This window comes from Triturus cristatus, chromosome 10 (assembly GCF_964204655.1).
Source record: "Triturus cristatus chromosome 10, aTriCri1.1, whole genome shotgun sequence".
Lineage (NCBI taxonomy): Eukaryota > Metazoa > Chordata > Amphibia > Caudata > Salamandridae > Triturus > Triturus cristatus.
Genome location: NC_140593.1, coordinates 86905279 through 86977367, shown reverse-complemented (window position 1 = coordinate 86977367; position 72089 = coordinate 86905279). Strand labels below are relative to the sequence as shown.

The following is a 72089-nucleotide window of genomic DNA, read 5'->3' as shown; positions in this document are numbered from 1 at the left end:
ATTCCATAATGGTGATGAAATACATTCTAAGAGTAACAGGTTCTACAGCTTTAGTGGATACAAACAGTTGGATGTAGTAAGTGTTTCACTCTGAGGAATAGTTAACGAGTCACGTACGATTACATGCAGCCACAGTGCGTTACAAGATAGTGGGCACACTCAGTGATATCTTTATAACCAGTCGCATCCGGCATGACTCGTGGGTGGGAGGGGGCGGGTGGGGAGATCATGCGGGGGTTTGCGCGGACGGTGATTTAAAACAAATAACTTGCCTTACCGGGTCCTGCGCCGTCTCCGCTCCTGGCCGGGGCACGTGTTTTCCTGCTGCTTTCCTGCTCACCTGCCTCTGGCAGGAACAGGAAGAAGGCAGCCTCCCTTTCCCTCCCCTAAGCCAATCACAACGCTGCAATGGCAGCGTTGTGATTGGTGAGGACGGCACCCAGCCGGGAGCCTATGGGGCGGTCATTTTCTCTATGTAGGCTGCATGTAGGCTGCATGCAGCCAGAGTGGGCATGACTGGTTTGGTCGGCCACAGAGGGCCGAACAAACAGTCAGGGCCCACAGCACTGGACAAGCCACTCCTCCCTGAACTCGCCCACCCGCCTGCCCCCAACCCGGCATACACTTCTGCTTTCTCGAAGTGCGAGAAGCAGAAACATAAAATGGTATTTAAAATACATTTTTATGTTTCTGCTTCTTGCACTGTGAGAAAGCAGAGGGGCAATGCTCCTCCACCCTAATAAAGGAGCCGCCCCTGTTTATAAGAAGAGGACTATGTTGCAATGGAGCAACAAGGACATTTCCAGTGTGTGGGGCAGTGGAGGCATCACTGGTTGGATTTGCACTTTCCATTTAAAGAGAGAAGTGAGACTAACCTGACTCCAACCAGAAAAGGTACTCAGGTGACAAATAGCGTTTACTCGGTGCCAAAAACGTTCCTGGAGAGAAACTTCATATCACAATAGCTAGTTGCATAAAGCATGTTGACCAACAGACACACACTGGGTTCCTGATTCATAAAGAGCTTGTAAATTCCAGCATGAGGAGCTGAGATCTACTCAGGCGGAGATTACAACACCTACTTTGATTCACAGAGGCCTCAGACATCCTCCTGCCGAAGTTATGATTTTCAGAACTTTCCCAGAATGCAACAGAGGATTGTCCACACAGAAGAAATTCCACAATTGTAGGATTAGGAGTCTTTGACTATCACAATGTCACAAAGAGATATATTTTGTCCTTTCACTTCTAAAACGTATTAGCACGGGAAGACTTCTCGACCGCACCCACAGAAAAAGAAGGGTGCCACTTTGTACTTTCACAAACTACCTCCGCTTCTAAACTTCTATCTGTACAACACTGCACATGTGGTGTAGGAAGTGGGTGTGCAGTTTCCATAAAAAGGGGACATCGGAGCAGGGCCCTACTGATGACTAATGTCACCCTTCTGGGTAGATGGTGACCCACCTTTGCCTCCCTGCCTTGAGTCAGGTGGATCCACGTTAGGGCGGGGGGAAATTTCCATTACGCCAGCGTTTGATAATGTCACGTTATGTTTGTTACAAAAAAATCCCCAATCATGCTATTATTCCACAGCATGTACTTACGCGCTATTTGCAGCAATTTTTTTTTAAGAAAGATAGGGAAAACCCAATGACCAGAACACGAGCAGCTGATGTTTACAAAGCATGTCTTTTTTTGCGGCTGATGTTTACAACGCATGCATTTGTGCCAATGTGCTTATTGCTTAACCCTCCGGTAGCTAGGCACAAATGCAGTTAGGCTTAACTTAGAGACGATGTGTAAAGTATATATCTAGCACACAAACAGTGATAAAGTAAAACACAACACAAGATAAATCCCACACCAATTTAGAAACATGGAGTAAATTTTATTAAATTGACAAAAAATAACAACAATCCAATCAGTAGAACAGGAGATATGCAATTTTAAAATTTCAGGTAAGTAAAGTGCCTAAAAGCACCAGACGCCACTAATGGTTTTCTGGTCAAGCGAGAAAGGGTAAAAGACACAAGTACAGGCCGGCCGTGATGGAGGGTGGGCCAGATTCAAGGACCAGGTTAGTCCTGATGAAAGGTTACCTTCAAAGTCCTGCGCAAAGGGCAAGCCGGGCGTCGCAGATGCTCGTCGCTTTAGCATGAAGATCCTGGAGGGCATCGGGGATGGTCATTGCTGGAACCTTCACATTGGCGGTCACTGCAAGCAGTCCATGCTGTAGCGTTAAGTTCAGAGCTCACACTGCCTGGCATCATTGGTGGTTGCTGTGGCGCAAAGAGTAGGGGTCGCTAGAACTCAGCGTTAGCGAGAGGCAAGACCATGGCGCAAATGGACATGTTTGGGTTCACGAACAGGGCCGCACTGGCCGTAGCGGGCACAGGGAGTTTCCCCGCTTTGGGCCCCTGGGGGGCTGTTTTTCTGTTACTGGGGGCCGGCAATATTGGCCCCCTGTAACAAAATTGTCCAAAACCGGCCCTAGCAAACAGGTCGGCCGCAAGCCCCCTGCCCCCCAGGGGGGGGCAGCCGAGTAATTTGCTAGGGCCAGAGGTGTGGCGCCACGGCCAGGGCAACTGACACCGAAATCTGGGGATCACGGTTCGATCCCCAGCGCCGGCGGCAGATTAGCCCAGCACCATGTGACTCTGGGCATTAGCTTGCTTAATCTTCCCGACGCCCCCCAGCACCTAGAGACCCTTACGGGTGATTGTTCGCGCTTTACAAATGTGGATAATAATAATAATAATTTTGGTTCCCAGTCCGGCCCTGTTCACAAAGCACCCAAAACTTCAGGATTTCTCCTTTTCTTTGGAGAGAAGCTCAACTGAGGCCACATCAACTGCCAAGGACCTGTGGGGCACCTCTTGGGGGTCAAGAAAGCACTCTAGGTGAGGCCATCCTAGCTCAGGCAGTTCCAGTTTCAGGTTCAGTTGCATGTCCAGGCAGCAGTTCAACTGTGCAGTTGCAGGGAGCCTCTGAAGCTTGTTTTATCTCTGTTGCTCAAAGCTGGAGGTCAGTCTGCTACCCTTGGAATCACTTCAACCTGGGATGAAGGGTGCAGGTCCAGTCTTCCTTCTTAGCAAACAGGACAGCAAACCATAGAGCAGAAGAGTGGCAGGGCAGCAGAGTGGCACTGTGGCAGTCGATCTGCAGCAAAGCAGCACAGCATTCCTTCTTCAGTCGCATCCACAGGTCGAGGAGTGTACTGAAGGGTGGGACTGAGGGTCCTCTTGCTATACATGGTGCCTTCTTAGAAGTAGTAGACATTTCAAGAGAATTCCCTTTGAAGTGCGTGAAGTTTTGTGACTCTCCTACCCTGGGTCCAAGGTGGCTGCATGGACAATGCAGGGGTGACAATCCTTTGTGTGAAGGCAGAGCACATCCTATTCAGTAGCAAGTGGGGATCTGCCCAGGTCCACCCCCTTTCTGCAAGTGGTGGCCTATCCAGGCCCACCTAATCCCTCGTTAGTGTGGCTGTCCGGGAGGAATAAACAAAGTCCAACTGTCAACTACATCCAGTCATTTGACCCAGGAACAGGTTTCAGGCATCAAATAGTTTATGGCAGGAAAATGCTAACTTTCTAAATGTGCCGTTTTCAAAATTGTAGCATAAAATCCAACTTTACCATCAAAGAGGATGTTTAATTCCAATTTCTTAGGCGCCAAAAATGCAAAGCTTAACTTTTTCTGAATCAAAGGTTAGTGCGCATTGAGTGTAATAAGGCAACTCAATGTTATCCTCTGAGAGAGATAGACTTCAGAACAGTGAACAATGAATTTAGGGGTTGTTCACTACCAGGACAAGTAAAACTTAAAAGTGCATGTCTAACCTTTTACTCACAATGCACTCTGCCCTAGGCTACCTAGGTCCTACCTGTGGGTCAGTTATATGCAATAAAAGGTAAGTTTAAGGCTTGGCAAGTGTCAGGCCTGCTGGATTCCTGAGCTGGATTCCATGTGCGACAGGGGCGGAGCCCGAAGAGAATAAAGGAAGCTGATGCTGGGGTAGTCTGGCGCCACTCATCTTGGTGTTTGCAGCTCTGCTCAGCTCTCTGATCCCGGATATCCCCAACTTGTTTTTTTTTGTGTCCTCATCTCACCTATAAACAACTCGCAGAACTTATCCGGTCTTAGTTACTAATGGGGCGCCCTCTGACCGCCTGCACTTGTTTAGGTTATCCAACCAATCCCCTTTATCGTCCGTGATTTAGGTGTTAATCATAGGACCATGTTCCTTATCAACCCTGAGTATCAGCATAATCTCAGTTCTCTACCCATTTTTATGAATGGTGCCCAGAGATTAGGGGAGCTGGAACTAGTTCCTATTATTTCTAGTCGAGCCATTGCAAGTGCAGACTTTAACCAGTCTTCAGTTTTCGGGGGTAGGGGATCTTTCCATTTAAGACATATTTCCCTGCGGGCCAGCAAAATCAAACATAGCAGTAAACCTCTTTGAGACTGTTCCAGACATGCAGTGGACGCCTGATCATTGGCAAAAAAGATCAAGGATGTGTTCAAAACAATATGGTTTCCAAAGGTCTTACATAAATACCTACACACCCCTGTCCAATATACTTCTAATTTGGAACATTCATAAAAGATGTGTATATCATTGGCCTTGGGAAGCAGACACCTGGGGCATTTCGGTTAAGGCATTGGGGCAAATTTCGAGATTTTTTCCGGGGTATAATATATTCGATTGGTAACAAAAAAATGTTTTTTCTTCAGGCTAGCTGAATTAGTATATTTCTAGAGCAAGTTCAAAGAAGGTTCCAGTAGATACCCTATATCAGCTTCGAAGACAGAGTCATTCCATACTGACGCCCGTTGTAGAATATCCGCATCATCTGCGTTTATCAAAAACCAATACCAGATTAAAATTTCCTTCTTCAAATGTTGGGTAGTTTTAAGCACGGCTTCCACCTCCCCGTTGCCCCTGAAATTTTCCATTTCCGTTTCAAACCAAGATTTTAATTGAATAAACTTAAATCTTGATAACCCCGAGCCTATTCTTACTTTTAATACCTCCCAGGGGTGTATGCCATTTTCATCCCCCAGATCTGACCATATGGAGACTCCCGCTCTTTTTATGGGGATAGCCATACTATCCTGAAGACAGGGGAGTCCCAAATCGGAGCCTGATTGGAATAATAACCTATCCCACATCTAGTACGAATGTTATACCAAACTTCCAAGGCATTTTTGACGACCTTTAACCTTACTCTTTTAAAAAGAATTGGTGAACCAAACTTGTAGAGAAACCCAGCCTTACACCCCCCTCCTTCAGTAGTGACCGACTCCCCTAACAGTTTGCCCCAGGCACTTGCTGTTGGTTCGGCCAGGAGCATCCTGATAGATTAAATTGAAAAGCAGCCAAATACCAACGAATATCGGGAAGGGCCAATCCCTCTTTGGCTAAACGGCGCCTCAGTTTTTTCCACGATAGCCTCACGCCCTTCTCCGCCCAAATAAAACTCCAGATTTTACTTTGCGCCTTGGAAATAGAATGCTTGGGAAACCCCAAAGGAACTGCATTAAACAGATATGTTAACTTCGGGAGGATGATCAGTTTTACTAGCTTCACCATCCCGAAGATGGTCAAAGGAAGGTTCCTCCACCTTGCAAAAAGCTGGTCTATTTCCTTTAAAAAAAAATCAAAATTGATCAGTGGGATTTTTTCAAGATCTTTCACTATTATGATCCCAAGATATTTAAATTTATTACTGGTGGCCCCACTCCACTGATCAATGTTCCAACACATAACCTCAGTCTTGGTGGAATTAGCCAAATACCCGGAAATTAAGCCAAACTCTTCCAGCAAAAGCCCAACCTTTAACATTGTTATCTCGGGATTATTTGTATATATAATTATGTCGTCCGCGTATAGTGCAATTTTGGACTGATATTGCTGAATCTTAAACGGAGGAATAGACTCGTCTAACCTTATAGCCTGAGCCAAAGGCTCAATGTACAAATCGAATAGCAGGGGGTGAAATAGGACAGCCCTGCCTAGTCCCTCTTTGAATGTCAAAGCTAGAAGTAAGTGAGCCATTGATAAGGATTTTAGCTGAAGCACCCTGGTAACATCCTCTCAGGGTGTGGATAAAAATTGGACCAAAACCCATCTCTCCAATACCTCCCAGAGGTAGGTCCAACACACCCTGTCGAAAGCCTTGGCAGCGTCTAACACGACCACTGCCAAGGGTTCTGTTTGAGTAGTCGCCAGGTCGATATTTCCGATAAGGAGCTGGGTCTGTTCCTGAATGTATCTCCCATTAATAAACCCTTTCTGGTCTGTATTGACCAGTCCCGAAACTAATTTACCCAATCTCCCTGCCAAAATGCCCATAAAGATCTTATAATCTGCATTCAGCAGGGAGATTGGGCGGTAAGAGTCCCCTTTAGCAGGATCCTTCCCAGGCTTAAGAATTAAGACAATAGTTGCCTCCCTCCAGGAACTTGGGATGTGACCTGTTAGACTATAAATTGAACGAAACAGGGATCCCAAAACTGGGGTTACTTCTTCGGAGCGGGACTTGTAAAACTTCATTTGGCAGGGCATCTGTACCAGAGGCTTTGTTATTTTTAGAGATCTTTATTTGAGTTCTTATCTCCTCCAACGCAATTGGAGAGTCGAGGAAGTCTTTACTAGCCTGAGTTAATGAAGAGAGTGATTTTGAGCTCAGCCAATCACGAATTAGTTGTTTAGAAGAGAATACATTTTCCCTATATAGATCCGAAAATAGAGTAAGCATGGAATTTTGTATATCGCCTATATTGGTCGATCTATCCCCTTGACTATTTATCTCCAGCTCGTCTATGTCATTTTTCGAGTGATCAGATCTAGCCTTCCATGCCAGGAGAGCGCCAGCCTTCTCCCCATATTCATAATTCTCCATTTTCTTCCTTTCCCATTGGGCCTTACACTTCTTTTCTAATATTCCTCTATAGTTTTGTCTGGCCTGTTCGAGTTCCATCTGCACCTTACTTTGTCTTTCAGGAGATTTTGATGACTTAAGGAGCTCAAATTCTAATAAACCGATCTTTTCCTCACCTAATTTTAATTTGCGTCCTTCAGCACGATTTTTGGAGCTAATGAGGCTGTGTAATCAGCCTCTCAAACTGGCCTTAAAAGCATCCCAAACAACCTCTATGGCTACTGAGCCTATGTTGAAGTCGAAAAACTCCAAAGATGACATTTTAATTGCCTGAATTATTTCTAGATCATCTAGCCTTCCCCTGCTAAGTGTCCATCTCAATTGGATTTATTTAGTTACATTTTTAATGACACATGAAACCGGAGAATGAACCGATAGATGACTAGGGAGGATAGATATATCTAATCCTTTATCAAGTAAACTCTTACTAGCTAACAGGTAATCGATCCTAGAAAAATGATGGTATCTCTTACTATGGAATGTAAACCCTGCCCTGTCCCCTTTCATATGCCTTCAGACGTCAGCCAGACCTAAATCATGGATCAGATTCGTCATTGCACGTCTGATCAAGGGTGTCCCAGTGTAACGCCCCTGATTCGATCTATCTTTATGAGGGTCTAACAGGGCATTAAAATCTCCTCCAACAATTATAGGAGGAGTTTCTAACATGAGCCTAGACTGTAACTTTACAATATAGGAGGGATCGTCAACATTCGGACAGTAAAATAAAGCGCACGTTAAAACGGAGCCCCCGAAATCCAGCTGTGCGATCACCCACCTCCCTGATTGATCGGTCTGAATGGATTTGATCGAACAAGTTAACCCCCGCTTAACCAGAACTGCCACTCCACGGCTGTTGATGTTTTGATCCGAGACACAATAGGCTTTAATCCAGGGTATTCCTGAGAATAGCTTATTCGACTCCCCGGCAGTCAAGTGAGTTTCCTGCAAGAGGCAAACCCGTGCTTCTGCAAGCTCCAGATATTTCATTATTAATCTTTGCCTCCGTATGCATCTTAAGCCATTTACATTCCAGGAGATAAAACTCAAACCAGCTTGAGCTATTACTGCACCTGCCATCCGTTCACAGAACCCTTTCCCCTGATTATCCAATCATTTATTAAATACTTAAAGTGAGATGAGGTGTTTTTTTCTTTTTATTTTCTTCCCACCCCTGATGCTCCCCACCCAGTGCTCCCCAACCACCCCCCCTTCCCTCCTGCATTCCCATGTGTATCCCCCTAACCCCTTGAGGAACCCTCCCTTACAAATGGGTGAACCCATTTGGTCGCCCTCACCTCGGGCTTTTAAATAATAAACAGAAAAAGTAAAGAGAATGGAAGGAAGGGGGCCAAGAAAATTTACAAGAAGTGTATTTTACACTGTTACAGACGCATCTTGATTATAATTCACTTTGCTTTCCTTAAGCTAGTCATAAAGGAGTCCACCTCTTCAACTGTATGAAATAGGTGCATCTGATTATTATACATAGCACGCAGCTGCGCCGGAAACTTCAATTGTGCCTTGACTCCCAAGCTCCTCAATTCCTCCAATCTACCCCCATCTCCCACTGCCTTGTAGCCGTTATATGAGAAATGTCTGACCTGATCTGAAAAGTGAATGGATCCAAACCATTGGGAGAAAAAGTCACAGACCCCTCCTTAAGACCCATAGACAATATTTGTTCCTTCACAGAATAGGAAAGGAAGTTAACCAATATCTTCCAGGGTTTCTGTTTGCTCGGGTTTTTCCTATAGGGATCTCGATGAATTCTTTGAATTTCTGATATCAAATCAATTTCTGACAGATTCTTCAAAACCGACCCCTGTAGTATAGAAATAACAAACCCCTTTATATCTGATCCTTCTAGATTCTCTGGGACATTAAGGAGTCTTAGATTGTTCTTTCTAGAGTGATTTTCCAACCTTTCAATATCATCCTTCAAAGCCTTTTGTTGTAGGGTTAGCTTTACCACATCCTTTGCTGCCCCTCTAATAGCTTCTTTAATGCCAGGAATTTCTGCTTCTAGAAGGTCAGTCCTTACCACCACCTCATCAAGCCTCTGAGACAGTACTTCGCAGGATGCCTTAATTGCCGCCTGGTTTGCTTCAGAGACCGAGAACCTGCCAGCGAGCTCAGCCTGGTTTAACTCCGACACCTTGAACCCGCTTAGCATCTCCTTCTTCGTGGTGATCAGTATGTCAGACAAGGATCGTACTTCCGAACCCTCTACAGCATCAACACTCCCGGTCAGACTTCCCGTTAATGCACCTTTCTGTGTGATCCCTTCCTCTAGTATTGGGTCTATTTTCCCTTTGGGGAGATCTTGAGCCAAAACGGGCGACTCCTGGGCATCATGTACGCCTAGGGCGTTGAACCTGTTTGAAAGGGTCACAGCTTGCTGCAAGACCGAAGGAGACGGGATATCCATAGGATGCTTAGTAGTTTTCTTAAGGCCCCTTTGTTTGCATTGCAAAAAAGGAGTCTTAGGGGAGGAGACACTCTCGTCGCTTACGGTGGTTTTCTGTTTAATTTTCGACTTTACTTTGGTGAAAACTCCCTCCGACTCTTCCAAGTTTGCCGCTGTAGTTTCATTTAGCTCTGCGGTGGAAGGTGGAAGCCATAACTCTATAGTATGTTTTTAGAGAGGGGGTTATTTTGGTGATATAGGCAGGTTTCTTTTTTGCTCTGGTTTTAATTTTGGGAACCCCTCTTTGTTTGAACTCTTCTTCTTTACTAAATTTGGCCCCCGACCTCCTTATTTTCACCTTTGTTTGATTTACTGTAGACGTTTTTTTAGGGGTCACAAATCACAATTGGCTGGATGATTTCAGATTTCTGTAAAGTATAGGCAACTCTAGCTCTTAAAGTGTACCGGCCCACTCTGGGAGGCGAAGATATTTCCTTTTAAAATCCGCATTCCTTTACCTCCAAACAGTGACCAGACAGATCGGTGTTGCTTCCCCCAGACCGTAAACCACCATAGAACAAACTAGCAAATGCTCTTCCTCTTACCGGTACTTGTAGCCCCCCCGGGATCGAAACAGCACCTACGCCGTTGGTCTGGGGCACACCCCTTTTTTTTCTCGATGTAGATGGAAAGACCCGGGCCAGATGTAGGTGGCTAAATACCGGTCGGTAACGTCGAAATTTGGTAAATTGCAGCGTTACCGACCGGTATTTAGCCATTCCTAATGTAGGTAAGGAATCGGTAAATAAGGAATTGGTAAATACCGATTCCTTATTGCTCTTGCATTTAAGGAATCGGTAATACTGATTCCTTAGATGCAATGTAGGAAGCACATTAAAGAGTGCTATTGAGCCTTAAGAAATCGGTAATTACCACCAACTACAAGTTGGTGGTAATTGCCGATTTCCTTTAAAAAATCACTTTTTTGTTTTTTGTTAAGTGCCATGTGGCACACATTCATGCCCTTGGGGCATGTATATGCGCCACATGTGCACTCATGCACATTTCAGGGGTGCAACAGGGTGTCCTTTGACACCCTGGCACCCTTGAAAGTGCTCCCGCTATTAGCGATTCGGTAATACCGAATCGCTAATAGTGAATGTCTTTACATTCATTCCTATGGGCCTCCAAGCCCATAGAAATGAATGGGTAGGTATTCCTTATTACCGAATCTCAATTACCGAGTCGGTAATAAGGAATATTAAGGATTCCGAATTTTTTACCGAATCTTTACCTACATAGGAAATACTGATTTCTTAATAGCGAATCGGTAAAATTCGCTATTAAGAAATCGGCATTTCAGATTTACCTACATGGAAAGACCAGGTGAGGTTTTGACAGCAAGGGGTTCTGTGGCTAAGTCATAGTGGCAGTTTAAAACTGCATTCAGGCAGCAGTGGCAGACCTGGGGCACGTTTCAAGGGACTCCTTAAGTGGGCGACACATACGTGCTGCAGGCCCACAAGTAGCATTTAATTTACAGGCCCTGGGTATATGGTATACCACTCTACAAGGGATTTATAAGTAAATTAAATATGCCAGATATCTTTATTGTGTGGTTAATTAAAACCTTTACAAAAACATAAATCATTTACATAGCCCCTAGAGTTTAAAATCGCATAGCAAAAATAAAAAACAGACAGTAATAATAAGGATAACATTTCTAAATTAGCCATGGTGGTGTTTTAGGCCAACTAAAGTGCAGGGGCCTGCTTAAAATCAAATATGCCATTCAGGTGTAAACCAAATTTCCCATGCTTAAAGTAGAGAGCACAAGCACTTTACCACCGGTTAGCAATTGTAAAGTGAGCAGAGTTCTACGGCCCAAAAAAACAAATTCAGCAAAAATAGAGGGGGTGAAGGCAAAACGTTTGGGGGAAGACCACCCTATGGCTGACAGGTCTAACATGGAGGAACCAGCTAATTACATAGTCCTTTAGTGGGACCTATTGGAATAGACATCACATCTCCTAGCATACCTTCACATGGGGTCTCACTACATATCCTGCTACCTAAACACAGTGTGTGTAGGACATTTCTAGGTCATGGATCTGTCAAGAGTGAGGAGGCACCTCTGGCTGTAGTAGGGGGAGGAATAGGGAACTTAACCACAAATGTGTGAATTTAAGCCATAAGGAGAAGTGCATATTTTATGGAGAGTATATGCCATAGCATGAGTAAGATGCCAGGTTCACTTGGGTGTTCAGGATGCCAAGCTCTGTACAGGAGCAGAGAATGTTGACGTTTTGCAGTGAAAGGGGATGTGTAAATCAACACAAAGGTACAGCACCAAACATACTGCATACATGTTCGTTTGGGGAGTAAAAACAGAGTGCATATGGTGTTCCAGTCCTCTATAGGTTAGCGGTAAACACATATATGCTCCTGGGGTGGGGAGATATCATCAAGATCTGGGCAACTATGAGAATATGGGTCTTCAGTTGTTTCCTGGTGAACAGAAAAGAAAGGGTCCACGCAAGGTGGAGAAATGGAGTGGTCTTTACTTAAAATACATTTGAGTCTGAGACTCATTGTGGTGAAGAAAGATATTCTGGGAGTAACAGGTTCTGCAGGTAAATGCACCCAAACAGTTGCATCATGTAATAAATGTTTCACTGAGACGAATAGGTAATGAGTCACACACAACAAGATGCATACTCAGTATCTTGCCCAGGAGGCATATCTTTGTAATAAGAAGGCTTTGTTTTGAGCTGGAGTAAGACGGAAAAATACTGGAAATTTCCAGGCACGCGTCACCACGTCCATGTGGCACATTCCAGTCAAAAAGGGAAAAGAGAACAACAGGCTACAACTAGAGGAGGTACAAGGGTTACAAAGAGAGTTTACATCAATAATAGCTCCCTAAAAATAACTCGTTGAAAAAGCCCCTGAAATAAGGTTCATTTCAAAATATTCTACCGCGAATAGAATATTGAGGGACAGCATCCTGAGTGTGGGGTTCATGACAAAGATACTACTGGTGAAACCCATGGGGATGATTCAACCGCCTCTATTATCTCTTTACTCATGAGATCAGACAAAATGTCCCTCAATTTACCTCCATGTGTTAGGAGAACATTTCTGACTCCATGTCTGACTGGTTCAGCACTAGCCTTTAAAATTATTTTGTATTTGAATCCTTTGTTTTTGCACAACTTGCCAACAGAAACAGAACTAAAATTATCTTTTAAGATGGTCATAAATGTATCAGAATACTTGGTAAATGTACATTTTTGGTTGATTTTATCAGAGCTAACAATGAATTCAGGGGGTTCAGCTCTGGGCTCAGGCTTGGCTCCCATTCGCTCCTGATGAGGCCAAGCTAATAATGACCGTCCTTTCTCTGAGACATATACTTTTCCTCCAGTACATCTACTTGGACATTCCACATTGGACCACTAATAACCAATTGGACTATTTTGTGACCAGTGAGGCCACCAGAAGGAACAGCAGGTGCAGACAGTTTTCTGTTTGACCAGCTTTGCTCAAAAACACCTTTGCTTAATAAGGTGAACGAGGCGCATGAATCTATAGGAACAGAAATGGGTTTATCATCCTTTCTGACACTACATGGGGGAAGACTCTTCTTCTTCCGTGCCACACTAGTTCTGCCACCCACACGTAATACAACATTAGCACAGTAACAAAACCCTGGAACATTGTTGGCATCTTCATCTTCCTCGTTCACTAGATGCACCTTTTTGGATTCTATACTTTTGCACACTCTTGCAAAATGAGCATCTTTACATTTCTAATGAATCTTGTCTAACGCAGGAAAAAAAAATTACCTAAAAGTGATTGACTCCTACTTCTGTAACAGGCCGAGTATGTTTTTTCTTCATACCTATGTACTGTTATATTTCTTATTTTTATAATCTATGTTTTCTTCTGTACGATATTGACTTACGGTGTCCAGTCACTTCAAATTTCTTTAGTAACTTATTCAGAACGTTCTCCCTCTTTTGCAAGTTCTATGGCAGCATTTTGTGTAATGTCAGCAGAATCCCATAATCTCTCTTGTACTGTTGGCTTTTATCGAAATCAGATCTCTTAGCACTTGTTCATAACTGATATTTACAAAATCACACGAAGATGCAAGATATTTTAATGCTGAGAAACATTCTACAATAGACTTATCGCTGCCTTGCTTATGTGAATGAACTTTGTAGCATTCCATAGCCACATTGGGGCATATTAGCAACGCTTTGCGATAAATATCGCAAAGCGCGCTTAGCGCTCATTTTTGTATCGCTGGATTTAATCGCCGAGATAGCGCGTTATTAGCAACGCGTATCTCCACGGCGATATTAAATCCGGCGATAACCGTGATAACATGCTGTATCGCGGGATTTCCCTGTGATACTGCAAACCTTGCTGATAGGCGGGCAGGGACTCAGCCATGTAGTCCACCTCCCATGTTGAAGATGGCTAAGTTGTGTTTTTACTAAGGGTGAGCGCAGTGCTCTGCTCTGCCAGCGGAGTGTGCGTAGTGCTGCCTACTTCGCGCTTCGCAAAGTAGGCGAAGCAGGAAGACTACACACACGCCACGGCGGAGCAGAGTTGACCGCCACCCGCCTCCCTCCCGCCCTCATTTTAAAATTACTTAGAACCTTAAAAATAAAGAAAATTACTTACCTGAGCTGCGGTGCTCCATCTTCCTGCTTCCTTGATGGCTTCTTCCTCACAAATGCGCACTTCTCGGGAGAAATGCGCATGCGCGGGCGCCTGCGCATGCGCATTTATGAGGAAGAAGCCATCGAGGAAAAATGAAGATGGAGACCTGGGACGCCGCAGCTCAGGTAAGTCATTTTTTTTATTTTTAAGGTTCTAAGTAATTTTAAAATGAGGGCGGCAGGAAGGCGGGCAGCGCGTAGTGGGGCTACGTGGAGTGTGCGTGTGCGCGTAGATTTGGGTACACTCCGTGATGCTCCGCGTAGCCCCACTACGCCCAGGGTTAATTTTTAGCAGGTGTTAAAAACATGCGGTAAAGGGGGCTTAGCGCTGTTGCTAATATCCCGAAGCTGGGTTAGCGAGCGTTTGCCAAGGAGTTGTGTGGAGGAACGCCTACTTTGCATGTCATTAGCGATAAATATCGCTGACATGCAAAGCGGCACCAAAATGGTTGCTTTCGTCATAAAGCTGTCGCTAACAGCTGTTAGCGACAGCTTGCTAATAGGGCAATAGAAATATCGCCGCTTTAGCGGCAAAAAGTGCAGCTAAAGTGGCAATACCGCCCTTGCTAATATGCCCCATTCTTTTTTCAATATTAAATGAGCATTTGTTTTGATGCATATTCGTATACATCAGTATCACCTGATCTTTCCAATGGAGGCAAATTCTTTTAATCCGAATCCTCCCAAAGAAGAGATCATTTTTTTCCAGCGGAACATACATCACCTTCTAACACCTCCACATAAGCCAGAAACACTGCTTCCCATTGCTCACAGTTCATTGGTGTTCGCTTGGTGAGGGTAGGCAGGATGGTGGGGGTACAATACTTGACATTAAAATATCACATTCTAAACACATTTATAATATGTGTACTTGTGAAATAAGAAACTGACATAAGAAAAGTAGGCACTATTGACTTATGGGTTAAAGTAAATAAATAAAGTAGTCACCGTTGTCAATAATGTGGAGAAGAAAAGATAGTCATTGTTGTTAATCATTTGTAATACATGGATTCCTCTGGCTTATGAAGAAGAACAAACCACCACTTTGAAATGTAATCCAGTATTTTATGTAGTACTCGTATGTGCAAATATTGTATAATTGTTACAGTTACAGAGCAAAATGGTACATTTCCATGTTGCGGACAGCAAAGATTCTGATGTGCATTGCTGGGCTGCTAATAGTGCTTTATTTTAGCTTAATGCCCCCAAACCAAAATGGTGGCACATTGGTGATGTTTTTTACGTGGCGACAGTGGCTCACGACTGCTGGCGAGGGTGTTGAGAGCCGAGGGCAGTGTGAGCTAGAGCACACAGTGGGGATTAAACACTACTGCCAATCAGGAGTTTAGAAAAGGCAGGAGACGCCCATGCAACAACAGTACTGTTGCCCCGCTAATGTTCCCTGATCTCAAAACAGTGGCTGAGAAGTCCAATGACGTTCAAAACAATGTAGTCAAGTAGGTCTCTTGAGTATCCTGCAAAATGAATCAAAAGCTGTTCTCAAGAGCACGTATTGGGGTGCTTTTCTTGACCTTATACCAAAACTCCTGCTGTCTACTGCTCACCAGGAACCCCTGTGCCGTGTTCCTTCACTCGCATTCTCAACCAACTTTTCTTGATTTGTGCGTTTCAAGCTTTAGTCACAAGCATCTGTTCAAGCTTTCTGAAAATACTTTCTGCAAACTCTTTTAATAGACTGAGATGGTGTCTGCACCTGTTATATCGATGGAGGACTGTCTGTGCTGAGTGTCCCTTTTACAAGAGGTTCTGCAGAGAAGGATCTGTGCCTGCCTGATCTACTCTCCTAGGTAAAAAGGATGTCATGTTTGTCTGCTCCTGGCAGCTGATAGTGCTTGCCATTCCTTTCCTGGATAATAAGGCGCTATATCGTTCAATCTGTCCTTTACAGCCCCCACTTTCGGATGTTCAGAGGTTGTATAGAAGGACTTGTCTCACCAGCAGCATCTTTGTGTGTTGGGCACCTGCTCAGCAAACCGATAAATACACGATTCTTCCACTTAGTGATTAAATGATTCAAGCTGACCTTCCATTCGGTATCATCCTTTCAGTACTCTTAAAATACAGAAATATTATAATGTGTGAGGCCACGGTCCCCCAGTCAGTTACATTCTTATAGCACACTCGCTGCACACCAGTGGCCTGTAATATGTATGCACAAGGCACTGCCTGAACTCCAATGAAAGTGTTATTCCACCGAGTTATTTCATAATAATGATATGATTGGTTGTATTTACAACTGCATCTCTAAAGATATTTCCATTTAGTTTTCCTGCCCTCCCGTCGGTCCGACCTTCGAGAGCTAATGCTTCCTTCAGCTATACGTAGGAATGAGAGTAAAAGCAATATACAAAGTAGTGGCAGGACAGACCACATAAAAAGAAAGCCATGGGGAGAATAGGGCTAGATAGAGAAGGGAGAGACAAAGGAGAAGTAGGGAGAAGGGCGGAAGCAGTACAGAATGGAGAGTCGCACAGGAGGGAGAGAACGAAAAGAAGAGACAGAAAAGCAAAAAAGGATACGATGGAAGAGGAAGACAATAAAGAGCTATTGGGACACCGAAGGAATGAAGATAGAGAAAGAGAAGGTGTAACAGAGAGTAGAAGAGACTGTGCACCCAAAGCAAGAGTCAGACAGGGTCTGCCTGGGAGTCTAGACAAGAAAGAGTTGAAGGGGAAGGTGTTTGTTTTAAGAGCAGGGGGTAAAGAGTGACTGAGAGAAAGCGAGTGGGAGAGGGTAGCGGAGAAAAAGAAGAGAGAAAAGAAAGAGAAAATGGAGGCAGTGAGAGAGAACAAGAGAATGAGGAAGAGAGACGGATCACTGACAAAACATTGAAGTAAATAATATCGTTTGACAGAAATATTGTGTCAAAAATAAAGTTTACCAAAATATTGTGTCCCTTTGCTTAGGATGGTTTAAGTATAAAAATATCAGAATAAAATATTGTTTAGCATTCATATTGTCCAAAAACATACAACAAAAATGTTTATAAAAAATATATATACATAATCTAAAGTAGTAAATCTAAAATATTTTATATAAAACTAATAAAATGTAGAAATTGCATAAAGTCCAATAATACTTAAAACTATATATAAATATATGCTTATAAATGTAGTGTAACGCAATATCAGAATAAAATATTGTTTAGCATTCATATTGTCCAAAAACATACAACAAAAATGTTTATAAAAAATATATATACATAATCTAAAGTAGTAAATCTAAAATATTTTATATAAAACTAATAAAATGTAGAAATTGCATAAAGTCCAATAATACTTAAAACTATATATAAATATATGCTTATAAATGTAGTGTAACGCAATTATAAAAAAATATGTAGTTTAAATCTAATTATGTGTGTCTATCTCTCTCTCTCTATATATATATAACTATTTATATATCTATATATATATATATTTACATAAAACGTGAAAAACTATTGTCAGTTCAATTACAAAATATTAAATAAATTACCAAATAAATGTAACATTAAAAAGGAAAAAACAAAAAAACACAATTTCAAAAAGCATTATACAAATTAAAAATGTATAACGATAATATAAAATTTGAAATATGTAAGCAAAGATAGGAAAAGTATTGGAGTTGGGAATACTAGATAATTGATTTCCACTCCAGTTTAAGCAACAGTAGAGAATCTGTTGGACTTCGGACGGGCTCAATTAATTATTCCCACTCCAAACAGTGCAACTGTAGAGAAAGTGTTGGGTTTACGAATCAATGGATTTACTATTGCCACACCAAACGGAGCAACAGCAGGGAAAGAGCTGACCTTCCGACCGGTTAGATTTAATATTCCCACTCCAGTCTACGCAGCAGCTGGGAAAGCGTTAGATTTGGAGGGGTTGCATTTAATATTCTCACTCCAGTCTACGTAACATTAAGGAAAGTGTTGGGCTTTAGAGAGGTTAAAGTTACTGTTCTTGCTCCAGTCTATGCCATAGCAGGGAAAGCGTTTGACTTCGGAGGGGTTAAATTTACTATTCCCACTCCAGTCTGTGCAACATTAGGGAAAGCTTTGCACTTTGAGGGGTGAAATTTACTATTCCCACTCCAAAAAGCTCAATGGTAGGGAAAGTTTTGAACTTCGGAGGGATAAAGTGTACTATTCCCACTCCAGTCTGTTCAACAGTTGGGACATTTTTGGACTTTGGAGGGGTCATATTTACTATTCCCACTCCAGTTTAAGCAACGGTAGGGAACACACATCACTTCAAACACATTACATATTTGAATAACCATATTAATTGAGAAAAGATAATGAACTCTTTATATAAACCTCATTAATTTACATTAAAAATATGTTTACACACACACATATATATTTATTAAAAAGATAAAAGAGCAAATAAACAATTTACATAATTAAAAATCAATGTAATCGTTAATTCTCAATTTAGAAAATCATCATTTTCAATTTTCATTTTCATTTGCTACTATTTTACAAATCATTTTAATAATTATTTACTATTTAAGAAAAATATTAATACATTTCTTTTTAATGACTACTTAATTACGTTCCCACCTATACGCCGACAATCCTAAAAGCCCACACCTAAAATAAAACTAAATCAAATGAGTACAGCACAATTGACACACTTGATAATCAATTAAACAAGTAATTAACAATTGATTGTTATTTAATTATTAAGTAAATAACTTCTCACCCTATACCCCTGCAAACCTAGCAATCTCCACATAAAATAAAAACTAAAATACATCACTACTACACAATTTATATTAATAATATCAATTGTATAATTAATCACTAAATTATTCATTAATGTAATAAAAAAATATTTCTTAATTAACTTCCTACTCCATCCCCCTGCAAAACCGACAACGCAGTGCAACACTATAAATTACAACTAACAATTAAATAAAAAAATTCTGACTCACTTAAAATTACAAATTACATTTAAAAATATGTATAGCAATTTTACTAACAATAGTAAAAGGAAATTGGTATATGAACTAAAATAGAGAGGCAGAGAGAGAGAGGAGACAGAGGCAGAGAGAGTGAGCTCATCTCCATCCCCTTCCATCATTCGTCATTCATTGCGACTGCGTGCACTGCCGTCGTCGCCCCTTTACAGTTGTTCATTCACCTCTCGCTTCCTCCATTCACACTTCGCCCTCCACCATTCACCCTCCTTTTATCCTTCGCCCTCCATTCACCCAGTGTCCTCCTCCACTGACCAGGACCGAACTCGAGAGCAGACTCAGCCCCACCAAAACCTTCACACCTACCCCACCCTGCAGGAGGCAGTGACATGAATGTGGCTATGGGGGGGCGGGGTTTGGATCACTGCAGCCCACCCTACACTGAAAGCAGCCCCCTAGCCAGTGGCGTAACATTAGTCCCCTCCTCAGCCTGTGCTGTGGGAGGGGGCCCTGTGCACGGGTGGTGGCCCCTGGTTGGGTCCAAGCATGGTCGCCCCCTCCATGTACTTTGCAGCCCCCCCTCCTCCTCGAGTTTCGCAACGCTACTACCCCTACCCTGCAGCTCACTGCGAGAGAATGACCGAGTGCCAGAATGGCCAGTCAGACCCTGCCACTGACTATCCCCTCATACCCTTCTTCATTCACAAGTCACCCTCCTCACCAGCAACACTACAGTCCACCTGAAACCTCCATTCCTCCATCACCCTGCACTACCCACTCTCCTCTGTTCATTAGACACCACTCATTAACCACGTAACTTTTACCACTCACCTTCATTTCTCTATCCACTGTTCACTCACCAGGCAGTCAGGGCCATCCATAGATGCATGCTCACTCACATGCACTGATTCACCTGCATGTGCCCACCTATGCATTCCCCATCCACCATCTGGCCCACTGCCACCCTCATAGATCTGGACGGCTAAAAGGCTGAAATAACACTAAGGTACAAAATGTAACAGTATTTGCAATGCCAATGCTTCTTTATTAGGTGGTAAGTTGCAAGCGAAAGTGAACCTTACTTAATCCTCACCTGGAGCCAGGAAGCAAACATCCCGGGAGACATCAGTATACTCATACAAAAATCACCGCTTTGTGTAGTTGACCTCTGACCTCCGTTTCCCAAATGTTAGTGCTCATTAAGACTCCAGAAATCAATGAAAGTCTGCACTGTCAGTGCTGACGTCACTGCAGACCAGTTCCTTTCCTCAATTTCAGAGGTCTTTTCACTGTCCTCGCTCTTTTTTGCACAAGTTTGTCACTCTAATGACACTTATTCTTGATGTTTTCTACTCTCTCCCTCCTTCCCCTTCTTCTGCTCCCAGCGCTCCTCTTCTTAAGGTGCTCTCTATCCTCCCCAAGGCTTCTCTCATCTATAAATTATTTTCCGCTCCTAACCCGGATCGGCCTAAATCTAAATTGGAGCTTTCCTGGGAGGCGGATTTGGGTTGTGTTTGGTCCGTTGCCGTGTGGGTTAAACTCTGGTCCAGGTCTCTGAAAATTTCTCGTTCTGCTTCTCTCACTCAATCTCTCTTTTATCTGTATCATAGACTATACCTTTCTCCACTCTCTCTTGCCCGTTTTTCCTCCTCTGCTGATTCTCTCTGCTGGACATGTTCTTCCCCCGATGCCAACCTTTTTCATCTCTTCTTCTTATGTCCCTCTGTTTCTCACTTTTGGGACTCTGTTTGGCTATACATTTCTCGCATTTTTGATATTTCCTCTCAATACTCTATACCTATCCTTTTTCTCGGCAGTTTATCAGACCTGCTAGCTCTCCCCCCTCACTCTCGTGGTCTTTTTGACCTCATGCTTGCATTAGCCTTTCAACATATTTCTTCCAACTGGAAGTCCCTCACTAAAGTCTCCATACGCTGCTGGTGGAATTCTTGATGTCACTTCCACAGACTTGATACCGCGTTTGCTTCCTCCTGTAATCCCTCCCACAATAGGGATCTCTTTTGGTTACCTCTTACTTCTTATCTGGACCGGATGGCCCGTAAGAAACTATCATGCACCAATGCAGAAAATTTTGACCCGCCTTGAGGAATTTACATCTTATTTGCTTGCAATTTCACTACAGGATTTATTTCTTGTTATATTTGCTCTTGTATTTGCTATTTTGATTATTGTTTTCTCCTACAGCATTTACTTTTAAACCTTGTTATTGTATTTTCATATGGTATTGCATTATTTCCTTTTTTCCTTCTCTCTTTTTTTTTCCCCCCTTCCCTTTTTCCCCTTTCCCCTGTTTTACCCTTAAAAACTCTCTATAAAATGCTTTTGCTCATTGTTTATGATGTTGGCTTTTTCATACTATTGGACTGTATTTGTACTGTTGCTGATATCTTTGTACTAATATTTTTCTGAAATAAAGCTTTTCAAACATAAAAAAAAAAAGAAATCAGTGAGTGATTTTACCTGAAAAGATGAGGACATGACTACAGGGCCCAGAAACGACCCCTCTCAATGTCCATTGCTCATATCATACAAAACGTAAGCAGTCTGGTTTTAAAAGACCACTTCTATAAACACAGACCCGTGGTACACATTTTGTTTTCCAATCCACCCATCAACCAGGTACTGCAGCGCCTCCAGGAATGGTGCGCTTCCCCACCCGGGGAAACAATGTTTTTCAAAGAAAGACGAGAAAACAAAAGTAGCGCTTCACTGGCAAACTCAAAAGTGAGACTGATGTGTTTGGGGGTGAATAAAATCAATCTGGCCACTTTGCCACCACTCTCTCTTGCGTTCTTTAGTTATGTATTTATTTTCCATATTTTAAACCTTTTATTTCTCTCCGTCCCGAGGCTGCACTTTGGAATAGTAAAATGTGAGAAAAAGAGGGCATTTCCGTTAAAAGTTTTTCTTCTTTTTGGGATCCATTTCACAGGGAGGCAAATAAATGAAAGAAGGAAGTTTCTTCAAGTCGCGGTTTTCAGTAAGTGATGAAGGGGTGCTCGACAGAAAGAGAGGGGATAAGAGGAAGGGGGGGGGGGGCTGGAGGGGGGCAGCTGCCAGCGCAGAGCAGGAGTGGATATTGTCTTCTCTAGGCAGGAAGGAGACAGAGTGTTTTTCCTTCTCTGCCAGTCCCGCCCGTCCCCGAACGGCCACGAAAGCAGAGCCTTATCTGAAGGCCTTCTCTATTTCTGCCGTCCTGGGGCACAGTTTTGAAAAGAAAAAGTAGGGGAACGGATTCTTTTCATTAAAAGAAGTAGGGGCACGCCGTACCCTGCCGATCCCGCCCACTTCGACCACTGCTGCGGACACTGGGATGCGGTGTGATGGGCGACAGGTGCCCCCTCTGAAGCGCTAGTATCTGAGAAGGAAGAAAGCTCTGTTTTCTGTGCCTTTGAAATGCTAAAAATAGGCTCGAGCTCCGGTGCCAATCGCGTGGGACAGGGCGTGGGGTGCTGCAGGGCGGAAGGAGGGCAGGATGGCCTGACAGAGGAGTGAGGAGATCCGGTAATTCCCGGCTCACCTTCAGGTACGTGACGGTATAAAACCTGCCCAAGAGCACAGGGTGAGGAAGAGGGACACCTGCTGTCTGCTGGTACAGACCTAAGGTAAGCTCCCGTCAGAGACAGCTGAGGCACAGCCCCGACATCCGAGCATCTACAAGGGACAACAGGGACACAGCAGAGAGAGAGTCCCCATAAGTGTCCTTAAGAAAGAAGGCACACGGCACGGACAGAGGACACCGCCGACATCCGAGCCGCCACAGGAGGCAGCAGTGCCATCATTTTGAAATAATAAAGCCAGCGAGCCCCTTCCATTATTAACCCGTACGTTTACCTGGAACAGACAGTCCAGCATGCCCCTCGTGTGTGAGTGGGCTGTCAGCAAGTAGAGCAGACACTGGGGTTCAGCAGAGCGGCCTGGGCAAGGGTGGCACCCGCCACGGCGGCTTCCCCAAAATTACCTTGGCCCTGCCCTTATGTTTTTTTTCAAATAACGCACTGATGGGCACTCTGTCCCAGGCGAGCCCCTACTCTCTAGACTACTCTCATGGTGTGCGCAGTGCATCGCTGTAGCATTCCTGTCCATTTTGCACTGTGTGCCTGTCCCACTATCCAGGGCTGTCCTGTGGTCACAATAGGCAGAGTCACTTTGTGGACTGTCCTGTCCCGTATGCACCACCATCTTCTTCCTGCCCCTCCGTGCACTGCTGTCTTCATGCACAGTTGTGTGCCTGCGCCTCTGTGCACTGCTGTCCTAGGGTGTGTGGTGTGTGTGTGTGTGGGGGGGGGGTGTTAGTAGAGGGGCGGTGTGAACAGTCAGTCCCTGCAGGCGTGAAGTGTTAAACTCCTGCACTAAGCTGTCCTGAGGGCGGCGCTAACGCTAAACCCTCATTCCTCCTCGAGACCCCCTCGAACAGCTCAGGGGGGCTTAAACCAGCTTGCAAATTAAGGGTGCAGGAAATGCCGCTAGACACACACACGTGGACCTGCAGAAGAGGTGGCGTAAAGGACGGTGCTGAAACCTAGCTCTTTTCAGCTTGCACAACTTAGAATAACGCACTCCCATTAACCACACATTCTGTGCCAGCTCAAGCGCTCTTCCCGCGGTCTTGTATTGTTTATAGCACAGACCTCCTCGGGGGCTTAGGATACTCTGATGACGCACAGTTGATGGCTCAGTCTACCCAATATTGTTATCATCAAACTCAATGACTCTCATTTTATCCACCTCAGAAGGATGAAAGACAGAGTGCATTTAAAACTGCACTATTGGTGACAGCAGTCGATGAATCCATTGACTCAGTCTTTACCAAACCTGCCACAGGAAGAGAACAAAATACATAATTACTAATCACAGTATGTACTTTACCTACAGTATTGTCTTATCTCTTGGCATTTTAGGTCTGTGTTAGCCAAGATCTTCCTATTTTACTAAAATAAACACATGCTATACTAACTTATAAATTGGACTCCCGGTATTATAGTATTTATTTTGTTAACATTTCTGTCGGTATTTATACTTATTCATTTTTTGGCCAACTCATTGGTATTTATCCAAATTTATTGTGTGTTTTGAGAATAAATGGAGCTGTCAAATGGGATATTTTCACAATTATTTTTCTCTTGGATGTGCACTCATACATGGCCGCCTGTCATGTTTCAGCAAATCAAGCAGCCACTTGTATTAAAAGACTACACTCACAGGTACACTTTAGTGTTATGCTACACGTATGTGTTAGCATCTGCCTGTATTTGAGGACATTTCATCCTGTTTTTTATCTCTCCTTGCTGTCTGTCTGCTCAGCTGTTGTCTGGAATTCATGAAAGTCAGCATGAAGTTTCTCAAAAGAAGCACCATTTTCAGTATTTTTCCGCTTTTAAAAAGAAATACAGACAGGAAACACATTGTTTTCTGTCTGTATTTATCTGTAAAAATCAGTAAAAACGAAAAACTGAAAGCCTTACATATAATGTTTTCCAATATCTGGCTGTTGCTCCTGTCAGTTGACTCTAAACGTCCAACCAGACCCAGAGATTCAAAATCCCCGTCTTCATTGTTTTCCTTTCCCAGGATCAGCATCTTGTCATCCATCACAGACACACACACACACACACACACACACGGGAGGCCTTGCGTAGGGTCCATCTTACCTTGGGCCTTTCCCTCATCTGACATCCAGTCCTTCACCCATCTCACCCCCCTTTTCCTTGGCACATCTCCTGTCTCTACACTATCTCACCACTCAGTATTATCCAGATCTACCTCCGGCTCTTTCCTCACATCCTTTTCTAATCACATCCTGCCATCTATCCCTACACCAAACTTAATGTAGGCCCTTTACAGGTCTACCTTCTTGTCCTTTCTCCATCTTAGTTCCTGATCCATTCTCACTTCACCTTCAGATCTAACCCCAGCTTTCCTCCACACCTCACTTCCTGCATGGTAGTGATCTCACTTCCTGCCCATTCCTACTCTCACCTTCTTTCTGTGGCCATCCCGCCTCCTGCCCTCGTCTTTCATTGCCTCACTTCCTGCCCCATCTCACCTTCCACCATTTCTCACCGTATCTTTCCTTCTTGGTCCACTAGGTGCCCTCACCATGGAAGGCTTCGCCTCTGTGTACTACAGTGAACCCTCCGTCATGGGCTTCCTCGCCAACGTCATCAGCGCTTTCCTGGTGGCCCTACAGAACTTCGCTTCGTTCCACACCAAGGTGAACGCTGAAGGGGTGGAGAACATCCTTGCAGGTGAGCATGGGGCTGGCTGTAGTAACAGGGAGGGCTGGGTAATAATTGCAAGACCCTGGAGGTCAAAGTGAGCACCTAAGGGAAAGTGAGCATCCAGGGAGGTGAGCATACGGGGGGGTGGTTGTAAGAAGCAGCTCGCCGTAATGTCTCCAAGACCCTGGGCACCACCTCTGGTCTTCTTACTTTGGTTTGTTTAAGTTGAGGCTGTTTCCAGGGTTGACTCTGGAAGCTCAGTCCTGGTTGGTTGTCTGAACCCACAGCTTCCTTTTCGACTGTTCTTCTTGCAGCTGTCAGAGTCCTAGGGGCGCTTGAAAGACCTACATTGGCCGCATCTTCAAGCTCCTGTAGTGGTCATGAGCATTTGTCAGGCCCGCCTGGCAGTGCATGCTGGGACTTCACCCTGATTGGCTGCAATGATCTGGATCTGTGGTGGCAGCACAGGGCTGAGGGGTGAAGAGCAGCCTGGACTGGAGGTCCCTGGGTTTGTCATCCTTGAACCTTCAGTTGCTGCTGTCTTGGGTTGGATCCCTCGTCCCCCAGTCTTGAGGCCACCACAGGTCTCTCTCTTTCAAAGAGACATCTAAAAGCCTGGTTCGGATCCTCTCTCATTGGGTTTGGCACTGATGGGATTAGAGTTGGCTGCATTGTTTTAAAATCAGGGCGTGATCTATTGTATCCTCTGGTGTATGTTCGCTGTTAATTGTTTGTGTCGGTATTTTCCCTGCAAAGCCATCTTTTGCAGGTGTGTGCATTCTTCCCGATTAACAAAAACTATAAACAAGTAGTCAAATATTAAAAAGGGTACTGTGGATGTTACCAATGGTTACGAGGTTTAAGGGCATTTGTGTGCACACAAACATTTTCACCCATGTACGCACAAAGATCCAAATACACACATACACAACTCACAAACACACACGCACACACACACACACACAACACACAGAACCAAACACACACACACATATAACCTCAGACTAACACAGAGACAAACACAGAAAGACTAACAGGCACATATACAGGCACACTGTGCATACCAATGCACGAACACAAATAAATACAAAGACATAGACAGAAATGCAAAAAGTCTGGCAGAAACACACACTACACAGAGACGGACAGGCACAGCGTCAGAGACACACACACAGACATAGACACGCTCACTGTGCATGCCAGGAGGTCCCGTAAATGAAAATTGTATTTAATGTCTTTCGATTTCTGCTTTGCAGGAGTTCATCTGATCCTGATTGGAGGACTGACACAACTTGTTGCAGGCATTCTCTGCTTCCGGAAGTATGATCACCTGGGAAGCACCGCCTTTGTCTCCTTCGCTGCCCTCTGGAGCAGCTATGGGGCCACCCGCATCGTCCTAGGAGCCTACCCCTCCGTCGTCAACAGCACACAGGATACAAACAATTCCATTGACCAATCCATCATGGCCGCCTCTCCTCTCCCAGTCACTGAGAGTGCAGTGGCTGGGCTGGTGGCATATACAGTCATCGCCTTCATCCTCTCCTTCTGCTCAGCCACTGTCAACTACATCATGCCCTTCGTCTTCGGTGCCATCACCATCACGTTGGTCTTCGAGGCCGTTGGGCTCTTCGGTCAGTGGGCGCTAGTCGTGTCTGGGGTCTTTGAGCTTCTCATTGTCCTGCTAGGGTTCTATGGAGCCACTGCTCTGCTCCTGAAGGGTCTAACACAGAGGTATGTCCTACCTGGCTTCGGCAATTCGCTGTTCAGCGTCTTACTTCTAGGCACCCCCAACAGCAAGACTTCTGGCAGCATCGGGGAGGAGAAGAAGAAGAATTCGAAGTACGCAGAGCCCATGGCGCTGGGAAACATCGCGGACACTGTGGCCGCTTTAATCTTTGCCTTTTACGGCTCTGGGTACATGAAGACCTTCTACATTGGTGCCATATGGGTCAGCATCAGTGCCTTCTCCCAGCTCTGCGCGAGCTACTACAGTTATCTGCGTGATGACGTCTACAACACCACCAAGTTTGGCCTCCACAGCCTGTTCTGGCTGGTGATATCCTGGGAAGAGTTCACACTGACCGTTTTCCTCTCGACGGACGATGTGGGCGGGAGCCGATCGGGCATGGTGGGGAGCTGGTTCTTCCTGGTCACCGCTTGCATCCTCTTTGTCATGTCCTTCAATAGGGACCTTCTGGAGGTGCTTCAGAATGCCGGCTTCCTCCTCCTCACTGTCTCCACCATCCAACAGATCCCCCTCCTTGGCTCCCGTGTCTTCTTCGCGGTGGCCTGCAGCCTCTACACAGCTATCTCCCTCTACGCCACCTTCGCCAGCCTCATTAACTCTATTGCGGATAAAGCTCTGATCCCTCTTGGCAACCAAGTGATGTCATCAGCGACATTTCAGACATTGCTTCTGTGTCTGAGGCGTGTGACCGGCAGATCTAAAGACGGTGACCTTGAAGACCACAGCACCGGCAGCCAGCTCCCTGATGCTCTGTTCTTCATCTGCAACGGATTGGCCTCCTTGTCTGCCATCCAGGGCAGCCTCAGTGACCCCACCAGAGCCCACCTCTCCATCCCTTGGATGCTGATCCCAGGCGCTCTCTTCCAGTTGTACGTCTCCAGGATTGTGGTCCAGAGAGGTCGAAGATTTGGGGCGGTCCTGCCCTTCTGCTATGCTGTGGTGTGGGCCACCTGGACCTGGCTACGGTTCGCAGGTAAATATTTCTTTGTTGTTCTAATTCACGTTTAAAAATGTATGTACAAACGAAGCCTGTTTTAGTGTCTGTGAGGGCATGGTTGTCATTTTATTAAAATCATACAGATGCAGGCAGGCCCCATAGTCACACGCTTAGTGAGCAAACCAAGGCATCAAACAGTATCTCAGAGTTTTCATCAAACAAAGACCAAATATGCCTTTGATAGCATATTGCTAAAAAATTTACTAGAAAGTGGTTGGCACTAGACATATTAATAGGGGTATGTTTATTAAATCATCAAATAATTCAAGGCTCTACAAGGTGGTGAGAAATAGTATTGCAGCGCAGCAATACATACATGTATGTGGCACAACGTACTCTACTGTAACAAGAGAAATAACTGAAAAACTGAAACCGTGACATGATATTTAAGATGTTAAATACAGAAGTACTGTGAAGTGTCTCATATTAGTTTAAGTCTGGTTTTGAAGGAAGATGATGACATGCCCCAATTCACGTGCTGTTGACTGTGAGTTAACGCCCTGTTCTCTGTCTTTCCCCCTCCCAGGTCCCTTGTTGAATATCGACATTGCCAGTCATGGTGAATTCACCCTTGGTGCCATCGCCTTCCTCATCGTCAACGCCTTCCTCATGGTTTTGGGTAAGTCTGCTTAGGTGGTAGTTGATGGTCCATCTCTTCAGTGCACACTGAAGGACCAGCAGCCCCAGGAGATGGATGGTCCTTCAACCTTAGTGAGTTTGGATTGATCTGTACGATTGAATGGATCCATATAATGGTGCCGGTCACATTCCAGCTATCCACCTATAACCCTCTGTGGTCCATGCTCATCACTTGTGGTGCACCCCCCTTTAATGAGGAAAGAAAGTCACTGCAGCACCAGCCAGCCTCTGATGTCTGTTGATTTTGGTCCCTAAAGCCCTCTACTTCTTCTCATTCCATAGTCGCCTACGCCAACGTGGTCTTCTTCCTGCTGGCCCTGCTGATGGAAGCCGCCATCACCTGCTTCCTGCTCTTCACCTTGGAACGACTGCCCCTTCCGCTCGAGAGTAAGTGGTCAATAATGGAATGGACATGCCCAGGGCTTCGGGTTGCTCTCGGTGGCCATTGTTAGAGGCAGCTCTGGGGTCAACTGAGTATCTAGTCCATCACCAAGGCCAACTTCAATTATCAAGGCTCCTGTGTGTTTCTGCAGAACTGGAAACTTAGAAATGTCATTATACACAAAGCAAGTGACTGCATTAGAATTCCCTTCATGCTTGCATCAGTAATGGTTCCTCCCAGAGGTAAACTGGACTGAAGGAAAACACGGAGGTTCAATGTCAGAACATTGCCTCTGAAATGCCCATTGTGTGATGCACTGTCAGGAGCATCTCAGATGTGGCAAAAGCTGCCTCAGTACTACGGGCGTTTAGCAGATGAATGGTGAATCAGGATGAGGCCATGTGGCCTTATAGGACAAAGCTGCTACTCTAAATGTCTCATCACATGTCCAGCTGAAAGTAGGCATTGCCTGCTTGTGTATCAACTCAGGCCTTCAAGCTCTTGTGTATTCGTGACCCACAGTGATGTACTCATGACTTACTGTGATGTACGTGCTCATGGTATATGTGATGGGTTCTGTACTTTGTTCTAAATGTGAGTCTCGGTTGAGTTTGCCTGACTTTGCCTCTCTTTGTTCCTCCAGTTGCAGTGTTGGCCATCGTCAGCTCCATCTGCGTCTATGGGTCAGCGGCATCCCTCGGAAACTGCCTCTTCAGCAAGGACCTTATTCCCATGGGACCTCCTCTAGTCAAGGTAAAGTGAGGATGAACATATCTGGCATGGTAGAGTCCCCCTCCACCCAAGGAAGTACCACAGCCCCTCTATATCCCTCAGAACGCCCACCAAAGGGCAGTGCCCTGCTCTACTCTCGATACCTTATTGAGTCCACCTGAGGGACAGTGCGTGACCCCACATTCTACTTGACAGAGCCCATCCTCAATGTCTTTACCTGACAGAGCTCACCCTGGAACGGTGCCCTACTCCAGTGTCTATACTTGACAGATCCAACCCAGGAATAGTGCCCTTCCCCACTGTCTGTACCCGAGAGAGCCCACCCAGAGGTGGTGTCTTCCCCCGTCTGTACCTGAGAGAGCCCACACAGGGATGCTGCCATACTCCACTGTCTGTACCCGAGAGAGCCCACCAGAGGGATAGTACTACTCATATCTCTCTGACCTAATCCACCCAGAGGCAGCTGCCTACACTCACACTTTCTCCATTCTTAGCAGGCAGTGCCTCTGACAGAGCCCACCCTGGGACGGTGTACTGCTCCACTGTCTGTACCTGGCAGAGCCCACCCGAGGGATTGTACTCCAGGGATGTGTGTGTATCTTGCAATGAGAGACGTGGAAGACGCTGCTTCAGTCTGTCTCTGCTCTGCATCCTTTTAGGAAATGAAGCCCAAGGAGAAAGTCGAAGTGTCCAGCTCCTGCGTATGTCCTGATTCCCGCCGCACCAGCAGTCTCAGGACCATCGCCGCCCTGCTAGATGATGGTGGTGTGTGTGGGGTCCCCACTGACACAGTGTATGCCCTGGCAGCCTCCTGCAAACACCCAGAGGCCATCCAGAAGATTTACACCATCAAGGTAGGCATGCGCCACAGCTCACAGAGTGTTAAGTTCCCATAAACTGTACGAAAGAGAATCCTATTGACTTTGTCATTGATAGGTTCATGAGCGCTCTTTGTAGGCAAAGTGATTTGCTTGGTGATTTCTGGGTTCCATTGTTTGTTTTCTCCCCGTGGTACATCTAGCAGCATGAGATGCCAGGATACGCCTCATCCTTTCCAGATGGGCTTCTCATTATGTCATGAGTTTGAGAGGGAGGGCATGCTCTCAGTCCAGCTTCCACTTTTCTTTGTATGATGTTTCCTCAAGAGTCTCCTGGTACTACAGTGGAGTCTCCTTATTGCATTGATTGATTCCCCCCCACATTATCCTGGTTCTGTTCCATGTTTCAATGAGAGGTTCAGTGTTCACCATGACCAATGCTGATTTGTGGAGGCTCCTTGTCCTCCATGTGACTGGGACCTCCTTCAATAGTCTTCAGTCTCTGATTTGTATCAGGACATTATCGATCGGGATGAATCTGAGCCTTTCCTGACTGAAAGCATTGATGAGGGTGTACTAGAGTACCACATGCGACACCGAGGTCATACCCAGCCGAGTGCAGAAATCCTCTGAAGCCACGCCTTCTTAGTCCTTTGTGAATATTTCATAGATTACATTTTGGGACTTCGGTTGATCTTCCAATGTAAGGACTCTATGGGGTTCTTTGCATTCAGCTTGCTTGCTATCTTATGTGAAGATAGTCTCTTTCCCATTTCTCACTTCTGTATGAGAGTCACTTCCTCAGTGTTCTCCCATACATAACCCTCTTGCCTAGATAATCAGTATTAGCCAGATCTTCCTTGACTAGTTTATGCTCACCGCCAGGGAGCTATGTGTCAATATTTCAACTATTATTGCCCCATACCATTACTCCATCACAATAACTTCCTATTGCCTTTACTTTGATCCCCTCTTCCTAATATTGTAATGACCTTTACTTCAACTAGATAATTATCCCCAACCATCACTTCACCCCCTCATCCCTAACCCTAAGTCAATCCTACAGCTAACTCTATGAACTCAATGAAATTTATTTGTACAAAATGTAACTAATATTGCCCCTAACACTGATTCTAAATTATTCTGAATTACAACAAAGTAAATAAATGAAAAAAACTATTCTTATTTGAACTGCAGTTCTAACTGTTATCCTTAGTTCAATTGAATTGAAATAAATTACATTAAATGTTATAATTTTCAAGTACATTCACACTACCTCTAATTTAACTTAATTTAGTAGTCATACCAATAGAAAATTCAAATAAATGAAGTCTAATTTAATTATTTTTGTGTTGCAATAATAATATTAAAGGCAAATAAAATAAAATTTAAACCAAATCAAAGTAAATTACATGAAATAAAATGAATACTAAATCAAATAAAAGTACATGAACTAAAATGAATACTAACTGTAACCCTGGATTAAAGTACATTAAATTAAATTACATTAAATTAATTCAGATTGCTGTATAGTAAAATAAATTAGTCTTAACTTTAGCATCAATGAATGGAAATTATATTTTATTTAATGAATTTCATACCAACCCAAATCCTAACTTCAAATTAAACTAAATTTCATTACATTGAATAAATAAAAACAGGTATGTAGCATTTTTCCGGCCATAATACTAATATACATTTGCCTTTAACCCCAGAGTCTATTGCTGTTGCCATCTTTATTGAAGAACTCACTGCTTCCAGCTCTCAGGAGCATCAGAACCATGGGCCGGATTTATGCACACTTTGCGCCATTGTAGTAAACCAAACGTGGTGCAAAGTGGTGCAAAGTGTTGATTTAGGATTTAATTTCCAGCACAAAACAAGTTTTGCACTGATAAATAGGCATAAAGTAATACAAAGTAGCACGATGCGCTGATTTGCACTACTCTGCATCAAAGGGTGTGTCCCATAGGTGGCACACGGGCAATCCAATGCAATCACCCGTGGATTTCGATGCAAGGCATATCTACTAAGATTTGTAGACAGGGCTTTGTGCCAAAGATGTATGCCTCCCGAGGCAAACATAAACTTGGAGAAATGTTTTTCTCTTCAAACTTAGCATGTGTGCTGTACTGTACATCACACATACAAGGTTGGAAACATTTTTAACTATGTTTAAGCAAAGTGTTTTGTAGAGAAAGAGTACCCAGAAATATTTTAAAAAACTATGCTGAGCTTCACACGGACACTCGTGCACTATGGTGCAAGGATGTGTGCATGGCAGAGGGCAACCCAAAGTGCACCTGTCCTTGTCATATTCTAGATGATGTCCCCTCCAGTTATTTCTTGTGGTAATCAGCATCCAGTGATCTCTTATGCTCATCATCATCCAATCCTTCAATGATCTATTATGGTCATCAGCATCTAGAGACACTTAGATCAATATAAACCACACACTAATTCTCAGTGGCTCAGCTAAGGGTACTGTCAATGTATTTTAACTCTAGTGTTTGATTTTTATAGATTTTAGTCCACTCCTTAATTGGTATGAATGAGCTTTTCCTTGGCTAGTCACTACTTTGTGTACCGTTTACAAACCAGGGACTGTAGCATTTCAGAAGAAGTTTGTACTATTGATCAAGTGTCACTGTTGCCGCAGGATCCCTTCCCAGGTCATGTGCTCTGATGCTTCAGCAGCGGAGCGGTCCCTCTCCTCATGCTCATCCATCTAAACACCCCCTCTGCTTATCTCTTGTCTGCTTTAGGACCGACCCTTGGAGAAGCCCATCTGTATTTGCATCTCCCACCTCGGCCAGCTGCGGAACGTTAAGCCTCCATTTAGCCCTCTCCTGTGGGAATTCATGGAGAATGTCTACCCTGGGGGCATCAGCTGCATCGTTCAGAAAGGAGAGTGGCTCAAGAGATTGGGTGAGTATCATCTCTGCCATCTTCTTAGAGGAAGCTCTGTATGGATTTCCTACTCTAGCGACTTGCGGCTTAGGGGTGGAGTCGTGAAATAGAACTGGGTGGTGCATATTTCAGGACCAATTACTGCTCCATTTCCATACACAATGTGCTTTGCTATCCCAACTATTGATCTCATGTAGTTATGCGCTCACTACTGTCATACACCATCATGGTGTCTAGAGAACCTCTTCTCATTTAACCCCGTTTGTAAACCGTGATTCAAGCTCCCAAATAAAGACTCCTCTGATATGATTGTAGCATACCTAGCTCATGTTTCTTGAAGCACAATGCTCTTGGGAACTCCTTACCTTCCAGGCATTCCATCCATCACTTTATGTGCTCTTCCCCCACTGCCAGATTCACCATACCGTAGTCTAATGCACCCCATCTTGTGTACAGATCCTCATCTCAGCTGACTCCTGAATCCATAGAATATGGAGCATACCATCACTTGGATTTCCCAGACCATCATCTCATTTAGCACACCAAAAACTTGTCCACATTCTGTAACCTCTCAAATTGTCCACAGAAGTGCTTCTCTCTTAGCTCCTGCCCCCCTATTTCAATGGTAATGCACCCCACTCTAATGGGACATATTCATATCCTCTTCCTCCTATAATCTTAATCTCGGTTCCATCCACCCACCTCATGGCCATTACGGGTCCTCATTTCAAACTAGCCCATGCATTGCTGGACCCGACTCTAGTGCACCCCCAAGGTTTCTACAGCACATCATTTCACCTGGCACTTGAATTTCTAAGTCATGGTCCATAAACGCTCATGTTATTGATAAACCCATGCCTCACTGAACTCCTGCGTCCTTAAACCACAGCCGATAAACCCCCTGGTGTTTGGCAAGAGACCCTCATTCCACCTGGCTCTTACTTCCACATACCATGACCAATCTATCCATGAAGACTAGCGCACACTCCCTCCTCTCATCCTGCTCTTGTATTCCTTGCTCAGTGGCCCATGGTGTCTCCCGGCCCTTGTCTAGTCTGATCTGTAGACCACGGCTCACACACCCACATGGCTTCTCAGGCCCACATCTCAGCTGGCTGATAAAAGTCTTGATCATGACCAATCCAGCTCTATGATCCGCTCTCACCAGAGCCTAGAGGCAAGCTCGGTGCGGAGTGCTCTATATAAATATAGTTAGTCAACCACTGACCACTCATTCACTTGAGTCTGAACTGCTGCTAAAAGATGCTTTTCTTTTCTCTCTTTTCAGGGGTCGGACTGGCATATGACATTGTGGGCACTAAGGACTCCATTATGATCCGAGTGCCAGACCATAGTATCTGTGCACACCTTACGGACATGACTGGCCCCCTGGCAATCACCTCAGCCAACCCAAGCGGGGAGAGTGACAGCACCCACCATGACATGGTTACCTCGTAAGTATAAGTTCAAGACAGAGGTGCTAAAAGCAGAGTGTGGGATAGGCTGTGGGTGGTTACTTGCTGAGAGATGAGGTAAGAGCCATGGAGGAGTTGGGTAGGGAATGGATATAATGAGAATTGATTATTCTACTGACTGACATGTGAATAACAGAGCAGAGTGTAAACTTTATCTGATATGAACCGATTTTTTATCTAGTTTGTAATAAACTGCAGTGTTGAAGCACATCTGTATTGTAGAATGCATGTATTCCTAGATAACTGGGTAATGACATTGTAAAAAGTTCTTTAATACTCCCCATCTAATGATAGACATCCTCTGGATATTTATTATATTTCTCTGTTCCATGAAGAGACCAGTCCACCCTGGTGGATTGGAGTTTGTGCAGGGCCACCGGCGAATGTTTACTCACACATGGCTTTTATTCTCTAAATTACCCTGATTGTGATCCACTTTTAATGCATTTGGGTGCAGTTACATTTGTTGGGCTCATTGTAGGCTGTCCTCATCATGTTGATGATCAGAGCTGGTAGATGTTCTTTGTCAATTCCTATTACAAGAGCTCATAAAGAGGTCTGTGTTTCTCTCCATCTTTGCGACAGGCGTTTGAGTCACAAGTTGGAGGGAGTGCTGTGCGATGGGGACTCCAACGAGTTGGTGGGCTCCACTGTGGTGAACTGCCTGAAGATAGACGAAGGTGAGTCTAGTGCTGGTGCTTAATTCTATCCCATTACTGTTCCCCCAGACTCTAATTTGGCTCAGGATGCCCATCACCAGACTGGGATTTCTAAGCTGGTGACATGCCTCTGTCCCTCTGCAAAGAGAGTTTTAATCAAACACAAGAATGAAAGAATGAGGGACTCATGGAGATATGCTATCTTCAGCAATAAGATTTAAGGCTTTCAGCATTAATGGGTTATTCAAATGTGTAGTTTCCAGCTCCAGATGGCGCTTTTCAGCCTTTTTAGAGAATGCATGCAGCATGAGAATTTACCACATCCTTCTTTTGAATAGGTGTGTGCAAAATCATGTAATTTGTTTTGCAAATTTCAAAAAAGTTATGTAAAATTATCTGAATTGTGTGAAATGGGAGATGCCCGTATCTCGTGAAACTTTTTCTGTGAAAATTAATGTGAGGTATTGGCAGGAGACTGGTTCTAGCAGAAACTGTCACTGACAAGATATTCATTTTGTGCATGAACCAGTGTCTCTGTAGTTGTGCAAAATTGCACACATTTTGCCAGAGTCATTTTAGTTTTGCACAGATCTAGTTATGATCCCACCTCTCACCATAAAAAGGCTCTTCTCTTCTCTGCAAGAAGGAAGAAGACAGGGCTGTTGATTGAGTGACCTTTCACATCCTTCAAGGGTGATATCCACCCTTTCCCAACCAGGTCACTTTTCTCCATTGGTTGGTGTTTTGTGGTTTTTATCTGCTGACATTGTGCTTCTTTCTTCACAGGCATCCTGACCATTGTTAGGGAGGGCTGCGTGCCCACTGCCCGCGTCATGCAGACATTTGAGCGGGTGAAGAACGCGCTGGCATGAGGATGAGTGGACGTGCATTGAACCTCGATAAGCCAGTCGTTTCCAAACAACCACACCAACAGAATCAGTTCTCAACCTAAGCCAATTTCGTTTTCCAGTTTCCAGTTTTGAAATAACCATATCTGAACCTTATTGCCTGGCTGTCATTTAAAGGGATATATGTCTCCGTATAATAAGGCCTAATGGGGAAGGATTTCCAGTAACTGTGTGACTAGGGGCAACAGTGTTTGAAATTTCTGAAAACATTTAGAAAAAAGTATATTTTTGTAAATACATTTACTTGTACTTAGCTTTCACCAAGTCATTAATGCAGAACTGGTTATTATCAATGGTTATTGTCACACATCCGGTTTATTGACCTGAATACCAGTCTCCATGGTCTGCAAATCTAGTAGCACATCAATGTGCTCAGTCCACACACCACCCCCCTCTCCTGTCTCACTTAAATGCCATTCGGTGATGTGGGTGTTGCACCTGAGAGCCTATACCAGTAGTTGCAGACTGCATTCAAAGTAATTTGAATGGCTGTCCGACTCTCAACTTTCCAGTGAATATTGAAATCTCAGGATACGTCTCCGTTTGTCTCACCTTTGACAAACAGACCTCTTTCATAATTCTCGTTCAGCAGACACAACTCATTCCTTTATGGGAATCGAAGCGCTGTATGTCCACGGCTGCAATCCCTTGGCTGTGGTGTATCTTGAGATACAAACGTCTTAATGCTCATTTAGTTCTGTGCCCTCACACTAATAACCAGGGGCGCCTTGTTGTGGTTCGGCCTGAGGTTGTAGACAGTTAAATCTTTTGTACAAGAGGTAAGGAGTGATCCAACAGTAGATCAATTGATGGCCTGGTGGTGTTACATTTTCTTCAATCCACACACTGGTTAAACCTTGGGTTCAACTCACACCGGATCAATTATTCTCGGCCAGAGGTGGTGACTGGTGGTAGAACTCTTCCTACAAGTTTCAAACTCTGCTAGAGCCTGGGGCATGCACACGCCTCCTCATGCGCTGGCATGAGATATCCGTTCCAATGTCCATCAATTGCATGTCACCAAAGAGGCCATATCCTACTCACATGGGTGGATCACGTCTTGCAACCTTCCTGGTTCTCAGGGTGATTACCGGCAGTGTTGTTGACGATGGCTTCTGGACAAGGCTCCCCCAATCCATGAGCGGTACCAGACTCGGACATTTTGTACAGAATGTGAAATATTTTATAATGTATGATCCTATAATAATAATGTTATTTATAATCATTTATTATGGTTCAAATCTGATGCAGGCATCAATGATGAATTCTATTTATTTTGGTACATGAAGGACTCAGTTTCTATGGACTCTCTTGGTGGACCCACCGGGCACAATATTTGTAGAGTCGGCTACACAGGCTGAGCTCAAGCTCTTATGTATTGACTCCACTGAATGGAAGGGTTACCATGGAGGTCCACTTGAGAGGGTGACCTTATGTTTTTTATATATTCTAGCTCAACGTTTTTGAATATTTATTAAAACGTCTGTCTCTTGAACTAAATCGTACTAATGGAAAGAAATAATAGAAATGTATTTGAGTGTGCGATCACACCTCTCGTGCGGACTTTGCCGCTATGATGTGTCTGCGTCTTGATAGTGCCAGATCTACCTTTTCGCTCTCACACGGACATTTGCCTTAAAGGGACAGGATGTTTTAAATCAAAAATGGCTGCGGTTTTTACCCCTTCTCTCACCACGACCGATTGGAGAGAGCAGAAAGCATCTGTTGGGCATGGGGGACAGACAGACTGTGTCCTTCCACTCTGTGTAGGGTCCACTCTGTGTAGCCCCCCCTTAGGAGCACTGAGTATAGATAGTACTGTGAATTATAAATGTGAAGAACCCACAGAGACGAAGAAAGATGTTTTAAGATGTACATGGAGGGCCTATCAATGTGGCAATGCTACTGCAGTGGAACAAATAATTTATTGTCCAACTTTTTACACTATTTAATGTTTTCATGGAACTGTTTTTCTAGTGAATCACTTTCAATGGTACTGTTTTAAACTATTTAATTTATGTGATTATGTGTGTTTCTTAATATAATTTTGTTGTCCATATCTTTTCAAATCACTCTTCATCCATATGCTGTGTGTCTTGTTTTGTCAATAAAGCTGTAAAAACAGGAATATCTGAGTTTCTGAGTGTGGTGCATCAATGCTACGTCCAGTCCAGGTTTATCTATGAAAACAAACATGCCTCTCAGGACCGAAGGCAGTATTGGAATCCAAGCGGATAGACCCAACCCTCCCCACAGGCTGAGACCCCTGACACTTACATACAGCACAGGCACTCCGGATCAGGCCTCGGGAAACGCATAGCAGATAAGGGCATCCTTGTCACCAGGGAGGTGACTAAAAAAGGACCTCTCCGGCTCCCAGGGTCTGATGCTGGGCACTGAGAGAGGTTAAAATAAGGGCAAGAAGGGCCACCCGGGCTCCCTTAAAGCTTTGGAATATCGAAGTTTATCTAACTCAGCTTACACTTTGTGTGATCCAATGAGAAGGAACATGGAGATGGCTCAGTCATACCCCCGAATCACTCAGACATACCCCTGACTCACCCAGACATACCCCTGAATCACTCACACATACCCCTGAATCACTCACACATACCCCTGAATCAATCACACATACCCCTGAATCACTCACACATACCTCTGAATGACTCACACATACCCCTAAATCACTCACACATACCCCTGAATCACTCACACATACCCCTGAAGCACTCACACATACCCCTGAATCACTCGGACATACCCCTGAATCACTCACATATACCCTTGAATCACTCAGCCATATCCCTGAATCACTTGGACAAACCCCTGAAACACTCACACATACCCCTGAATCACTCACATATATCCTTGAATCACTCAGACATATCCCTGAATCACTTGGACATACCCCTGAACCACTCACACATACCTCTGAATCACTCACACATACCCCTGAATCACTCACACATACCTCTGAATCACTCATACATACCCCTAAATCACTCACACATACCCCTGAATCACTCAGACATACCCCTGAAACACTCAGACATATCCCTGAATCACTTGGACATACCCCTGGACCACTCACACATACCCCTGAATCATTCGGACATACCCCTGAATCACTCACATATACACTTGGATTACACAGACATATCCCTGAATCACTTGGATATACCCCTGAATCACTCACATATACCCTTGAATCACTCAGACATATCCCTGAATCACTCAGACATACCGCTGAACCACTCACACATACCCCTGAATCACTCACACATACCCCTGAATCACTCGGACATACCCCTGAATCACTCACATATACCCTTGAATTACTCAGACATATCCCTGAATCACTTGGACATACCCCTGAGTCACTCACTCATACCTCTCAATCACTCACACATCCCCCTGAATCACTCACACATACCCCTGAATCACTCAGACATACCCCTGAAACACTCACACATACCCATGAATCACTCACATATACCCTTGAATTACTCAGACATATCCCTGAATCACTTGGACATACCCCTGAGTCACTCACTCATACCTCTGAATCACTCACACATCCCCCTGAATCACTCACTCATACCCCTGAATCACTCACACATACCCCTGAAACACTCACACATACCCCTGAATCACTCAGACATACCCATGATTCACTCACACATACCCCTGATTCACTCACACATACCCATGAATCACTCACACATACCCTTGAATCACTCAGACATACCCCTGAATCACTCAGACATACCCCTGAAACACTCACACATACCCCTGAATCACTCACACATACCCCTGAATCACTCAGACATACCCCTGAATCACTCAGACACACCCCTGAAACACTCACACATACCCATGAATCACTCACACATACCCCTGAATCACTCAGACATACCCCAGATTCACTCACACATACCCCTGATTCACTCGCACATACCCCTGACTCACTCACAAATATTCCTAAATCACTCGGAGATACTCCTAGATCACTCACACATACCCCTGAATCACTCGCACATAACCTTTGAATCACTAACTGATACTCCTGAATTACTCACACTTACCCCGGCCTGAATCACTCTGCACATTCCTACAACATCCCTGTGTTCTGGTCTCCCAGACAGTATGACACACCCCTCACACCTCTAGCAGGGGATTCCTGACACTCCATCTGAGATTCTTTAATCAATGAGTCTTTCGTGTGCACATTCACTTAGAATAAGTGCACTTCAGTGCCATGGCTGGAGGGGTGGGGGTAATATTCCACCAGTTCTTTTTTTGCCATTGTTTCCCTTTTCTAGTCGCCCTGGGGCTTTAAACCATGTATTCTGGTTCGCGGAATTCAAAGCCAAAAGTCCCTTTTTTGCACCAGCAGCAACATTTTCTCGTGGAACTTGTATAGCTGTTCTAACAACTTGTTGAGAGTCCCTTAATCATCTACCATGTGATGGTTAATTTATTTTTGCATTTAACTTTTTTATTTTAAACATAATGTCACCATGTTTAGGCAGGAACATATTTGCTCCTATTTTTAAAACGAAATGTAACCATTGCACCAGCGTCTCTTGGTCAGATATCATAGCTGTGCTTGGTTTTAACAGGCTGTGCTTCTATGAACCCCTCGATGTAGCTATGTTTTTTATGCCTTTTTTCCCAATGGGTATTTTCCCACATCGAGTCCTCATTTTCAGAAGGACCCCACTCTTGGTTTCTGAATTTCCTTTTTCATCTCTCTTTTTACTTTCATTCTCCCTTTCTGCCATCTACTGCCCTGATTATGTCTTTGGTTTTACCCAGCAAATCCTCTGCATTTGTCTGCCATGTTCGCTCGATTGGCTCCTTTCTTTTATTGTCTTCTTCTACTCCATGTCTTCTGATCAGTTCTCTGTGCTGTCTCCTGCTGTCCTCTTCCCCTTCCCTTCCCTTCCATCTTCAATAGAAATAAAAGAAGGACTTTATGACTGTGTACTTTACTGTAACTTTAAGATAGACTCAGGACCCAAGAATCAGTGCCCTGAACAAACAGACTAAAGATCTGAAGCACAATAAAGCACAACTGAAGGGTGGACACAGACCAATGACAAAGGGGATATCGGAAAAAAAGAGCAAAGTGAGAAGCGGCTATGTCTAAATCCATAATGGAGAACGGACTAACCGCTCTGCTACTACGGAGAGACTGCAATGTCTTCAGAGATGGAGAACTACCTAATAATGGTCCCTACCATCTAATGGCTCGATGCACAGCCTTCCACCATCCTCATCACTGAACTGTGGGAGTTCTCTGAGCAGGCACTTAAGAGCACGTTTCAGCTGCACGAGTGCTCAGAGTAGTGCAAAGGCTTTAAACCGGGGCACTTTACTCAGTATTGGTGATTCAGCCCCCTGATCGGAGCCCGTTCTAAGAATGAGTTAGAGTAGAAACAGGATTCCCCAAGGCACCTCCACTCTCAAGAGAATGGGCCTCACCACCATCCCTGACCCAAAAGAAGGAGAGGGAAGAAGCAAGTAGTTCATCAGTATCAGACCACCCAACTCCAGAAGAAGCAAGTCATCCATCTGTATCAGACAACCAAACTCCAGAAGAAGCAAGTGGTCCATCAGTATCAGACCACCCAACTCTGGAAGAAGCAAATAGTTCATCAGTATCAGACCACCCAACTCCAGAAGAAGCAAGTACTCCATCAGTATCAGAACACCCAACTCCGGAAGAAGCAAATCATTCAACAGTATCAGACCACCCAACTCTGGAAGAAGCAAGTAATTCCTCAGTATCAGACCACCCAACTCCAGAAGAAGCAAGTCATTCATCAGTATCAGACCACCCAACTCCGGAAGAAGCAAGTAGTCCATCACTATCAGACCACCCAACCCTGGACGAAGCAAGTAGTACCTCAGTATCAGACCACCCAAATTCAGAAGAAGCAAGTAGTACCTCAGTATCAAACGACCCAACTCCGGAAGAAGTAAGTCGTCCATCAGTATCAGACCACCCAACTCCGGAAGAATCAAGTAGTCCATCAGTATCAGACTACCGAACTCCAGAAGAAGCAACTACTCCATCAGTATCAGAACACTCAACTCTGGAAGAAGAAAGTCATTCAACAGTATCAGACCACCCAACTCTGGAAGAAGCAAGTAGTCCATCAAAATCAGACCACCCAACTCCAGAGGAAGCAAGTAATTCATCAGTATCAGACCACCCAACTCCAGAAGAAGCAAGTAGTCCATCAGTATCAGACCACCCAACTCTGAATGAAGCAAGTAGTCCATCAGTATCAGACCACCCAACTCCGGAAGAAGCAAGTAGTCCATCAGTATCAGACCACCCAACTCCGGAAGAAGCAAGTACTCCATCAGTATCAGACCACCCAACTGTGAATGAAGCAAGTAGTCCATCATTTTCAGACCACCCAACTTCGGAAGAAGCAATTAGTCCATCAGTATCAGACCACCCAAGTCTGGAAGAATGAAATCATCAATCAGTATCAGACCACCCAACTCCGGAAGAAGCAAGATGTCCATCAGTATCAAACCACCTAATGCCGACAGGTGAACTTACGTGTAGCTTCGAGTAATCGCAGTCCATATTTTGAGCTGGTAGGTGTAGCTGGGTCCCAATGGGACTGGTTTTTGGGGTTTGGGACCTAATAGGTATCCCTGAATGTTGACCCAGAAAAGGATAGAGAAAAACAGAAAAAGAAGATGAAGGAAAAGGACAATAGAAATACTGTGACCCAGAGAAGGCAGATATGAAAAAGAACATGCAAGAGTGAGATAAAGAGACACGAATTGTAAAGAGTGGATACAAGAGGCATGTGGTAGAATCAAGACTAGATATCCTTGGCAGCAAGCAAACCTGGCGTTCGGCAGTGGGCTCCTAATAAAATCGTCAGGCTCCTGCACTTACTTATTTTGCAAATTATACACTGCAGCTCGAGGTTCTACTGGCAATTTACTCCACTCAGACTTTTGACAAATTGTGTTTGCCCATTTTAGACAATGATGTCGACATGGCAATTTTTTAGCTGTTTGAGTGACAAACTTTAATGCAGCAAGGAACGACAAAGCCAGGAGGTCTTGTCCATGTGACCTGTTGGCTTTGCCAATGCTTTTTAGGCACGCTGGACAGCAGGAGGAGAGATGTGAAGAAGGAAGCCGGCTCAAAAATACACACACTCTCTTGAAGTACCTAACATAAAAGAAAAAAGTAGAGCTTGAAAACCAAGCAGTGGGGCAGAGATGGCAATCAAAGAGATTGTAAAGATGCAATGGCCGTAGAAGAGACAAACACAAGATTAACAAGCTGGAACATAAAGAAGAAGCAGGTAAATGAAAATTAAAAGGAAAGCCAGCCATTAGTAAGCAATGGGAGCATTGCTGCCAAGGTTTCAGATTACCATGTGTGACATTTTCATAATTTATGTGTAATTATGAGTGACATTTCAATGACTATGAGTGACACTTTCTCACAAGCAAAATCAAGCAATGAAGACAAGGGAAATAGATGAATATCAGAATATTACACCCATTTGAACAACAAGATACTCTAAGAAGATCTTGAAACTGCTGCAAAGCACCAGAAATGGAAGGACACTAACCTGCACTTGTGTGTCAAGGTCAGGAGGTCAAACACAGGCGTCGGTCTTCCTGTAACTTAACTCAGCCAGCGCCAGGTGGCAGCAGCAATTCCTGGGGGCCTGGCCGGTGGTCAAGAAATTAAAATAATTGAATTCATCCTGCCACCACCTGCGCCGGCCGAACCCTCCTCCCACAGCATCACAAAAGTCAGTGAGAGTCTGCACCCGTGGGACCGACCTGTGGGAGCCAGGAAGCCAGCGGCTTCATTCTGGTGCAGAACTAGCTAGAAAGTTTAGAGTGTTCATTGACACGGCCCCGCCCATTCCTTCATCGTGATTCTCCAGTGGCAGAATGTGAAGCCCCCAAAAGGTCACTGACACTAGCGGTGGCGCCAGTTCGTTGCCGGGAAGCAGCAACAGTCAGGGATGGTGTGACCCAGGATAATTCTAGCAGTTGTAGGGATGTTCTGAAGGCCACGTCGCTAGGCCAGTCACGGACTGAAGCAGCCGACGAGGTGGGGTCTCAACTGCTAATGCAGTCAGCTGCGCCTACTGTGACATAGACAATAATACGTGCAGCAGAGTGCAGTGCTGGCAGACTGTAAACCGTGTCTCCTTACGGGGCATATTATCAAGAAACGGCGTTAAATTTATCGCCGCTTTAGCCGCTGAAGCGGCGATAATGGGCTTGATAATACGCCCTTAAGAATTCCCATAGAAGCCCATGTTCTGGTGTCGACATGGGCTTCTATTGGAATTCTCTGCGGCATATTATCAAGCCCATTATCGCCGCTTTAGAGGCAGTTTTCTACCGCTAAAGCGGCGATAATTTTAACGCCGTGCTTGATAATATGCCCCTAAGTTCTTCGGAACAGAGCAAGCCATCCTTACCTCCGGCCTCCTCGGGAGTGGCGCTCCTCCTCAATTATCCCTAATCTCCCCATGACCCTCGCACTGCCACTGCAGGTGGCTATGCCGGGGTTGTCCAGGGAAGAATTGAGCGGTTTGGAAGCGCCAGGCCCCGCAGAGAATGGCTGCGATGACACAGAGCAGCAGACGGTGGCGCCACTCTGGAGGCCGACAGGCTCACAAATTCAAACATGCTGCTGTCATGACACCAGAGTCGCCACACCACAGGAGGCGGCTGTGCGAGCCCCACTACGGCTGCCCCAGCCCTCATGTGATCCAGCGCTTCTGTAAATGCATCTACCCCAGTTGTAGTCGCTTCCCTGCTTCACTCTCAGCATGCAGGTGGTCAGGTCATTGAAAAAGATGCGTGTTTAATGCATTTTAATGCGGTGATGTGGACCACCACATTAAAATGCGTCAGTCTAACGCGTGACGCATGGTACTTGGCAGGGCTGTGGGAGTGCTCCAAAACCTCTATGTTCTTGGTACGCCACAATACGTCTTGCAAAAGACAGCGTGTGAGCTGTCTAGTAGGCGAACAGCCTTTACAACACGGTCGTTACACCACAATACATTTACATCGCGGTCATTACAATGCAAGTCGACTTGCGCTGGATGGTGCTCTGCACTAAGGAATGGTATGATTTACTATTCCAACACCTTCTCTACTGTTACGCACACTGGAATTTGAATGGTAAATCTTATTATTCCTAAGTCCAGCGCCTGTAGCGCAAGTCGTTGTAACAACTTGCGTTGTAATAACTGCGATGTAACGTACCGCGATCTAAATGATTGCGTTGTATCGTCACATATCCGTCTAGTAGGCTCGACCTAGTAGCCATTGTGTGGAGAATGCAGTGGCAAAATCCCAGCTCTTAATGGGTTCTGGTAAAAGCAAATGCTCAGAGGAGATTGGGGTTTCCTAGTACACCCACATCATATGCCAAGATGGGAGAAAGTCACCCTCAGCTCAGGACAATCAATAACCGTATTACACAATAAAGGTCAGTATGGATGGCTAAGAAGGACAAACGCCAAATCAGAAATCAATCAAAAAAAGAACAAAATGCCTTCTACCAAAATACTTTTAAATGTCCTATCACCTTCAATTGAGGTCGTCAAATTTCAAAGCTCTTAAAATCTGCAGACAGTCACAAATCGTGTCAAGAAGAATTTATAAAAAGTTTAGCAAATGTCAATGTACTTTTTAAAAAGTAATTTGAGAGAGGTTCTGCAAGGGTCCAGTTGTGTGTTAACTGTATTCTCTTTTTCCTTGAGTTGCTCAGTAAGATGCTCAGTCAGGTTGATGGGGGTGGGGTTTTCAAGTGACTGGGGGACAGGAGGGGCCCCATTGGGATCTCAGATGTTACCTGCAGGAGCGTGTGGCCTTTCTTCCTGCCATCGGTGGCGGTGATCTAGCACAGTACTCAATAAACACCCCACAGCTTACTGACTGACTGTCCAACCCAGTGCTTCACTTTCAAGAGTCAAACTACTTTTAATGCAAACTGGTACTTAATACTACACACAGTATTGTGAGCACAAAGCAATTGAGCACCCTGGCACTTACAGCTGGCTCAGGCTCTTCCATTTATGGCCCCGGGTACTCCCCCCATTGTGGTCAAAGTGCAGCGCACCTCTGCTCACACACTTAGGGGCAGAGTTAGTAATATTTGGAGCAATGCAACGCAGCAAGAAAACTTGCTGATGCTGCAACAAGTGGATGTATTCACTGCTTCATTTGAATTGAAGGAGTGCTGTAGTTTACCCTCCTTTTAACTGTGTGTGCACATTTTGAAAATGTAGTCTGTCTTGCAAGCGCCGCATGAGTAATGTATGGGTAAGACAGATGGAGCGGATGGATATTTCTCTGTATTTAGCTTGATTTCTTCATTTTTGACTAATTCGGTGTGCCTGGCTATTGCCCTATTTAGTGTAATTAATGTTCCGCTTCTCCTGATCTATCCACTGTTTTCATTGAGTTCAAGGCATGTTGTCGCTAACCCTTCCTTAAAATGTAAGCGCGTGCACTTTGACAATTTAGTTTGTTGGGCAAGCACCGCATTAGTTACTCAAGTTCCCCTTCATCTGATTTTCATTCAGATTGGTTCACCGCTTCATTGACACCCAGGTATGTTGTGGGTGACGATCTTTAACAGTAATCTACGGTCTTTTTGACCTTTCTTGTCTTAATGGCCCAGCTTGCCTATGCCGTGGTCCCCCGCACCAGAAAGACCAGATCGGTAGGCCGCTCCTTCTCCTTCCTCGAGGCAAGAGCCTCGAACGCCCTTCCACTCCAGCTCAGACAGACAACATTGCTCAAATGTTCGCAAGAAACCTCAAAACCTGGCTTATCGACAGACCCCTCCTTGATGGACTGGAACCTGCATACCCCCACCCCCAACGCCTTGAGACCTTACGGGTGAGTAGTCGCGCTCAACGAACGTTTGATTGATTTATTGAATGGGACACGTATCACAGCCCTGCTCTCGTGTCTCATCTCAAACAACACCAAGATTGCAGAGCGCACAGGTCTTTTAAACTCACCAAGACAAAGTGAGTGTGTGGTGGTCTTAACTATCTTAGACTGTATTTTAGTCCCTCATTTTGCATGAGTTTTTAGACGCTTGTTTGTCCACATAGGAGGATATTGACTTCTCTCTGTCCAGGTTGGGAATTGCGATTCTTTAACCACTTTGGAGTTTACCTACGCTTGGTCATTTACGATCCTACTGAGGATCCTTCGAGATCTATCCTGGCATCATTTTACACTATGAAGTAAGTGGCATTGTATCCTCTGGACATTTTAAAGTCCCCTCCCCGTCAGCGTTAATGGTGACACATGCTCCTTTTTCGTTTTCAGCCCACTGTAAGTTCTCTTTCCTCACCTTTTCTGACGCAAGAGCCCATGGGTCTACCGTTCCTAAAATTTCCAACCTGATTCTTCCAGCTGGTTCCAATCTGTAAATATTCATTATTATCACTCATCAATGTTCAGTTTAGCACTCTCCATCACCAGACTAACATGAGTTGATGTAATTGTCTCTAGGTCTCTCCCTTTTGTCCTGATGAAGACCCCAGGCTAAGGAACAATTAACCTACATCTTTCAAAGGGGTCGAAACATCGACGGTCCTTTATAACCTTTCAAGTACAGACGACAGAAACCAATTATCTGTGTCAGAATCATGCTATGTTTGCTTTGTATTGATTTGCCTTCATATGGCTGGATAGGTATCAGCGATCTCAGATGTATATATTGCACATTGCCTTTCCTCTTCTACAACCCTCACAAGCGCACATTCTTTCCTGAGCACTCTCTCTTCCCTTGTTTTAGAGCACCGTTTTTAGAAATGCACAGACAATCGTGCTGTCCTCTACAATCCTGTGAGGATTAGAGGATACATTGCCTTCATTGGATCTGTTGTGGTGATGTTCTGATTTCTTTTTGGGTTAAAATGAATCTCCACTGGGACCCTCTTTGTGTTGCAGCGCTTGTTAACAGGGTGTGCTCCAGCAAAACATATCTTAAGCAGAACATAATGAGGCATTGGTAAATTGAAGATTTCTTCAACCCGTGGTTGCATAGACCTGGAAACTATTGCTGATCTTTCTCAGCGCAATGTGATCTGTGCAACGCATAACGCTTCATAAACACGTGCATTGTCGCTGTGTAACATGACACATTTGAATGCAAAGACGGGGAATAAAAAACAGCCAGATGTAGGGGACATATAGGCTGGTTTCTAGAGACACAATGGCCCAAATTCACACAAAAATGGTTAAACGTACATGCAGAGATTTACACATCCATTGGAATGTACTCTTACACTTTTCGCCAGGCGTGCTTCTGAGGTAATGTTGTGATATTTTTATGTCTTTCGTTTTCAGTGGTACATAATTGCATAGAGGGCAACTAAACAGTGTTCAAATGCAGCATAATGTGCACATGTCATTTGTTTGCTTCCTGAGAAAACACTTCACCACGTAGAAACTCAATTTCTTAATACCCTGCCCCGCCCATAATGAAATATGGGGTAATCTGCTCACCCCCCAACCCCACGAGGGGAGTTGCTCAGCTCTTTGCTTCATTTTCAGGGTAGGAAAGGTTATGATTGGAGATTGTGAATGCCCGCAGATGCACAGGTTTGTTCATAAGCATTCAAAGCTAACCAGGTCTCCTACAGCCCATATCCCACCCGTTGTTTGGGACCTCATACTACACATTTCTCCAGAATCCTTTTGAGAACACCTGGCAGGTACACATGTAGCTAGTTTTGTCCATAAATGTAGGTTTAGAGCTGTAAATCCATTTGAGTCCCTCCCATCGTTTGTGCTTGCCTCATGCCTGCATTTATGTTAACACTCTAAGGCAAGAATCTTTCGCATTGCCAGTGCTTGCTTCTCTCACAGAAATTCCTCCAGGGCAAACCTTATACCCAGACTCTGGGGTCGGATACTAGGTCTCAGGCCAGGCGGAGACCCATGACGACTGTGAGACTACTGGGCACCCTACACTCCGGAGACCCCTACAGGCATCAGGCATCCACTAAAGAAGTGGACTCACTTCTATGAACTATATTACAGTAGTGCGTGTGTGTGTGTGTGTGTGTGCGTGCATGTGTGCATGTGGTGTGTGTGTGTGCGTGCGTGTGTGCATGTGTGTGTGTGTGTGTGTGTGTGTGTCTGTGTGTTGGTGTCCTGGTGTGAATGATAACTAGATAACCATCCACCCCTTCCCAAAGGGTATTTTAATAGGGACTTAAAGATCCTGATAAAAAACCTTTGTATTTGGGGTACGTGGCAGACACTAGTTGATCATATTAGGGCTAAGGGGTCATAGTTACTCCATTTAACCCGTCTTCCTCAGTTTGTAATCCTGCCAGACGTACCCCAGAATAAACACTGATATGGCCATCGCCTAGGCAATTTCATCATCACTTCATTTAGATTCAATACCTTTTTTCCTTAAAAAGTGCTCCCTTGCAAGGATAAAGGTCACAGCATGCCCCCATCCTCAGAGGATCGGGAGGAACTCGATGATGAAGCTTGTCCCTGAATGACATTCAGTGAGTGAGAGCTCCTTTTTGAAAAGTGTTTTCCCCTAGAACGAGTGCGCCCCTTCACATGATCCTAGGTTGACTCTCTTTTGATTGCTATGTTGTTATGGCGGAGGGCGAGTCTCAACCTCTGGTATGTTTGACTTACGTACAGACATCTGGACAGACAGTGGACCCCCGTTCCAAGAGGTTGAATTCCGAGTATCTGGGGATTATGCATCTGAAGATCCTACCCAAATGGTTTAAGCCCAACAGGGACGTAGACTGCTTCATGCGCGCATTCAACAACAACCTCCGCATTGGTGTAGATCAAGGTGAAGACTTAGAAAGGTGTTTACTTAATTTCCTACGAATATACTGAACACGCTGTATTGTACCGCTAATTGCTTCATCATGGCCTTAATTTCGAGGAAGCCCTTATAGGACAGTATACCCATCTGGCCTGGTTGGCAGCCAGCCACCTTAGACATCCTTGAGGCTCAAGGAAGGCAGAAGAGGAACAATGCCCAGGCGGGTCACAAGCGGAGTGTATGAGACTCGCAGACTGTAGCTGGTGACTGCTGGAAAACGAGGCAGTATCTGTGAGGCCTGCACAAATAACATGACTACATTTGTCCCTCACTGGGAACCAAACACCCAATTGTAGCACCTGACTCTCAGAGGGTAGCGTTGCAGAGCAGTTTGAGGCTTACTCAAGGGAGGTGGTGTGGGCTAGTAATCGGCATTTCCAGGCAATCCCCCCCCCCCATTTCTCAACAAGCATTTAAAATAGGTACCCCTACCTTGGTGACACATAACCCTGACTGAGCATTTCCTACTGACCATGAAGTATGCACCTCTACCTCTTAAGGGTAGCAGTCTGGGTTCTTCACCTAAGCGCAGCAGCAAGAATACATGTGTAAGCATCATTTTAGAATGACAGTACTCATCACATTTGTGGATCATTAGAATGTATTGCAATTACAGCCCCTAAAGGCATCACAGATGAACTCACAGGATTACGCATGTATAGCCAGACACCCTAGCAGGAATGTCTGGCAACATACCCCCACTTGGCTAATGACATCACCTTACTCAGGTACTTCATAGTACACATGTGACCTTCAGTCCCTCTGTAAGAAATAACAATAGTAAATGCACTATGGGTGCAATTACACCTTTTCACCTCCAGGGGGTGGCCTTCTCCAGACATCCCCAGCTCAGCCCTTCATCCCTCCGTGCACTTGTCAATCCTCCTCCAGCTGTAGAACAGAAATTCCAGCCCAAGAGGAGTTAAAATGTTGGCTGAGCACTTGAGGGGTTATTCTTTTCAAGTCCCCATGAGACTTAGGGAGGGACTTTTCTTTGTTGTGCTGGGGGAGACTGCGTTGCTCCTGCAGCTCCCCCTGCACCCTGGCACACTTGTGGTGTCGACCCCATCCTCCTGGGGCCACTACAAGCAGAGAAAATGCTGACCTTTCCTTTTAGGCCGTTCCTGGCCTGTAAGGCATTATGGGGCGCTCCTCATTTTCCTTGCATATTGTACTAGCGGCTTCCCAGCTGCGTCGGGGAGAGCCGCGATCACGCCGCTGGCGGCTTCGCCGCATCCCGGTCGTTGGTGGGGCACCTTGTCCCACCCGGATCCCCAGGGGATTTATCACAGCTCGGGGAGCCCACACCCGGCTGCTCCTTCGTGGTGATTGCTCCTTGTGACTTGGGAAGCCCACTCCCAGCCGCTCCTCATCTCGCGGGGCCCAGTCCCACCCGGGCCCCCGCATTGCCATCTTGATGGAGAGCTCCCTGCACGACCAGCACCCTCGCGTGCTGCCGCGGGTGCTGGCACAGCATTTCTGGTCCGGCGGGCAGACGAGCAGACCTTCGCCGGCTCTTCCGGCCACCCGCCTTCCAGCACTCGGGGCCCGGGAATGGGATCCCGGGCCCCCGAACATCTTCAGGGGCCAGGGTGGGCTTCTGGTGCCCCGCTGGGGGGTCATCTTCACGGGGAGCATGACGGCGCTCCCTGACTACTCTTCACATTGGACCCGGAGATGGGGTCCCGGGCCCCGGGCCCCCAGCCACTCCTTCCCGGGGAGCGGGATGGTGCTCCCTGACCTCCGTTCTTCCTCGGGGACCAGGGTGGGCTCCTAGTACCCCACTGGCACATCTTCACGGGGAGCACGACGATGCTCCCCGGCTGTGTCTTCACCTGTGAGGGGTACGTGCAACGGCACTCCCGCTCGTCCCGTGGCTTCGGGGGGCCAGGGTGGGCTCCTGCTACCCCCACTTTAGGAATCAGTTCACAGGGAGCGCAACGGCACTCCCCGACTTTCTCTTCTGGTTGGGGGCAGCCCCCGGGACCTCACCCACCCCGGGGACACATCATGGACCGGCGGCAGAGCCCCGCGCGCTTCGGCATAGGTCCCTTTAGAGGTCAACGGTCGCCTACCTTCTAGGGGGCGTATCTCGGCCCCCAGGGGTCCGGTCTCTGATAGGGGGGATTCTGCAGGGAGCTCTCTTCACTGGCTCCCTGCGCCAGCCTTCCACCTGGCTCACCTCCTGGGCCTCTCTTCTCCCTGCACAGAGGCCCCTGCTTCTGCGCACTGGTCCTGGTCTTTTCTCCTGGCGCTGTTCAGGATCCTGGGACAGTCAGGGGGTTCCTCCTTCCAACTGGCCAGAGCTTCTCTTCCTGTACAAGTTCTTTTAAGAAGTTGGGGAGGGGGCTGGCAGGAAGTCTCTGTTTGCCCTATCACACAGCAACACATCACTTCTCTGCCCCTGCTTCCCCCTTCCTGCCCAGGCCTCTGGGTTGGTTCAAGATGGCGGCGTCCAGGGTCTCCTGCCACATGGTCTCTGAAAAAGCCACTTCCCCCAGGGCTGCGTTCTCCCTGGTGCAACCTGGTACCTGGCACCCAGTGACATCTGCTGATGGATGAGCCTGTAGCTCCACCCATCTTCTCTTCCTTGGAGAGGAGGCCTTAGCTCGTGGAAGAAAGTTATTAATCCAGCCTGCTGAGGGCAGGCCCCAGCCAGGCCCTGGTTATGGCTGACTTAGCGATATATGACATTTTTTGATGACCCAAAAGCAGTACAAATATGACTTTGGACTCTGCAGAATACTTCTTCTCACACCCGTTACAGTGGACTTTAGTGCGTGCCTGGGATGTGTAGGCCTTAGGAAAGTAAAACTAGCCCATCTGCTCCCTATCCCCATAAGAGAATATTGGAATACACACTGTAAAGCACACTGACTTTCCCTGGCATGTGTCTTCCCACTGTATAAAGCCTATTCCATGTCACCACCCAATTCTGCATAAGTCCTACCACACCATTCACTTTGTATCTCTCTGAGGCTGCGCACGCCAGGAATCTCCCCTGCGCAGCCTGTACACGTGTGCACACGCATGTACACGTCTCTGCATGTAACTAGCCCTGTGCCCCTTACCCCTGCTGCTGCGCAGCGGTCTGGTCAAGCCAGGGGGACACCAGTAAAATCCCCATGCAGTCTCTTTCACTATGAGTTCAATGTGAGTGAATCCCAACTTATGAGGCTACACCACAGTAAAAGTTCAACAATTAGGTGCTCAAAAAGCGAAAAATCAGGGCGGCTCATAGTGTCAGAACCACCTTCTAACAGTGACCAAGTGCTGATTTGTGATCAGCATCCTGGCAGAAGGTTTTGGATTCTGTTTGAAGAATGTTCATGGACAATAGACAAAGTCAAACGAGCTATCGAGGGAATGAGAAGGTGACCTGAAATGTCTCGTGGTTAAGATGGTCATATCTTGGGGGGAACGGGAGGGTTTGGAGGATGTAGAGGAAGATCTGGAAAGCTCATTGGCAATAAAAGACGCTGCGAGTGGGTCATCTTCATGCATGGACCATTGTTAGAGACTGGTATCACACTCCACAGAGCGAAAAGACACTCCAGACCGAGAGCCAGGTGAGAACAGGGACGAACACACACCTATGCTCCCGAGTCAACGACACAATATGAGCCCCAACCTGACCCTCAACCAGAAACTGACAGACTACGGGGCAGATGTATCAAGCTTTCATGCAGCGCAATGCAGCAAGCCACCTTGCGGCGCTGCACTATGCTGCTCTATGTGAAAGGGAAAGGGCAGGAATACACCATATTAAACATTATACAGCACATTCCTGTCCTTTCTTAGCACTGGCACACTTTTGGCTGCCACGCACTAATGGAGGCGCTGTTGTGTCATGGATGGTGCAAGGGTGTCCGCGTTGTAGGCAGGATTGTTTTTGTGCGTGAAGGAAGACTTTGAGAGGCATTTTCCTCTTTCTATGGGTGCTGCCAAAGCACCGTCCACCAGACCAGGATTAAACTCTTAATCTGGCAGGAAGTGCATGGACAGCTATGGCTGTCTCGCATCGGGGTGCTGGCATTGCGGCCCGCTGCGAGACCACCAAAGTCGTAAAGAGGCCCTAAATCAGTCCCAGAATATCCATCATCTGATAGAGTATTCCATTCTCTGAACTCTAAATCAGGCCCTTAGTCTTTATTTTTTACGCTATTTGCCTCCTGTGTGATGGGAAGGGAGAAGACTCCCCGCAGTCACACATTCTTCAAGCCACAGTCACTAGTGAGCTTTCCAATTCCCTCTCCTGGGGGCAAGTAGCTTAAAACATTAGGGATTACAAGTACACTGTGGATACAAGCACGTACCATGGATGTTTGACTTGAGTGATTGAGATGAATGTGTGCATCTCCCCAAAAACTGTCATCCGTAGAAATATGAATATAAATAAATCCTTCAAATAGGCAGTGAGTCGTAGGGAACTAACATCCTGACAAAAGCCACTAACCTACTAAGGCATAAAAGGTTAGCTGAAACATGTCGATGACTAAAGGAGGTTAGCTGAAACATGTCGATGACTAAAGGATGCTGGAGAATTTGCAGCACGCTGCATCCACCACAAATTTGTATCCTTTCAGGAGATTAATCTCACAGACAATTGTACATTTCTATATTCCATTTCCCTAAGTAAAAAAACAAGAGAATTTTAGCCCACCCAGGATTACCATCACTGGGGTGAGCTAAGACCCAATGGTGAAGTATGCCACAAATTGTGTGTGAGGCACCTTTTATTTGAAGAGAGGGATTTCTCTACCCCTCTATTGCCTTCAGAATAATCCTCAAATTTGGGGTCTAAATCAGTCTGTTAGATTTGCTCTAGGAGAATATCTTTATGGACCTCCGTTCCCCTCTCATTCCATGTGCAGCACTTCGGATTTACACCATCCTTCTTGTCCCAATGCATGGAGCACTTTAAATTTACTCCATCTGTTTTTAACTGATGCCTGAAACATTTCAGATTCACACCATTCCTCTTCCAATGAAGCCTGGATCATCTCAGCTTCAGACTATATGTCTTGTACCATACTGACCAACTCTAGGACTAGAGATACATGGAGCATCTCAGCTTTACAACAACCTTCTTATCACAAAGACTTGTGCTCAAGATCCCTGGAGCATATTAGAGTCACACCATCTGCCCCATACTGGTACCTGGAGACTCTCACATCTACTCTATCCATCTTATAATGCAGACAGATAGACTTGAACAAATGTTTTCTGGATCCGCTGTCCATGTTTCTTGCATTCCAAAGTACATAAATTCAGAGATTTTATTTCGCAGACAAAGACCGGTGCGTTGCATAATCCATGAAATACTAAATGCCATACTGTATTTTTAAATATGTGTTTAGTCTGTGGAATTGTGAACTTTCTCTTGGTTGTGGGTGGGGGCTGCTTTTTTCTTTAATTTGATATATGTGGTGTTTGTGTATGGTTTTCGATCATTTCCCAATTAGTCTGCAGCAAAGTCTAGAAGTGTTATTTAATTATTCTACTAATCATGTCCTGAAAATAAATAGAACAAAGGCCAAGCTTATGGAGTTTTCGCTGCACCATAATAAGAAGAGATACAAACGATACCTACTAAGGGATGGTATTGGCAGAGAACCTCTCATGTGAGAAATGTGGGAGGTAAAGTTGTCTCCCATTCAGCTGGGTTGATGACTCTCTACCAAGGCACATGGAGATTTTTTTTTTCCAAGACTCTAAATGTTAACACCAATGAAATACCTTCTGTAGTCTTTCATAGAATAGAATGTTATCTTAGGATGTGTATCTGTCCCACAACTATCCTTTCTAAATAGGATTGAGAGAAAGATACAGAGATCCCTAATTTCTTTAAGAGGTAGACTTTCCATCCAAGCACTGAGATTTGAATTAGGATTTAGAAGTTCTTATGCGCAAACCCTTGGTGCTTTTTTTCCTCGGATCTATCACATAGAACAGGATACATCTCACACAATTTAAGAACTATTAAAACAGAATTGTGTATTATTAATCAGCCAAACGCAATCTTTGGCCAAAATCTTGAGGATCCACTGAAAATCTTAAATTTCGATATTGAGAATTTAAAATTCCTGGAATATTACTAATAAGTAAAAACTACCTTAAAATTGGGGGTGACACATAAGGTTGTCTCTCAAAATAAATGACTGTTCACCTATAAATAGCCTGCGTATAGTTGTTGTTTCCGCAGTGCCTAATCAAATGAAACACTACTTGGTAATGTTGAGAGATAACTCCATGGGGAAACTCTTCTGACATTTCTGCACTATCTTTCACTGCTTTGAGTTAATTTTAGCAAATGATATGGGTACCGTACACTATTGGTGACCATAATTGCCTGTACTGTAGAATAGATCTCATGTCCAGGAATTATCGCATGTAGTGTTGGTTTGCCCGCAGCTTCATCAGTTCCACCATCTGTTCTCAAAAAAGTATATTCCTGAGAAATGATGTTTGCAGCCCACAAAAAGCTCTGAAATTGTATCTAGGCCGCTCCCACAATGTATAAATATTTTAATAGTTTTAACACTATTTTTAAACAAATTCAAAGATGTCCTATAATAGATCATACCTTATACGATGGAATTTATTTTATCTAATTCATAGAATATTGTTCTCATCACAGTGTTATTGCGGTTTAATATAAGTGTTATATTAGAATGTGATTGTTTTGTTGACATCCTTGGGAGTTTTTGTAATCAAAACGAAATAAAATTTTATTTGATATTCTCTGTTTTTATGGTTTTAGTTTTCCTTTGATGCTTTAATGTTTTGTCCTTCTTCTTTCATGTTATGCGTGGCACTGAACCAGCACGGACTCGCTTTTCTAATAATCAATAATGCAATGCAGTATATGAATTAGCTTTACTAGTCAGATTCTCCTGATCTGACCCAGAACCTGTCTTGGAGACCGACATCAGGGCGGGACTATGGAATCAAGAGCAGCCCTGGTATAAAAGGCTCACACCAGACCCGCTCCCCTCCTAGCCTCGCTCTGTTTTCATCCATCCTTTCTCTCCTTCTCACCACCCTCTCTTCTCTCTCACTGATCTCTTGCCCCCTCTCCCGCCCTCTCTTGAAGCCCCCTTGTGCCTGCTGCAATTAAACTCGGGGACCTGGGGAAAGAGACAGTTTCATCAGCAGGGGCCCTGAACCTTCAGAGCAACTCCAGCCCTATTGAATAACAGGCCAGCCAGGCTCTTATTAGCATTAATGGCCCTTCAGGGCTTGCAATCTTTTGCTTATTCGGAAGGGATAAATGAACAGAAAAAGAAGGAAGGAATGGAGTGGATGGATGGCTGGAGGAAGTAAGATGGCAGGGAACTTGGAAAGGCAAGAAAGAGAGGACAAATTACATGTATTCAGTCAGTGAGTCAAAATATCTTTATTCAGCTAACTACAAGCCATAAAAGAATACATCAACAAAACATTTAAAACAAATTAAAAACATAAGTAATATGATGAATAACAATAGCAAATTCACTGTCAGAACATCAAGATTATAGTTGGTGGATTTACACAAGATAGCAGCATTTGAGGAACGGGTCATAAATAAATTCATAACAGCCCCCTGTCCCCTGTCCCAAAAGGCGGTAAGCCCAGGGGTAATTATTTTAAAAACAGATGAACGAAGTCAATTACCAACAATATCACATAATCGAACAGCCGAGGAAATATATCTGTAAATCATTAAACAGGTAAATTCTTCTTTTAAAAGCTGGAGATGGTATAGTGCTGCCCGACACTTCCTAATATTTAAAAACTTTAAAAGAGGTATGATCGAATCACGCCTTGGCTCAATGTAGAGTTGACAAAAAAACATAAAATGTAATGTGCACTGCCTAGACTCACAGTCACAAGGGCAAAGATCCCGTTTAGCACCGCAATAAACTTTACTGGGATAGGATACCAAAAAGTGCGAAATACCAAACCTAAATCCTATAAGGTAAAACAATTTGGGGTGACTAAAGTAAAAAGAGAAGTAGGGCTCAACGCCAAGCGAGCAGACTAAAAGCGAGTGTTCAACGACGCTCTTCTTTGCCCCCTCCAAGTTTCCTCTGGCTGTATATAGGCAGGTTAAAAACTCCCTTTTTAATTTAGCTGTTGAGATCCCTGCAATGCTAGCTGGACTATGAAAACAGTCTACCAGCCCCATTGTCGCCAACTGTTTTTTTATACAGCTGAAGCAAGGTATCTTCATCATGTGGTCCTATTTGAGACCGTCTAAAATGATGGCGCGATTTAGGGCTGGTTCTGCCTTTGCCCAGATAGAGTGCCACAATAAAATCGGTGCTAACTGTATACGAAAAGACAGGGGAATCAGTCCAAGTTCGCTATGGCAGACAGTAGCAGGGAGACTATTGGGTACTGTCAGCAAACGTCTCATGAAAGTATTCTCAGCTCTTTGCAACCCCCCTGTATTACAGGAGCCCCGTACTCCGGCCCCATACAAGATAACAGAACAGGACCGTGCCTTGTAGATAATAACAATTGCGTTTATCGCTCTAGAGACTAATTTTTCATGAATCTAAAAACTGCCTCTAGGTTTTGGTTAAAACGATCCTGGGTTAACTAGGTGGTGCAAAGTGCTTTCTTGGTCAAAAGGAAATCCCAGATAAGAAAAAGTAGGAACATAATACAATTTTCCATTGTTTATAAAACAAGATTTTAAAGTGATGGGGTATTTGCCTGCCACCAGAGTAAAGGATTTCCCTGTCTTTATTCCAAATTCATTCATAAAATCATTAAACCTGATTAAAAGCTTCTGCAACCCCACGCTGGTTCTGGACATTAAAAAACAATCTTGGGCGCATCCACATTCCCATAGTTGAGATTGCTCCATAGGTCATTAAAGGTGCAAGAACGCAACCTTGGCGATCCCCTCGATTCATTTGTATTGGGGTCGAGAGTTAGCCCCCAGCTCTGTATCAAACCCTCCCCATCGCATCTTGAAGCAGTGGCTAAAAAGTGGACAATAGATGGTTCAATGCCCATACTCAACATTTTTCCCCACAATCTCCCTCTGTGCACCCAGTCAAAAGCAGACGTGAGGTCCATAAACCCAAGATAAAGGGAGCTGGGCTTGGCTATTGTGTACTTACTCATGACCAGGTGCAGACTGAGACATTGTTCTACAGTTCCCAGGCCCCTCCTGAAACCGTATTGTATGTCTGAAAATTTCCCGCTGTCAGTTGCCCAAACGCTCTAATATGACCCTGCCCATCAGTTTGTAAGTACAATCAATCAGTGAGATGGGCCGGTAACATTTTGGGTCAGACCTGTCACCTTTTTTAAAAATGGGAACTATTATCACGGATCTCCAAGAATCAGGGGGACCCTGGGATGCTACACAGCTTAAAATATTAGTCAATAGTGGAAGCCATAATGCAGGGTTCGCTAAAAACAAATTAGCTGGGATGCCATCAGGGTCAGGAGCCTTGTTCTTCACTGTTTGATTTAGGGCCCTTTCGACTTCGTCAAACGTTGGATGGGCCAGTTCTGAGGCCCCGTAATTTAGATTGATATACTGCACCCCAATGAAACTATATAAGCAGGAGAAATGATCCAACCACGCTTCAGGCATGATTGTAGCATCAATGTTACCATTGTGGGAGCTTTTAAAGAAGTCTGCATTAACAGTTTTCCAAAAAAGTCTGGGATCTGTGTTTTGACTGGTTACCTGAAGTTGTTCCCAGGCTTCTCTTCTTATATCTAATTTATGTCTCCCTAATGCCTGTTTATATTCGAAACGCAGCTGTTTAACCACTGAATTATCTCGGGGTCTTTTTTTCAATGCCTTGACTAGTTTGTTGTGGGACTGTGAACAATCACTATCAAACCACTTACTTTGCTTCCGCGGTCTCATTGTGTAGTCACCAGATAAAGCAGCGTTAATTTATTGGTCTCAGTTATTGCCACAAAAGATGTTAACATGGATGATGGATTTATGTAGTCTTTTAGACAATCTAAAACTTGATTCATATTGGTTTTCATTATCTGGTGTAAGACGGTGTCTGGATTAATAGTAGACCCTTTCCGCATTAGCCCCTTGTTTTAGTGTGGATTATGGGTCATAATTTAGTTGTCCCTGAGGATTCACCAGTTTGAATCTCTAAACAAAGGGATAATGGATAGTGGTGACTAAAACAGACCTTAGGTATAGAAAAGTCACAGATTGGGTTTGAAATAATCAGAGAGGGCAATAAAATCAATTAGGGACCCTTGACCCCTGCCCACATATGAGACTAGTTCTGTGCCTTTCGGTTGAATAAGGTCAATTGTAAGAAAAAGGGAGAATTTTGAGAGTAATGTGTTAAAAATATTCCTGCAAGGGTTATGGTAAAAGTGACAACCACCATCCCTGGCTCTGTTTATTAAACAACATACAGACTGCTGAGATAAGGGCTTACTTTACAGTTAAAATCACCCCCCCAAATAACAATAAAATCCCTGTTTATCTCCTGTATATGTCCACACAGTGTATTCTCTAATTCTTCTGCAATGGCGGTGTTCGTAGTATTGAAATTGTTGTGATAAAAATTAACAAGGATCAATGTCACAGTTTTTCTAAAAAGAATATTAATAATTTGGAAGTGAGCTGAATGAAGCTGGGTCTTTCCAACTTTGCCTGATAGTGTTGTCGCTACCAGAGTTAGTAGACCACCCTTAGAGTGACCGCCCAAAGCTACACTAGCTGGAGTATATATAGAAGCGTAGCCATTGATGGGAACAGGTTCTCTCGAGCAGGTTTCTTGTAAACATACAATACTATAGTCTTTTATAAAATCAAGCCATTGGTCGGATTTCAGCTTATTAGACAGGCCAGCAACATTCTAGAAAAGGCTACCACTGAAAAGGCTACCACTGCTGTGCTATTATTATTCCGAGACAGTTTCCTAAAACTTGAATGAGTTGCTATCTAACAGGCATTCTGGGAATTCGTGGCCATATTGACTAGTGCCAGTGGTTGAGTCTGATCGCCCACTGTGATATTATTATGCGCAATCCAGGCTGTCTTTAGTGAGTCAAAGAGTAGGACTGCCTACACATGGGACAGCATGTTTTATAAGTGTCCATGGGCAGAGGACACAAGTTACATAGAGGCTAGTGAGTAGTTTTATTGGTTGCGGTGGTAGAGAGGATACAGTACCTCAAAGTTGTTTTAATTATAACAAGCATTGGCCATGCCAGTAGGTTTGGCTCGCGAATGCAATGTCAAGTGTACCCTAATGACGACACTCCTCCCATCTGTGCTGCTGCTAGAGAAGAACACCATAAATTATCTAGTTATCTGAGACAGTTTTATAGCATTACAACTGTGTGTGCCCCTGAAAGTTGAAGCTCAGGCAGCTATATAAATAAATCACAGCTGTGTGGAAGGCAAGTACTTTTTTGTGGAAGCACACAACTTCTGCCCATTCAAAACATGTACTCCTGGCTCCCAACATGTGGGCGGAGCCAAAGCCCCTCTCCTGGTGGCTCTCACATACTTGTCTGGCGGCAGCTGCGCTGCTAAACCAGACTGCGCTGCCAAGTCACACCACAATAACAAGATAGAAACACATGCTTATGAGTATAATTTAAATAAAGTAATTTTATTCAGTATAAAAATACATCAGTACGGGATTCAGCAGTGCCTTGGACTACACCCCTGGAATTAGTGCGCTATAGTAGTAGTGTGTACTGGGTGTGGCCCGAGAGGGAACTCTGTCCTCCATATTATGTGCTGTTGTGGAGGCGGCCCTGGTCTAAGTAGTGTATGTGGTGGTGTAAGGACCTCCCCGGTCTTCACAGTGGGTGTGGTGGTAGAGTGCACTCTGGCCTCCATATTGGACGTGGCCCTGAAATCCAAGTCTCTGTTTTAGTGTTTGACAGTTCACGATTCATTGGGACTTGAGAGACGCCATGTTGGGTGTGGTAGCAGAGCTGACGGGGTTCCGCTGTTAGTCTATTGGTTTGGTGGCAGATGAGACTTTCTCCTGCATTGAATTTGGGAGCAGAGGTAACTCTGGTTTCTGCGGAAGGTCTGGTGGTACCGCAGAGTTGAGGGGTCTCTCCATTGGATGTGGCCGAAGTACAAATGTTGCAAGTCATCCTCACGCTGCTCACGCGAGCTTCAGCACTTCCTTCACCATCGCACCAACGCCGTCGAAGACCTTATGGATGGGGGCCTTACACATGAAGGCGCTGGTCGTCACCAGCTTGTTCTTGGCGTCCACGTGCACCTCGTGCACGTCTTTGTTCACGTGCTTGCAGCCCATGCTCTCGATGCCTTGCGCGGTCTGGGCAAAGGGCCACCTGAGGATGAGAAGAGACGTCAGTCACTGAATACTGCCTGGGGAGGTACAGGCTGTGCGAACACATCACTGATTACAATCGGAGCTTATGGTAGCAGTTAGGCACACCCAGAAATAAAGGTTACAACACAGGAGGAGGCGGGAAATGTGTCATGTCTGTGTCCTATGCAGGCAGGTACCAATGAGGCCGTATCATGGATGCGTGCGCGTGCAAAGGTCCCAGCTGTGTGTCTGGTATATGCGATTCCACCGTGTAAAGCGCATTCATTTAACTTCCAATTTTCCAGAATTACTGCATGAACTGCAGGCACCAGAGCCTGGAAACAGAGAGAGGCAGCCACTGCTTACTGTTTCCAAGCCGGGCTGGCTGCAGCTCGCGCACTAACTCGGAGAAACTCCGAGTAAATGTATGCGATATAGGGTGTGCAGGTGCAGAAAAGCAGAGGCTCAACTCTGCCCCGGGCCAGACATTAGGAGGCGGCTGGTCCTCACTGGAGGAAGCTGCCTGCACAACTGTGTGCACCAGGAGCAGTAACAAGCCCAACATCAGTGGCAGAACTATAATATGCAGATTATTCCCCATTTATCCAAAGTTATAATCAGGTGGAAAGCCCAGCCAGCAACGGGAAAAACTACATGTGTACGCCAGTTGCACCTGTTATCAATTCAAAGTGATGTGTTAGTATATAAAAGACGGGAGGGAAGGGTGGTTATATGACCATGTATTTTAAGAAATAACACCGTACATCATAAGGATATTGGAATTAGCTCTGTGACTTCATGAAGGAACTGGGTTCTCCCCATGGAATTCTTCTATGACTGCCAATAGCCATATAATGTATAGATTGCTGAATATAGGGCCTGTACAACATCCAACACGACGATGGCCATCAAATTCTATAAAATGACCCAGTCCGACCAATTTCAGGGTGAGTGAAATGTACAAGTTTCTGACTTACAGGCCCAAAAATAGTATTCTTGCCCCATTGTCTGGTTGTTTGATACAGTCACTAACATCAGCTAGACATGTGGACCACCCCAGACCCCTTGACCCCTGATCCATCACATGATTGACACTTTGGCCAACTTTCCGCCCCTCAACACCTCTTAATTGCCCCAGAGGGCCTTGAGATTAGTTAAAGGTTGTAACCTATAAAGAGGTTATTCTGGTGGTTAGAGCCCTGGTTACCTTCTTTCCTGCCGCAACCTTCACGGGCCCTGACAAATTAGGCAGCCATGGCAGTGCCCGGGACACCAAAGGGCAAGCAAGGTATGGACTCTGCCACCCCTGGATACCCCTAATGGACACCCATGGGATGAGCTGGGAAGCACTGAGCCCTTGTCATGGACCTCCAGACTTCACTCTGGGACCCTCACACCCCCCGATGTCAGTCTAGGCTCATGACTATCACTCACTCGTCACACTCTGCGTCCTGGCCCACGGTGACCTCACAGCCGGGCAGGATCTTGGCTGCCAGCACCGGAGAGATGCAGCAGAGGCCGATGGGTTTCTTGGCCGCGTGGAAGGCCCTGATGGTGTCCTCCACCGCTTGGTTGACGGTGCAGTCCTTCCCGTTCACGGCCCAGGAGCACAGGTTCTTCGCCACCCCGAAGCCACCTGCAAACACAAGCCCTGTTAGAGTGATCTGAGGGTTGGGCAGATGGAGGGAGGAAACAGGAAGTACGTCAGCACTTATCAACATCAGAGAGTGAGAGCTCCAGGGTGAGTAGGAGACTGACTGTGAGATGAAAAGACCCTCAGTCCTCTGCATGGATCCCCCCTTGCAGAATCTAATTCAATCCTCATACGTTTGCATCACAGATGGCCTTCAAAAATGCTCCCACAATCAAAGGTGACCTTTCACCTGGGCTTTCACACAGACTGCTACAATCGCAGATGACACACACCAGACAGCTTCTCCACTGACCATTTGCCCTTCACTTTATGCATACATACCACCATTCCCTGGGAGCCCCCTCACCTATCAGGTTCAAGAGATCACTTTACACATACCACCATCTCCTGGGTACAGTCTCGCCTCTCAGGATGAAGGCATCACCTTACACATACTGCTATCTCCTGGGTAACCCCTCGCCTATCAGGATCAAGAGAGCACTTTACACATACCACCATCCCCTGGGAGCCCCCTCACCTATCAGGATCACAAGATCACTTTACACATACCAAACTTCCCTGGGACCCCCCACACCTATCAGGTTCAAGAGCTCACTTTACACATACCACCATTCCCCGGGTGACTCCTCACCTGGCAGATTCAAGAGATTACTTTACACATGCAACCATCCCCTGGGCGCCCCCATGCCTATCAGGATAAAGGCATCGCTTTACACATGCAAGATGCAACCATCCCCTGGGTGCTTCCTCACCTGGCACAATCAGTGCATCCAGATCGCTGACCCTCAGCAAGGAGAGGTCTTTGACGTTGCCCCTGGCGATGCGCCCACTCTCCACCAGCACGTTACGTTTCTCTGCCGTGGGCTGCCCTGTCACGTGGTCCACCACGTGCATCTGTTCAATGTTGGGGGCGTAGAGTCCTTCCTAAGGAACAGGGGTCACAGTGAAGCAGGAAGATTAGCAGCCATACACTCTTTTGTATATATGAATTAATTGCATGTATGTATGTATTTATATTTTCTATATCCATTACAAAGTGCTTTACACTGCATGTTTACAGATTTACACTGGCCCAGAAAAGGTGACAAGTGTATGCGTATGACATTTCGATAAATGCAAGACTCAGCAATGGCGCAGACGGCGCAGTGCTCAAAAGTAGAAGTGCACAACAGTGTACAATATGATACACATATACAGTCATCGACACCAACAGTGCATCAAGCCCAATATAGTTCTTGGTTATTCCATTAATTTTAGTAGGACAGCCCTTTGATACTGTGGACGTTTCGACCCGAACATTGAATCACCAGGGTCTTCTCCAGGACACGTACCATCTGTCACATAACCCTTTCATGTATTTAATTCTGATCAGTTCAGGGAGGCGGACCTGTGATTCTAGGTTGTGCGGCTCGTCCCACCTAGTGAATAATCACTAAATATCCTGATCTGACAGTAGCGTAGCAAGGCTGCCCTGGTACAAACAGGATAATGGCCCCAAGACTGATGATGGTGTAGGAAAATACAGCAATTAACAGGGTTCATTGGGACCCTCGGGGCCCTGCGCCCTGGTGCACTGCACCTGGTGCACCGGTAGTAGCTATGCCCCTGGATCTGAAACAAAATGGACGGATTCAGCGACAATCTCGCCGAGGGTACACCGTCATCCCTGGCGGACCTCAAGACGTTCGTCCTAACACATTAAGGGACCTGTTTTAAATGAGGCCTCGGGGAACCGGGGGTCAGTTTTTTTATTTCTGTAAATAGAGGCACATAAAAGGCTCAGGACAACAGCTTTACATCAGCCGCTACCCGCGGACGGGTTTCCGAGGAGTCGGAGAGCCGTGTCCTCGCGGGGTGAAGGGTATATTCCTGCAGAGATGGGAATAAACACGCTGTGCGTGTATGCGGCATGGCAGTGACCTCACCTCGACGGAGCCGTCTCTGTCCCTGGCAGCGACGGCACTCTCGAGTCTGTGATGTCAGTGCCACACACAGCAATGCCACAATATGTCGCCTGAGCATATCAGTTCCCAGCGCCAAGCCTTGGCGGTGACGTCACCGTCGCTGTTAGTGATGAAACACTTCTCGATGACTGTGTTACATCCCCTGACAGTGATGTTTGAGTCTCTGTCACCGATGCTACACTGTCGACCTTGCAGTGCCTGCCACTAATATCACGGCCCCTGGTATTTACTGATCTAATCCTCTGGAGTGACCTTGGAGAACTTGGCCATGACGTCACAGTCCGTTACAGGTCCATAACAGTATTAGGCGTGATGTCACTGGCTCTGGTACTCATACTAGTATCTGCGCGTAATGCGACGGTACCTGGTGCTGACATCCTAGTCCGAAGCGGTGATGGCACTCCTCCTGGAGGTGACGTCACAGTCTCACGCAATGACAACACAGTTACTGGTTGTGATTGCAAAGCCCCGGGAAGCTGTCAGCATCCGTCGCAGTGACGTGAACGTGTCTGGCTTCCACATCACGGAGTCCAACAGCAGACTAAGAAACCCCATCAGTGATGTCACAGCTCGCGGAAGTGACGCACTATCCTATGGCACCCTGTAGTGATGTCAATGCCCAGACGGTTTTGTCTGCACTCTCGCAGTGACGTGCCAGTAACGCTCTGACACCACTAAGTCTTAGAGAACCATAGAGGACCCTCCAGCCCCGTGGCAGCCGGGCTCCGAGATGTTATAGCCGCGGCCGCAGTAAATATAAGTTATCCGATTTCATTTTTACAATGTCCCAGGGCAGGTGGAGGCAGTGGAAGAGCCAGGAAGGATGGACGGTAGATTTCAGCTGCCTCGGAGGACAAGCCCAGCGAGCGGCACAGAGCGCACACCCCCATATACATGTATGTCAAGAGTGCAGGCCTTACCTGAGCCCCGGCTCTGCTGAGATGGACCAGAACCGCCGAAGCCTCGTGGACTTCGCTGCCGTCGTACACGCCGCAGCCGGCCAGGATGACAGCCACCTTCTTCCCCATCGTGTGAAGCGAGCACTGAGACAGACAGACAGACGGACGCAGGGTCAGAGACAGCGAGGGCTCCGGAGGCGGCTGTGGTGAGGGGAGCTCAGACTCGTGTCTGCTGCAGGTGCCTCCGCGTCTCTTATAGTCACAGAGTCAGACAGACAGACGGACGCAGGGTCAGAGGCAGCGAGGGCTCCGGAGGCAGGACAGGCTGTGGTGAGGGGAGCTCAGTCTCGTGTCTGCTGCAGGCGCCTCCGCGTCTCTTATAGGCACAGGAGTGATGGGGAGGGTGGAGGAGGAAGTGATGGGCGGCGCAGACTGGAGGTGCCCATAAACCGCTCCGCGTGTGCAATCAGCATGCACTTATGCCACCTGGGGATTCCCCTGCATACGCCTCACCCAAACTGCTGAGTCACCCACGCTTTGCGGAAATGCAAGAAGCAGGTATCACTATCTGCCTGTAACAGGAGCAGGGGATGAAACACAGCAACAGACTCCCGCCTGCACACACAGCCCAGCCCAAGGAAGCCCCATGTGTGCACAACACACCCCCCTGCCCCCCGTGTCCAGCACCCTGTGTGCACACCCCTCCCTGTCCAAGGCAGACCCCTATCTGTACACCAACTGTCCTGTCCAAGGCAGCCCCCGGTGTGCAAAACCCTATCTGTCCAAGGCAACCTTGTGTGTGCACACCCCTCCCTGTCCAAGGCAGCCATCTGTGTGCATACACCTCCCTGCCCAAGGCAGTCCCATGTCTGTACACCAATCGTCCTGCCCAAGGCAGCCCACTGTGGGCACACCCGCCCTTTCCAGCCCCTTGTGTGCACACCCTTCTGTGTCCAAGGCAGACTCCTCACTGTACACCAACCAGCCTATCTAAGACAGCCCCCCCCTCGGGCTATCTGGGCGCACGTAATGCTTTCCAATGGGGCAACAAGGTGAGCGGGCTGCCCTGGAAGTCCCGATGAGGGCTTGTTTGCCTCTGAGATCCCAGCCAGGGCTCCAGGAGGTTGGACGTGTCCACCCCTTGGGTCCCCTCAGTCTTGCCGTGCGCACGGGTTACCAGAAAGGGGGGTATCCTTCCTCCGGAATACTAGGGACAGGGTATTCCTGAACCCCTCTCGGCCTAGCGGTCCTCAGCCGGCAGCTGGACGGGCCAGGACGCCCCCTCCAGCCCAGGGCTCTGTCCCCCAGCCCAATGTGTGGCGTGGTGCCCGGGACGGGGGCCCACATGCCTGGGGAGGCATCACCTGTGCGCGGGAGTCCCGACAGGGTCCAGGGGCCCCAGGTTCAGTCTCCTGGCCTGCCGCTCTGCCAGGGGTCCTAGACGGTGATCCACCGGGCCCGGGGAGCGTGGCCCCTACTTGGCTGGGTACAAAAGCTCTGAAAGGACTGGTTCCTGGAGGCCCGGGGAGGCCCCACCCAGCACCTCTGGGCACAGGAGCCCTGACAGGGTCCAGGGGCCCACCGGGCCCCGGGGAGGGCGCTTCCATCCTGTGCTCCGTCTCCTGGTCTGCCGCTCCGCCAGGGGCCAGGGACTGGGTTTCATAGAGCCCAGGGAGCCACCCCCTGCTTGGTTGAGTTTAAGAGCTCCGGCCGGGGCCCTGCGGACCCTGGTGAAGTAGGGTCCACAAAATGTAGAATTTAACTTATAGCTTTATTAGGAACATCCAAAACGTAAGGCAGGCAACTCCAACTGAATGGAACATCAGACAGAAAATAGAATACACAGCCATGAACCAATAGAAGCAAAGATACACAAGAATAAAGGGTAAAGGAATATATCTAACCAAGCTTGGTTGAGAAATAAAGAATTAAGAGAACTGAACACTCTGAGGAATGAAAGTGCTCATTACCACATACCTGTCTCCCTTTAAACAAAAAAAGAAATAAAAAAACCGGTTAATACATATCAAAATCATTGTACTTTGAAGGCAACATAATATTTCTCTGACTTCTCTCAATAGATTCAGGTAAAGTATCACAAAATGTTTCCTTGCTTGAAACATTTTTAAAACAGTATTCATTTCCAAAATCAGGAACATTAGTAACATTGTTTGGAGAAATCACAGGGAAGAAAATTCCGGCAGGAGAGCAAGTTTTAGCTAATCTGGACAAACTCCACCAAGATCCATTGTCCAGTAAAGCTGACGTTTTTCCTAGTTTGACAACTCTTCTGACCTCAAAAAACTTTGAACAACCTTTATGTACATGAACAGGAAGTTTGATCTTAACAGCATCACCGATAGATAACTTATTATTAGTATCTACGAACTCTTGAAAACATTTTTAGATTCTTTGGATTCCACTTTATGTTTGACAACATCATACATATGTTCAAGATTATGAGTAGTGATTTTGGGAAATAACCACCCATGGGTAAGTTTTTGCCTAGGAGCCCTCCCTTTGAGCAACAAAAAAAGGAGAACATTTGGTGGTACAGTGAGGAGTACAGTGGTAAGACCACAACAAATCAGCAATATGTTGTTTCACATCAATTCTGGACTTGCGAGCCAACTGAACCCCTTCCACTGAAGTTCTGTTAAACCTTTCCACCAAACCGATCGTGTTTTGTGAATAAAGTGCCGTGGTAAAGTGACGACTACCAACTTGTTTAAAAAAATCTTCCATAGTAAACGAGGTAAACTGGGAACCATTGTCAGTTACAATACCGTCAGGAAAACCTTCCTTCTTAAACACTTCTTGCAAAAACTCAATAACGGTGAAGGTATCAGGATGAAAAAACAATTTTAACTCATTCCATTTGGAAAAATTATCAATGAGAACTAAGATATAAATCTTCCCAGAATGAATATGGTCCTAACAAATCCATGGCCAATTTGGCCCAAGGTTTGTCTGGAAAGTTAGTTTGAATATGATGAACGTGTTGGGTCTTCAAAATCTTGTCAGATTTGATGCACAATAGACAATTTTCAACACATTTGACAATATCATTGTCCATATAAGGCTATCCCAAAAAATTCCTGACTTTTTTAATAATGCTGGATTGACCCAATGACCTAGATGGGCAATGGAAATCAATTTGTTTCTGATACAAGAAGGTGGAACAAAACAACATCCTTTGATAATAAGATCAGTTTCGAAAAAGAAGTAATCTCTGACCTTCCAGAAAACCTGCAACTCTTTAGATAAATGTTTCTCTAAAGGCCAACCATCCAACATGTAACTTTTGAGGGAAACCAAAACATCATCTTGCGACATTGCTGCAAACCCTTCTTCCTTAGAAATAACCTCACTCACCGAGAGTACAACATCATCAATGGAAGCAGCAACACATTCTTCAAGAGATGAACAATTTGGACCTGTAATAACATCCCCTGTCAAACGAGAAAAACAATCAGCCCAAACATTTTGTGACCCAGGAACGTAACTCACATTGAAATTGTACTCATAAAGTTTTGATAAAATTCTAACCAACTTAGAAGAAGCCTTTCCCATGCCATGTTTGAAGAGTAAGTAAATCAAAGGCTTATGATCAGTTTTGAGTTGAAAATGTTTTCCCCACAAATACATTTTAAAATGTTCAACAGACCATTTACACCCCAAAGCTTCGCGTTCAATGGTGGAGTATCGCGATTCATCACTAAATAAAGGTCGAGATGCGAAAGCATTGGTGCATCCAACCCCATCTTTGATTTGACTAAACACTGCAGCAAGTCCAGTTGAACTGGCATCAAAAGTGACCACATTGGTTGCCTCTTATGAAAAGGCAAACAGGGGTTTGGACTCAATGATAGCCTTTTTTAAAGAACTGAACGCAGCAACATGAACTTCCAGCCACTCAAATTTGACACCTTTTTTTTAACAATAACCTTAAAGGTAAAACAATGTCAGCAAAATTTTGCACAAATCTTGCATAATACATAAACCTAAAAAGGATTTGAGTTGGTCTTTACATTTAGGAACTTGCATATCTCGGATAGATTTAAGCAAGTCTTCTTTTGGAGCAATACCAGTGCTGGAAATTGTGTGTCCTAAGAACTCTACTTCATTTGTGAAAAACTTTCACGTATCTAGACGCACAGTCATCCCTTTGTCCTCTAAAATGGTCAACACTCTACTCAGTAAAGAAGCATGCTGATCATTGGTTTTGGAGAAAACGAGAATGTTGTCTTGGAACATGACAACCCCATCGATACTTCCAAAAAGACAGAACATAAATTTTTGAAATACCGAAGAGGCAGAAAGTAATCCAAACGGCATCCTGACATATCTAAATGCTCCATCAGGTGTGATAAATGTGACTAAATGTCTTGACTGGGGAGATAATGTGACCTGAAGATAAGCTGATTTAAGGTCTGTGGTGGAAAAAACATTCACCCCGTCTAATCTGGATAACAAATCTTGAATTCTAGGCAAGGGATGACAATCAACGAGAATGTGTTTGTTAACAGACCTCAAATCGGAACTGAGACGAAGTTCCCTATTTTTGTTTAACTTAAACAATGAGAGAAACCCACTCTAATGAGTCCACCGGTTCGATCATTCCTTCAGCACACATGCTTTTGAGCATTTGAGATAACTCCACATGAACAGACAGAGGAACATGGCTCAATTTATGTTTCTCGGGAACACCATTTCTTTAAAGTTGAATGTGGTATGAAAAACCTTTAACCTGACCTAGTTTCTTACGAAACAGATTTTTATGTTTATCTAGGATACACTCTAATCTGTTATCTTTTTCAATGAAACTTTGGA

The 72089-nt window shown here is 45.3% G+C and overlaps 2 protein-coding genes across 2 annotated transcripts; one reads left to right on the top strand and one right to left on the bottom strand.

Annotated features, from left to right (window-relative positions):
- Positions 1-22620: 22620 nt before the first annotated feature.
- On the top strand, positions 22621-38598 carry LOC146788881 (uncharacterized). Its single transcript, XM_085630475.1, has 11 exons — positions 22621-22648; positions 25133-25291; positions 26521-27984; positions 28535-28627; positions 28930-29034; positions 29673-29782; positions 30421-30615; positions 33345-33507; positions 34778-34943; positions 35550-35644; positions 36410-38598. The coding sequence occupies exons 2-11, from the start codon at positions 25144-25146 to the stop codon at positions 36493-36495; spliced, it is 2625 nt and encodes an 874-aa protein (XP_085486601.1). The 5' UTR covers positions 22621-22648; positions 25133-25143; the 3' UTR covers positions 36496-38598.
- Positions 38599-62034: 23436 nt separating this feature from the next.
- LOC146788880 (glutamine amidotransferase-like class 1 domain-containing protein 3, mitochondrial) lies at positions 62035-67643 on the bottom strand. Its single transcript, XM_085630474.1, has 4 exons — positions 67278-67643; positions 65146-65317; positions 64174-64375; positions 62035-62758 (listed from the first exon to the last, which is right to left on the bottom strand). The coding sequence occupies exons 1-4, from the start codon at positions 67383-67385 to the stop codon at positions 62566-62568; spliced, it is 675 nt and encodes a 224-aa protein (XP_085486600.1). The 5' UTR covers positions 67386-67643; the 3' UTR covers positions 62035-62565.
- Positions 67644-72089: the final 4446 nt, after the last annotated feature.

Excerpts from the sequence above, each read along its gene's own strand:
- LOC146788881 (XM_085630475.1), top strand. The coding sequence starts at position 25,144 with ATGGAAGGCTTCGCCTCTGTGTACTACAGTGAACCCTCCGTCATGGGC. Across the intron at positions 25,292-26,520 it reads GGTGGAGAACATCCTTGCAG|GAGTTCATCTGATCCTGATT; the intron begins GTGAGCATGGGG and ends TCTGCTTTGCAG. Across the intron at positions 35,645-36,409 it reads CTGCCTGAAGATAGACGAAG|GCATCCTGACCATTGTTAGG; the intron begins GTGAGTCTAGTG and ends CTTTCTTCACAG.
- LOC146788880 (XM_085630474.1), bottom strand. The coding sequence starts at position 67,385 with ATGGGGAAGAAGGTGGCTGTCATCCTGGCCGGCTGCGGCGTGTACGAC. Across the intron at positions 65,318-67,277 it reads TCAGCAGAGCCGGGGCTCAG|GAAGGACTCTACGCCCCCAA; the intron begins GTAAGGCCTGCA and ends CCTGTTCCTTAG. Across the intron at positions 64,376-65,145 it reads GGATGCACTGATTGTGCCAG|GTGGCTTCGGGGTGGCGAAG; the intron begins GTGAGGAAGCAC and ends TTGTGTTTGCAG.